The following is a 72089-nucleotide window of genomic DNA, read 5'->3' as shown; positions in this document are numbered from 1 at the left end:
CTAATTTGGAAGGTTAGAAAGATGTATTAATTATCAAACAAACTACTCATATTAGGTTGGGATGACACAACAACGGTTAAAAGGAAGGATTATAAAAGAGATATGTTATTCATATATAACAGTTCATAGAATAAGTCTCCAAAAACAAATCATATAATAACTAATCTAATGATATTTTTTATCTTTTATATTACATTTTATACTTTATTATTTTCTTTTTTTTTTGGAAAAAAGTTGTATATTAACTGTATAAAACAATTTTCCACTTTTATATTATCCCATCACAACTTATTATATATGATAAATTTGATGACTTTTATAAAAATTATCTTTAAAGTTATATTTATAATGACATGTGATTGAAAGATAATATAAAATTATTTTAAATCATTAATATATGATTATTAAATTTTAATTTCTTTTCTCCTTTTCTCTTTTAATTATAAATTAAAAATTTGTAAAATTAGTATAAACTAGTATTTTAGCTTGTGCATGTTACAAAATAATCTTTTATTTTACATAACTAAAATTATAATAAATAAATCATATAATAATTAAATTTTGTAATAAATAAATACTTTTAAATATATAAATTATATTTTTATTTATAATAAATAATTTATATTGAGATAAATGTGAGTTTTATTATTGATGAAAAAATTTTAAAAATATTGAAATTCAAATTAAAGATATTAAAAATGAAACATGGAAGGAGATAACATGTCAAAAAAATTCCTAAAAATGCTCTCATTAAAGAAAAACAATGAAACGATGACAATTTAAAATACTCTTGTTCAAGATAGTTATTTTTATTTAATTCATATATATAGTAGACGGATGTCATTTTTTTGGATAATCATGTTATTGATGTAAAATATCTATTAACTTTGCCGATAATTTTCACTAGAAAATATGGTTGATTGTCATTCATTAGCGGAATTTCTTTTTCCAATCATATTTTCTTCATCCATAAGACTGAAACTTGAAATCTTGTTTCAAATGATCAAACTTAGTTCTACTCAAATCAGCAAATTATTGATATAGAAGGATGACATTTCTCAATGTACTCTAAAATATCTAAATAATATTGTATCTATACGTAATATATTTTGATGAATATATATAAATTGATTGATTGAATAAAAAAGTTACAAAAAGAATAAAAAAAATTTGAAATATATTAAATTTTTGAAAAAAATATTATGGTTCTTTGTATAAGAAATAAATGGTCTCACATTTAAATTTTATGGATAAAAAAGTGACTGGACAATATTATTTAGATAATGGGGTGTTTAGATTTTTTTTATCGGTAGGAATCGAAGATAATGTCAGAAAATTTATAATAACTAACACATTTTTGTCAACTAACTGAGCTAAACCCTTTAGTGCTGGACAAAAATAATGTGTTGGACACTATATCTTTCATGAAAGCCTTTTGGATGCAGTTCCATTTATGTAGTGCTTTGGACATTATTTTCTTATGAAAGTATTGGATGAAAGTCCACTTATCCACGTTGAAAGCAAAGTCACTCAAAACAAATTTTCACCTTTAAGTTTAGAGAAAATTAACCTTTCTAGGCATTGGACACATAATTTCCTGCGTAGCCCATTAAAATTCATTAATCCATCCAAGTTTATTATCTTTGTTATTATTAAAACTATGACATTTTTAAGGGATTAAACATCTTTCATTTCTTTGCTTCCAACACTTTATGCATTTAATGTGTAAATACATTTCAACTTTCACAAAATGTTTTCCTTTCTTTGATGAGGCATGTTGTATATATTTTACAAAATTATCAAGTAAAAGCACTTCAGTAAATTTTTAAGTCTTATGAAATACTTTTTCAAATTGTGTTTTTTTATATTGGTGTACAATGGTCGAGTTGAGGTTCAAAAATATGAGCTCATGTATATTACCTCAATCCCCTGTCATTAGGTCGAATGAGCAATCCTAGTGGGTTCAATTGTGTGAGTACTAACCTTTTCACATTTTTATGTATTTTATGCATTCAACTTTCACATTTCATGTTATTTTTGGTTTTGTATGTATATTTTATTTTTTAAAATAGTCAATATAGATGGAACAAGTAATATAGTTATGTAAGGATGTAAATAAAACCTGAATCATCCAATCCAATCCAAACCACATTATCAAATTAGATATGGTTTAAAAAAATTACTAAAACAATATAAAAAACATTGAACCGCATTTTACTTTAATCTTTGGATCATATTTTTTTCAGCTCAAAATTGACCCAAACCAATTCACAATTACCTCTATCAATTAGGTTTTTGACAAAGATTAATCATCAACAAAGCTGATAAATACTTTGCACCTATAACACAATGACCTAAAAATAGTACATTTTTTTTTCCTAATTATAAGAAACATAAACCAATTTCCGCATGTATTAATTATTAATTTCCTTTTATGCCCTAAACTTATTATGAAGTCTATTAATAAGACATTAACTCATTTTTCATACAAGTGGATACATTTATTGTCTTAACAATATAAGACACATTCATTAGTGGAAAAAAACCATCTCTTAAATTACAACTAGTGCATGTTCCTATGTAATATATGGGACAAAATATTTGTAGTGGAAAATGTACTTATCAAAATCCGGGGCTATCACACATTAGGGTGGACGTGGGTTAGGTGGGCTCCTAGACTTCACACGTCGAACTAAGAGTGACCTTTGTTAGGAGGACAAGAGGGAGGACCTGCAAAATAAAGGACTCTAACACTCAAGTAAGTACGTGAGTTAGGAGAGTAAGTGAGAATGTGTGAAAAGAGTACCAAGGAACCTAGTACTTATAGTGTGGAGAAGGAGCTGCGGGTCCTTATTGATAGGGGTTGTTACAATAATGTAACAACCCTTGCAAATAATTACCGACTTGTAGATAATAGTCAATAGATAAAGGTGATTTATAGATAATGTTACAGATAATATGTAGCTTAGAGATAATTGCTAATAGATAATTGTAACTTACAGATAGTGTGTAGCTTGTAGATAATTGAATACCTACCAAGAGATAAGGAGATTATAATATATTCAAATAATAAGAGGTTAGGGATAACCTGTCAGTTGAGAGCCCGACTGCTAAGGGTTTGACGTTCGTGCTCCTGTGACAGGACTGACATGGAGGATTAACATGTGTCTCGAAGTGCCACATAGCATGGCACGTGTATTTTGTGGATTCTGGACAGTACATAAGCCCTTTAAGCTCTGAGTCGGCTTGTAGGCAAAAAAGATTGTCCAGTGTTAAAGGACATTATCTGACATCGAGGGAGTTTGTCTAATGTCCAGGGTAATAGCCTTAACAAGTAGGAGGATGACGAGTTTGTCAAGCCCCCAAGCATGGACGAGTGTTGTCTGGTGCTGAGAGTGGTAACCTCAATAGGGGTGAGAGTTGCAGGTCTGTCAAGCTTGTTAAGCTCCTGAGCCTGGACAAATGTTGTCCAGGTTGCTTCTGTCAAGTTGTCCGAGGTGGGCATGCTTTTGGTTTTGCTAGTGAGGTCTATCGTGTCAGGTGAGGGAAGCCTCTGTGTTTAACAACTCTACCTTTTTCTGACTGTTGGAAAGCGCATTGAAGACAAGCGTTATGTTTTGTCTGTTGTAGCAGGCAAGTGTGACACACACATAGTACTCTTGCATACGTGTCACTTGTGGAGTAGGCATGTACTAAAGACATGGTGAGTAGGGTTGTGCCATGGTGCAAAAAATTAGGGCACCACTTCAACTCCCGCCAGTTATAGAAGAGTATATCTCCTCTTTAAATAGAGTGGACGTTAGATTCGTGACCATCGTCAATTCGAATTTCTGCCTTCTTTCTCTCAAAGTCTCTTTGCTTTCATGCTTGCTTCTTGTGATTCCCTTCCTTCTTCATTCATCTTCTTCAATCTTTAAGGTATTTCTTCTATGACAATGTCATCATTTCTGTTTGACTTTGCCATTGGCATGGGTGGTAGTGATTCCGAGGGTTCGATTTAGCAAGCCCTGGTGGATTGGGAGTTGATATCCATCGACAGTTCATTCTTAGAGGACACTCGCCATGGTGCCTCTAACAACGAATCCTCTTCCTTGGAGAGGTTGGGGTTTCACATCGTGCTGGTGGAGGCACTTCTCGCCTCTACAGGAGGGCGTAACCTTCTACTGCTTCCCAGGTCGGGGAACCTGTCACAATTATTGTGATTCTCCCCCCTTTTTCTTCTGCGGAGCAAGGAAGAGTGATGATGGGGATGTTAGGGCATCCCTCCGCGTGCGACGTAGCCATAGTGTTGGGTCGCCATCGTTTCTCCCTGTCATTGCTAGCTTTGAGTGGGTAAAGGACGATGTCCTGAAGTACAATTCCTCCATCACCTTTGCGGCGAGTGTCACAACACTGCAATGCCAAGTAAAATTTGTAAACCATGAGAACTTTTGCAAGATAGTCGTCCAGGCTTGCAGGAGTGACGAATTTCCTTTCCTGAGAGCTGCATCGGATAGTCCGCCCTTCTTTTTTATGTACAGATGTCTATTTGAGGTCTTGGGTCTCATTCTCCCCTTGAACGTATTCCAGTGTGCTCAGCTTGAGCACTTGAACATGGCCCTTTCTTAACTCCACCCCAATAGCTAGGCTATGGTGAGGACCTTTGAGATTGTGTGCCAGTGTTCTTGTATTTCTTCCAAATAAAGCTGACAGGCAAGATTGGTTGGGTCTCTTTGAATAATGTGTCCAAGAAGATGTTTGAGTTTCACTCAAACGTCTTTCACGATTTCAAGGACCGTTTCTTCAAGGTCCTAGCTACTGACATCGTGGCTGATGGTTTGCCATTGATGTTCAACCGAAACAAAGAGCCATGCTTCTCGTTCTACTAGCAGTCTAACCCCATCGGGTTCAAGTCTTTTGATGAAGATTTGTTGACCCTTGTGGAGGGGTCGATAAGACTATCTTGGAGTAGTTGCCAGCCTCGTTGGACGCGCGTGCCATTCTACTTCTCCCCTCAATGAGCGATGCCCTTGTTGCCTTGGACAATAAATGTTTTACCTTGTCTTCCTCGTTTGTGTTTGAACTGCATTGTGACCTAAATTGACATTCGTTGTGTTGTTGTTGCTTGTCTTGCAGGTATTATGGGTGACTTTGCTTGGAGGCCACTTGTGAAGCAGGTTTGACCTATTGGTGGGGTTGTGCCATCGTCCATTGTCACTCCTACTGCTGGAGAAAGGGGTCAACCTGCTGTTGAGGTTGGCCTTGTTGCTAGTGTTGTTGTCGTCGCCCCCGATACTCTTTCCTTTGTTTTGGCTAAGAGGAAGCGAGATGAGGCATTGGGGTATAAGGCTATAAGAAGTCGAGGGCCCCTTTGAGCCTTTATGCCTTGAGGCAAGTGGTAGGATTGACCCCTCCCCCGTCAATCGAAGTTTCTACTCCTGCTGTTGTTGTTGTTGTTGTTCCTATTATTGCTTTTGTTTCTTCTCCTCCACCTCCTTCTGTCACGCCTGTTAAGGAGAATGCTCTGGCTGCTGAAGTTCGTGCTCTGGCTACTTCAACAGACACAATCATGGCTACTATGTCCACCATTGTTGCACCTTTACTGAGTGCTAGTGTGACAACCACAAGTGCTCATGTGATGTCGCCTTTTCTTTCTTTGGCTCCACTGGTTCCTCCCTCTAGCATGTTGGCGTCGACGTCGACTTCCACCTCTTTCACCTCCATGTTTCCTTGGACCACATCTACGCCTCCAACAATGTTGATTCCCTGTGAGGTATGGGTTACAAACCTGAATAAAAGACCCTGGTTGGCTTTATGTCGGTCTTTGATAAAAATATGATTCGTTTAGCTAGGGTGTCGCATGCCACAAATTCTGCCAAGGTGTTTCTTCAGCAAAGTTTGGCAATTGTGGAGGAGAATGGACAACTGCACCAAGAGGATTTATGCAAAGTGGTGTCCTTGGAGGTGAAGGTCGCCAAATAGAGGGTTATTGCTCACACAGTCTAGAAAGTGGAGCACCCTAAGGTAGCTAGTGCCATCGTCGCCTTCGCTGAAGCTATGAAGTTGAACCACCAATCGTCTTCCAAGGTTGGCAGTGTTTTGGCCAAGTTACTGCGCACCGGGTTGGACGGTGATGAACTGTTCAAACACTGCAAGAACTTACATAAGGAGAAAAAGGACTTGGCTGGCATGGTGGAAGGAATTGCGGCGGAGAAGGATGAGCTTGCCAAGGTGGTGGCAGACCTCGAGGCTCAGCTGAAGGAGTCGGAGTCTAGGCTAAGGAGTCTGAGCTGCGAGCAACTATGGAGAGGAAGGCCAATAGGGAGCTTGAAGAGGAGCTGATAATGTACAAGGAGGCTATGGAGCATCATGAAAAGGACTTTCAAAAATCCGTTAGGCAAGCCGGGTTCTTCGCCAAGGACTTTGACTTGACTTTTTTTTACCCTTTCAATGACGTGAAGGACGATGTTTTGCTTAACGAGGAAGATATTGTTGTTGAGGAGGATGCTGATGATGCCAATGTTTAGGCAGCTTTTTGTTTATTTTCTTCTTTTGTTCATTATTGGATTTTGGCCGCATAGCAAAAGAGGGGCTCACCAAGGGTGAAAAATGGGTTTAACGAGCCTTAGACCAGGGACGCGTCTGTCTTGGGTTTTGGCGAGACTCACCAAGGGTGGACCTTAGGTTTTGCAAGCCCTTTGGAATACCAACCATGGAATTGTCTGTCCGGGGTTTTGGAAAGACTCACCAATGGTGAACCTTGAGTTTGACAAGCCTTTTGGAGAATCAACCTATAGGATTCACCAAGGGCAAACATTGGGTTTTGCGAGCCCTTTGGAGAAATGACTTGTAGGACTCACCAAGGGCAGACCTTGTGTTATGCGAGCCCTTTGGAGAAATGACATGTAAGACTCACCAAGGGCGGACCTTGGGTTTTGCAAGCCCTTTGGAGAATTGACCTGTGAGACTCACCAAGGGCGGACCTTGGGTTTTGCGAGCCCTTTGGAGAATCGAACTGTAGGACCCACCAAGGGGGGACTTTGGATTTTGTGAGCCCTGTGGAATCGAACCGTAGGACTCACCAAGGGGGGACCTTGGGTTTGACGAGTTGGTGGAGCTGTGACCATCAATGTACCCGTCTTGAAGACACAAGAAGATCATAAAAATGAAGGGATGTAGTTCTTGTAGTCTGTACACTTTGTTGTCTAGGCTTGTTGCGACCTTGAATGGGCCTTTCCAGTTAGGACCAAGCTTTCCTGCTCGGGGATCTTTTCTGGCTTCACCTCAGACTCGCCACATGAAGTTGCCGGGTTGAAAGGCTCATGGTTGAACCTTTGTATTGTATCTTCTTGCTGCTCGGAGCTTAGTAACTTCTTCCCTGATCCTGGCCATGTCTTGGACTTTGTCTGTTGTCTCGAGTTCTACCCTCATGTTTTCTTCATTTTGCTAATGCTGGAACAACAATCTCCTTGTCAATGGTTCCTCGACTTCAATGGGGATCATGGCGTCTGTGCCATATGTGAGTCGGTAAGGAGTTTCATTGGTCGTTGTTTGGGGTGAACAATGGTAGCCTAGAGTATACTAAGGAGTTCCTCTTTCCATATACCCTTAGACTTGTTGAGTCTAGTGCACAGGGCCCTAAGGATGACTCTATTGGCTGCCTCTTCCTGGCCATTGGTCTAGGGATGTTCAATAGAGGTGACGAGGTGCTTGATGCCTAGCCTCGTCAGGAAGGCTACATAGCTCTGAGATTTGAATTAGGTGTCCTTGTCGATGACAATGGCGTATGGGAGGCTATACCTGCATATGAGATGTTTCCATGTGAGCTAATGACTTTGTTAGCAACTAAGAAATATGGGAGTAGCGATACTCCAAGCCTAGGTTAGCTCAATATTGGTGGTGTGGCAATGGTCTTCTTGAAGACTAAGAAGGCTTATTTCCAGGTCTTTTCCCATAGGAATTGATGTAGCTCCATGTAGAGCTTGTAGGCCTTGGATCTTCTTCATCAATGGAGTCCTTTGCTTCTTGAAGATCAAATTTGGATTTCACTTGTAGGCCCATAGGAATTTCCAGGTCTATTCAAATTTCACTTGAATTTGAATTTGAATTTGTGGAGCCAAATTTGGAGCCAAAATTCCACTAATTATGATTAGTGAATTTCAGCTATGGTTCAGCCCACTAATCCAAGATCAAGTCCAAGGTTCTCCACTAAGTGTGCTTAGGTGTCATAAGTCGTGTAAAGCATAAAGGACATGCACAAAGTGTGACTATATGATGTGATAATGGGGTGTAGCAAGAAAATGCTCACCTCACCTCCCCCTTAGGCTGGTCAGAAATTTAATTGGATTGGACTTCTCCTAATTCAATTAAATTTCTCTCCCAACACATATATCAAATAGTGCACTTAATGCATGTGAAATTACAAAACTACCCGTAATACAAAAACTAGTCTAGGTACCCTAAAATACAAGGTCTGAAAAATCCTACATTACTAGGGTACCCTCCCTACACTATGGAGCCCTAAATACAAGGCCCAAAAATAATGAAACCCTAATCTAATATGTACAAAGATAAGTGGGCTCATACTTAGCCTGTGGGCCCAAAATCTACCCTAAGGCTCATGAGAACCCTAGGGTCTTCTCCTGTATCTCTGGCTCAATCTTCTTGAAGTCTTCTATCCAATGTCCTTGGGGGGGGGGGGTAAGGTTGCACCAGGAATGGCTCAATTTTCTTGAGCAATTTGTAGAACAACTTCACCTTTTCGGCTAGCTTGGGGAGGAACTTGGACAAGGATACTAGTCTACCATTCAACTTCTGGACTTCCAAGAGGTTAGTGGGACTATGCATCTCCGATATAGTTGTACAGTTGTCGAGGTTGGCTTCTATTCCCGATGTGTGATCATGAAGCCTAGGAACTTGCCTCCATCGACCCTGAAAGTACATATTTGTAGAGTTCTCTGAAGACTTCTTCCAGGTCTACCACGTGTTGGGCTATGCTTTGAGACTTGAAAACCATGTCATCGACATAAACATCAATGTTTCATCTGCTCTACTGTTTGAAAATTTGGTCCATCAATCTCGCGTATGTAGCGCGTCTTCGAGGTCAGAAAGCCCTTTTTAAGCCTGATTTGCACAGGAAAAAAAAGGAGAGGATATGACGACATGAAAGAGGTCTGAATTGACTACGAATTATGTGCAGAGAACAGAGGAAAAGCTGAGCAAGGAAGCAAAGGTCCTAACTTTTAGGTAGATTCTAGGTTTTAGAGTTATTTTATAGGTTCTTAGAGGTGGAGGAGACATCCCCACTGCTTTGTAATCTAGTATTTTCTCTAAAACCCTTCTCCTATTTGTGAAAGCTGCTCCCTTGTAATGGAGGGTTAAAATCCTTTGTTGGAAATTTCTACTGAGTACTTGATGTAAATATTTTTATTATCTATTTGAGGTTATTTTCATGTGTTCAATGTTTCAATCTAAGCTTATTTTATGCATTCTTGTGATTTGATCACCCATTGGTGTGTGCTGTTAGGAACTTTAGCATTGAAAAATGTACCGTTTCCTTGGAACTTGATAGAGCAGGGCTAGATAACTGTAGTGCTAGACATAGTGTGCAAGGTTCTAGTTTTTATTATATTGTGCTTATAATGTTGTTTAAATTAGGCTAAGTTCAACAAGAGACATCTGCGAACGAAGCTTAGTTTAAATTAGTCCAAACTCACGAGACATCGGTGTTGGTATTTTTGTCCTCGGCATAGAATACAGGAATAATTTCAAATAGAGAAAAACCCTAATTGTATCAAGTATCTCGGTGGAAGGACCCAACTCTTTTACTTATTTGTTTTCACACTCAATTGTTCACGTTTACTATTTCTTTGATTACAATAGAATATACCTTTGTTTTCAATTCATGATACTTATTTCTTTTTACAAACAACTGTATTTCGAATGATGCTTTTCCAAGTAAAATAGGTTCCCTGAGTTCGATACTCGAATCATTCCGTTTTAAATATTTACTTGACGATCCAGTGCACTTGCCGGTAGATTGGGCACCCAAACAAACAAGTAGTATTCCTAGGGGCGAAAACAAGTATTTTGGCGCCGTTGCCAGGGAATCTTCTTTTTATTTAGAAAAGTTTAGTTCAAATTGCAGGCGTTTATTTTTTTATTTTTTTATTCATTGTTTATTTTGTGAAGATTTAGTTACTGTATAATTCATTGTTCTTTGGAATTAGTTAACTGTTGTTTTGCTTGTTTTGCATGTAAAGAAGGTCTTTTGCAGGTGTTTTGATTCCCATAGACTTGGAAATTAATGCAACTTGTAGGAAAAGGAACACCGAAAGAAATAGGAAGTTTTTGCAGGACATTGAGGCAGCAACAATTCAAGAAGAACCTCTATCTTTTGAGGCATCTTCTAGTTTTCCAAAAAAAGGGAATCTCACACAGTATTAATTGAAGCCAATATCATGGTTGATGAGCCAAGACGAGTGACCCTGGAGGATTACTTAAGTACTTCTGTGCCGCAATTCTTCACAAGCATTGTACGGCCAGAGTTACAAGCTCAGAATATAATCTATCCACATTTATTAATTCAGTTGATTCAAAACAATTTGTTTCATGGTCTACCCAATGAAGACCCGTATGCATATCTAGCTACCTATATTGAGATATGCAATACTGTTAGAATAGCTGGTGTGCCTGAGGATGTTGTTAGATTGAGCTTGTTTTCATTTTCTTTGTCTGGAGAGGCGAAAAGGTGGCTTCATTCATTTAAAGGTAACAGTCTTAATACTTGGGATGAAATGGTTGAAAAATTCTTGAAGAAATACTTCCCAAAGTCTAAGACTGTTGAAGGAAAAGCTGCCATCTCATCATTTCATCAATTTCCAAACAAGTCCTTGAGTGAGGCTTTGGAAAAATTTCATGGGTTACTAAGAAAGACGCCTACTCATGGATTTTCCAAACCAATCCAGTTCAATATTTTCATTGACGGGTTAAGGTCACAATCCAAACAGCTTTTAGATGCTTCTACAGGGGGAAAAATAAAATTGAAAACCCCTGAAGAAGCCATGGAATTGATTGAAAATATGGCTACTAGTGACCATGCAATTTTAAGTGATAGAGCACACATCCCAACCAAAAGAAGCATGCTGGAGCTCACATCACAGGACGGATTGTTGGCACAGAACAAGTTGCTATCCAAGCAACTTGAAGCATTAACAGAAACATTGAGTAAGTTTCCAACCCAATTATATTCTGGACAACCTTCACCCTCTTCTGTTTTGCAGGTTGCAGGTTGTGTTATATGTGGTGGAGCACATGATTCTGGCTGTTGCATTCCCACAGAAGATACATCACATGAAGTGAACTATATGGGGAACCAGCCAAGACCAAACTTTAATGCAGGTGGGTATTTTGGATTTCAACATGGCCAACAATATAATCAATAACAGGGACAGTGGAGAACTCACCCTGGCAATCAGTTCAATAAAGACCAAGATGGACTATCTAGCAGGTCATAGCAACAAGGGCCTAGCCTTTATGACAGAACAACGAAGCTGGAAGAGACTCTTGCTCAGTTCATGCAAGTATCCATGTCCAATCAAAATAGCACATAGTCAGCCATCAAGAATCTAGAAGCCCAGGTGGGATAGTTGGCAAAACAATTGGCAGACCGATCGTCAAGCAGCTTTGGAGCCAACACAGAGAAGAATCCTAAGGAGGAGTGCAAGGCTGTTATGACTAGAAGCAAAATGGTGAGCATGAATGAAGGAGAGAAGAGGATAAGTGAAGAAAAACAACAGCTGGTGATTGAGCCAACAATTGACCCAGTGGTGGAACCTTTGAGTGAGACTGAGGAAGAAGTGGAAGTAGAAGATGATCAACAGAAGGAGATACCAATAATTGTGAGTGAAAAAGAAATAAGTGAGAAGGAAAAGAAGGAAAAAGAAAAAGAAAATAAAAATGAAAAAAAATGAGAAAAATGAAAAAGAAAAAGAAAGAAAAGAAGAGAAGAGAAAAAGCAAGAGTGAGTGTGCTAGAGAGAAAAAGAAAGAAGCATCTTCAGCTGAAGGGAGAGAAGTACCATATCCTTTGGTACCTTCTAGGAAAGACAAAGAAAGACATCTAGTTAGATTTCTGGATATTTTCAAGAAGCTAGAAATTACCATGCCCTTTGGAGAAGCTCTACAACAGATGCGGCTCTATGCTAAATTTCTGAAAGACATGCTAACTAGGAAGAACAAGTACATTCATAGTGACACCATAGTTGTGGAGGGAAACTGCAGTGCCGTAATTCAACGTATCCTTCCACCAAAACATAAAGATCCAAGCAGTGTCACTATACCGTGTTCTATAGGTGAAGTTTCCGTCGGCAAAGCTCTTATTTATTTGGGAGCCAGTATTAATTTGATGTCGCTTTCCATGTGCCTAAGACTTGGAGAGTTGGAGATAATGGCTACTAGGATGACTTTATAGTTAGCAGATCGCTCCATCACCAAACCTTATGGAGTGATTGAGGATGTTTTGGTTCGGGTCAAGCATCTTATCTTTCCTGCTGACTTCGTTATAATGGACATTTAGGAAGATGCAGATATTCCCTTAATTTTGGGACATCCATTTATGTCTACTGCAAGTTGTTTAGTGGACATGGGGAAGAAAAAGTTAGAAATGGGTATTGAAGACCAACAAATCAACTTTGATCTATTTAATGAAGAAAGAAAATTGTTGGACCAGAATGTTTGTTTACAGGTGAAGGAGTTTGATGAGAAGGTTCTGAAGGAGAGAACCAAGATTGATCCAGGATAACAAAGAACTATGCATCAAGCTAATGACGTTAAACGAGCGCTTACTGGGAGGCAACCCAACCCTTTTTAAATTTGTTTTTCTTTCATTTAGTTAAGTTGAGTGCTTGTGATTGTATGAATTCAGCATGTTTAGTATTGAAAAATGGGTGAAAAAGCTTTTGTGAAGTTGTGGACAGAAAAATAACTTAAAATTTTTTTTGTTGTCCACTCGCTAAGCGCACCACTCGTGCTAAGCGCCATTTTCTTCACGCACTAAGCGCATTGACCCCTGATCATTGGCTGAATGTTCTCACTAAGCGCATCTGATGCGCTAAGCCCAAAAGCTTCTCTAGAATTTAAGTTTTGGAATTGGGCTAAGCGCACAGACTCGCTAAGCGCAAAAACCTCTCTAGAATTTAATTTTTTCAAATTGCGCTAAGCGAGCCTATTCGCGCTAAGTGCAACTGATTGAGGCTGTACCCGAATCAAATAAACATTAAAAATGCAGTATCTAGGAAGTGATCCTAGGTCGTCTCCCAACGAGCAATGGTCAACCAAACGTTCATAACAGATAGTAATAAAACAGTAACGAATTGGGGGGGGTTTGTTTGTTTTTGTAAATTAAACCGTAAGCAAATTCGAATTAAAGAAATAACAAAATTAAAACATGTTGTTCCCCCTTGATTCACAAGCAAGTCTCTTATCCTAGGTTACGAGGATTTATCCCTAATCAGTTCAACCACTTAATCCAACCTGAATTAATTTACTAAGTGAAAATTAACATAAGGTTGTCATTATGTGATTAAGCAACACATACACCAATTAATCATGAACAAAATTGATCATTAAGCATGAACGTAAATTAAGCGCAAAGACAATTAATCAAGCACTAAGCATGCATGGATTAATAGCAACAAATACAGAGCAATTGGTGAAGAGAAAAAACTAATCAGAATTCAATAGTAATAACAAAACCTCAAAGAGAGTTGTGCTTGATCCTCAAGGGAAAACAACGCTGGAGACTTAGCCTTCCATTAATCAGTAGAAAACGAAATTGTAATTGGAAGCAGAAAGCGAAATTATAGATTGAAGCAGAAATGAAATTGCAGAAAATGAATTTTATTCTACATGAACAGTTCGCATGAACAACAATAAAAACTGGAATTGCAAAACCTAAAATTATTCTCCGCTCCAAAAAAACTCTCCAAACTCTAAACCAAAACCCTGGTGATGTTATAAAGGTTCTCAGCCCCAAAGCTTACAAATCTGTTTTAAATCCAAGCTCATAAACGAAATAAAATAAAATCTGGACAAGATAAGATAAGATTGGATGAAATAAAATCTGGACGAAATAAAATCTAGATGAAATAAAATCTGGATAAGATAAGATTTGATAAAATAGAATTGTCTGCTCTCTTCAAGTCCAAGCTCAATTCTGGATTCAAACCCAATTGCTTATAATTCTCCTAAAATTAAATTAAAAACACAAAATTAGTCAAGTAGGCCCAAATGATAAAACTGCATAATTAATTTGACAATTAAGGCTAATTATTAATTAAAATGGTGACAAAAAGGGTTAAGAAATAGGAGAAAATAATGACACATCAAATCCCCCCACACTTAGCATTTTGCAGTCCTGGGAAAAATTAAAAAAACAAAGCAAGGAACAAATCCAGAGACATTAAAGAGAAACAAACAAACACAAAAACAATTACATATTTCTTAATGAATCTCAAGGAATGAAAGGAATAGGCAACATCCAACATGTAGAGAGTTAAAGAATCAAGACAGTCATGCAAATCATCCAAACATCTTAAAAATGGCAAGATAGTCAATCAGCTCAAGAATGAAAAGTGATAAAGCCTCATAAGATATGCACTCTATCTCTCAAGTGTCTAGGCTACTGTTTACTCTCAGAGCACCCATGAAAACAAACACCACATAGACTTGACAAGACTCTAAAATTGACAACCAAACTCGCCACACATACACATGAGGATCAAAAGGTCTTTTAAGGTTGTAATGGGGCCAAGGACAAGGTAGAGGAAAGTATGGGATAAGTAGCTAAAACCCAAAGGAATAGAGGAGCAATGGGGAATAAGTGAAAACTAAGTAAAAGTAGTAAACCCAAAACCAAAATTAAGAATTAAGCATAAAAAGTAAACCCAAAACAAAATCAACAAAGTCCTCAAACCAATCCAAGTCTTCAAGCCAAGACCTCATTTATTCAACTTCATTCTTTTTCTGTTTTTTTTTCGTTTTTTTCATTTTTTTTTTAAACATGAACAGTAGCATTTGAAAGCATTTGAAAAATAAAGCAACAATTAGGCAATATATGTATATACATCAAGCATGGCCAAAATACATCATCTAATGAAACATACTCCCCCCCCCCCCCCATACACTTATTCCCAAAATAATTCCAAAGCTCCAAAATTCCTTAAGGGTAGGGTGAGATAATGGTTTTTCACTTAAGGTTTGTAATGAACTTCAAAACAAAGAAAGGGGAACATAGGCTCAAAGGGGCTATCAAAGGAATTAATTCAAGGTAGGCTCATTTGGCTAGAGGCTTATAAGAACAAAATGCCTAAATCATCTCCCAACATGCATGTGAAGCAAGAAGTATCAACAAGAGTCAAGTCAAGGCTATTATGCAAGCAATCAATGAGGGAAAACACACTAAATAAAATAGATGATGATGGCTCAAATTCTCACCAAGGGTAAATCTATTACTTTCAATTCGAACTTTCAAGACTAACTTGACATGTAGAGAAAAATAAGGATTTCAATTCACAAAATGCCAAGAAACTCCTATTTCAAAAACAATTACCTATTACCTGTACATAACCCAAAATTCAAAGAGAAACATGCAATGTTGTACACAAAACATAAAACCAAAATAACAAAATTAACCTAGAAAAACCTAATAAAATTAACCTAGAAAATCTCCCCCCCCCCACACTTAAACAACACATTGTCCTCAATGTAACACAATCATAAGATCAAGAGCAATCAAAACAATCAATAAAATTGGACAAGTGCAATAAAAGTAAAGAAGGAGGCAAAAAAAGAAAACTCCCTAAGTCATGGCAGAAGAGAAGTAGGGTGAAGTAAGGAGGTCTCCTCCACCACTACATCTACCAAGGAAGGATTTGTGAGGAATGGTTTCAATCAGTGTTCGTTGACCTTGAAGCTCTTATCTGTGGATTCAATTTTGATCTCAATTGTACCATAAGGAAAAACATTAGTCACCACAAAAGGACCAATCCACTTTGATCTCAACTTACCACTCATGAGTCCGAGCCTAGAGTTATACAATAAGACTTTCTGTCCAACCACGAAGTCCTTCTTAGCTATCAAACTATCATGGAACTTCTTGGTCTTCTCCTTGTAGAATTCGGAATTCTCATAGGCTTCTAAACGGATCTCATCTAGCTCACTTAGTTGCAACTTCCTTTCCTCTCCAGCCTGATCAATAGAGAAGTTGCAGGTCTTTATAGCCCAGTAGGTTTTGTGCTCTATCTCTACAAGAAGATGACATGTCTTGCCAAAGGCAACCCGATAAGGAGACATTCCTATGGGTGCTTTATAGGCAGTCCTATGCGCCCAAAGAGCATCATCCAGCCTGGTGCTCCAATCCTTTGTTTGGCTGCACAATCTTCTCCAAGATCCTTTTTATCTCCCTGTTTGAAATCTCAGTATGCCCATTAGTTTGGGGGTGGTAAGGTGTGGAAATTTTGTGCACGACCCCATACTTTTTGAGCAAGGCATACATGGATCTGCTACAAAAATGGGTGCCTTGATCACAAACGATGGCTCTAGGGACTCCAAACTTGCAAAACAGATTAGATCTAACAAAATCCACAACAACCTTAGCATCGTTAGTCCTGGTGGGTTTGGCTTCCACCCATAAAATCTATACCCCAGACAAAAACCCATGTGAAATATGTATTATCATCTACAATTGTGAGAAAAAAATTGTGACCATGCATTGATGGGGTGGAGTATGGTCCCCATATATCCATATGCAAAAGAGAAAAAGGTCGTGGAGCATGTGAGTGACTTAGTGGAAATGGAAGCTTTCGTTGCTTTGCATAATGACAGGAATTACAAATGAAGTTTTCATCTATGGTCAAACATGGATATATCTTCTGCAAAGTGTGTAAACGAGCATTCGATAAATGGCCAAGGCAAAAATGCCAAAGGTCAATAGGTAAAACATTACAATTAGGATGCATTACAGAAGAATGTATGTAATGAGAATTGAAATTCTAAGGAACCAGTTGGTATAGACCACTTTTCACATCAACTGAACCAATCTTCATCTTGGTTTTGGCATCTTGTATAAGGTAGGAGTCAGCTGTGAATATAATTTGATAGGGAGCATTCGAGACTAATTTAGACAGAGAAATAAGATTGAATGTGAATGAAGGAACATATAGAACATCAATAAGATAAAAGGTGGAAGTGAAGTGAACTGTGACTGTATGAGTGGCTGTAACTTGATGTCCATTAGGAAGGTTAACAATAATAGGAGCAATTGCATGATATGAAGTAAAAAAATTGCAGTGAATAGGAAACATGGTCTGTGGCTCCTGAATCAAGGATCCATGGAGTTGTGTTGAATGTGTGTATTGTGCAGATTATGGATCGAATGCTACCTGAAGAGTGTGATGTGGGTGCAAAAGAGGAAATCAAACCGATTTGATTAATGTGTGCTGAATTTGATGCTGAGGTAGCATTAGATGGTTGTTGAATCAAGGCCAATAAAGCTTGGTATTGTTGAGGAGTAAACCAAATTTCTGAACTCTCAGAACTGGTATATGTTTCCTTTTCAGCAGCTTTTCCTTCAGTGATTGATACACTGTTAGCAGAGGAGGATTTGGCATTAAAGAAGCGATGACCAGGAGGATAGCCATGCTTTCTATAGCAAACTTCAATTGTATGACCTGTCTTCCCACAATGTGAACAAATTTTACCACGAGTTGAGGCACCTTTGTTGTTCTTAGTGTCAGAATTGTTGGGGAATCCGTGCTTGCGATAACAATTACTCTCAATGTGACTAGTGTGACCACAAAAATTACAAACAGAAGCAGTGTTAGCAGTGGCATTAACAACATTTATAGAAGCCTATTTTGTCTCTGCATGAAAAATGTCAGGAATAGAATACTGTCGTTCCTGTTGTGCTACATGTGAAAAGATTTTGTTAATTGAAGGTAACGGATCCATCAATAAGACATGAGATCGAACATTAGCATACTGATCGTTTAATCCACAAAGAAACTGCATAGCTTGATCTTCCAATTTTCTTTGAGCAAGAATTGAAGACACTTTGCAAGTACATTTCACAACATATACACAAACAGAATCTGACCTAAAGTTTTCTAGTTCATCCCAAATAACACGAAGTTGAGTAAAATAATCGGTGACGGATAGATCACCTTGTTTTATTGAAGAGGCTTCAAGCTGTGCATAAGCCAGGATGCTCTGCCTGATCGACGAAGAAACAAAATGCACGAGCTAGGAGACCACCATGTTATTACAGCACTTCCAAGCTCCGTAAAAACGATCAGATGCTAATGGCCGTGGGGCACTTCCATCAATGAACTCTACTTTATTCTTGGCGCTGAGAGTAGTGATCATAGATCTGCTCCAGGAATGGTAATTTGTTGAATCAAGTGAAGGGGATACCAAGAACATTGTAGGATTTTCATTGGGATGAAGATATAGAAAACTGTGGACATTAAGAGAAGGATCGGTTTCATTACTCATGACAGTAGAAGTAGGTAAGAGTGATGGGGAAAAAGAAGATTGTTAGGCTTTGGATACCATAACAAATAATAGATAGAATATGGCAGGGTGATACATAATGCAAGCACAAAACATGCTGCCTTGTCGATTCAAATAACAAATAATCAATGTATATATATACAAGGGGAGATGAGAGAGAAAGCAAATAACAGAAAAGCAATACAACACAGGAAGCGTGAACCCAACACTAATTCAAAACTAATCCCAAAACTAATTCAAAACTAATTATTGTTAAGAGTCTTGTATTTGTGATTATTGATAAGATTTCCAACGAACTTATTTAGGTACTTTCTTGAACTTTGTGCCTATAGGACTTCTCTTGCATATATTTAATTTTTATGTACTACTAATAGATGCATAATACAGTTTATGTTTATCCTTTGCTTATATTGATCTCCTTATCCTTTTGAGTTTGCAGTACTTGGAATGCAAGGCAGATAAGAAGCCATCACAGCTAGTACATATCTTTATTAATATTTAACAATCTCTCGAAAAAAAAATTATAATGTGAGATACACGTTGATAATTAATGATGTGATTTGTGCAGTAAAAGAGTATTTTATCATACCCAAAACATCATTTTGACCCTAATGTAGATATTTCATGACTTGTGCTTGCGTTGATTATTTGGGAGCTGCCCTTCCTTGTCTTTCTGTTTTGAAAGACTTCTCTTTGATTCCCCTGCATGGAAAGATGAAGCAAGTATAGTTTTGGTTATTTTATTCTAGTTTCCTCCATATGTATCTTGCTTTTAGACCATACCATTCCTTATATTTATAGTGACTAATACCATTCCTTATATTTGCTAAGTGTTCTTCGTTTCTCCATAGGCTAAACCACCATCAATACTTAAAATTTTGGGTGGACGTTATCCATGTAATCACACTATAAATAAGAGATGAAGTGAATCCTAGCACACAATTTCTACAACACAATATGTTTCAACAAGTTAAAAGTGCTTTGACATGTGTTTTTTTCTTCTATGTACCTTTAGGATTTATAGAAAATGAAAACATAGCATGCATCTAAATAGTTATACCAATCTCCAAATCCAATGTGTGATTACTAAAATTTCCTGTCATATCTTTTATCTATTTTGAGCTTCACATTCTATCTTGTATAAATGCACAATGAAAATATGTTGGACAGTTGATGAAAGATATAGTTACATGAAAACATGGTTATTAATTGCACACAATAGTGCCACAATTGCCGCGCATCATTTTGTGGAGCACCTCATACCCCAAATCATACCAATTAGCAGTTATAGTATTATTAGTGACCTTGATTCGTAACAAGGGGGTTAAAGAACCGTCTTTGCCACCTGATTGTATGTTGTTCATCCAATCTTTTCGAGATAATTCTGTAATTTGCTCACAACTCTTTTATTCAACACAAGCTGTCTAACCCACAACTCTCTTATGTGTTTCTAACCAAACCTGAGTGCTCCAGCAACCTTTTAGGCCAACCAACTAGCCTCTTTTGCTCTGTTTTTTTCTTTCCTTTATTAGCATGTCTATTTGTTTTCCTCGATTTTTTATTCCTATGTTGTGTTCAGATAAACAATTCAAAGTTGCATGTAACTTGGGAGGTTTCATTATTGACTGGGTAACTTAGGACTATGTTTATTTACTATTAACTAAGAATGTCCTTAATTTTGAGAATTTTTATAAGCATTTTTTAGTGTATAGTTTAAATTATTTTATTTGTATTAATAAACTTCATTATAGTGGCTAACCTACTAACCATTATCTCGCTATAGTGGTTTTTTTTTTGGGAAAAATGTAAATTATATTAAATCCAAAATGATACAACAATAAACGGGGTATACTCCGCAGCTAGAGAAAATCAAAAGCTTCCCTAATACAAGAAGACCTATATCAAGATGCTAAAACAAATGCAACAGGTGCGCTTGTCTATACATAAGAAACTTAATCTTGCTAATAACCTCTATTACAGAAAATTGATAATCTTCAAAAATCAGCTTGTTCCTAGACAACCAGATGCAGTAGATTGTAATTGCTATAGCCAAACAACGAAATTTTCCTTGAACACCTGATGTGGATCTGTCCCTAATTAAAGAGTCAATAATGCACTACAAAGAAGTGAAACGCCTGCAGAAAGGAGCCAAATCACGAATGTGAGCCCAAACTTGAAGAGATTTCTTACAAGAAAAGAACAAATGAGCATTTGACTCAGCCTCATTTGAACATAAAGGGCAGAGAGAACCCTTGTTCAAAAAAACAGTTTTGTCAAGAATAAATAGCCAATTCCTTTTAGTAAGCTATAGAATGAAAGACATATTAAGGGAAATTGTTGGATTCCATAGTGGTTTTGACATTGGCCATTGTGCACCGCTGTCCTGTAACTCTCTTCGTAAATATAATGAACACAATACAAATTCATTGATAAATATATTTAGTTATTCAAACTTAGAGTCGTTAGTTTGTGGTGTAAAAGGGAATAAGCTCAAATTAATATAATTATAGATAAAGTCAATTATTTACTTTGATTACCGTAAATTTAAGAATGGCGTAAGGACATGTTTGGTTTTCAAACTTAGAGTTGTTTTTTTTATATATATAGACAAAAAAAGGCTTTTTATGTGTAAACCGTAAAGTTTGCAACTGCTTAATAATAAGGAAATTGAACAATTTCCCCCAGATATTGACATTATATATATTGGTGGTATAATTCACAGGGATCTCAAATCAGAAACCTGCTGTTGGGGGAAGATTTGTGCGTAAAAGTAGCAGATTTTGGGATCGTAGACAGGATTGATGCCATTTGACAACATGACACCAGAGCAAGAGCATATGTTGTGACTCACAAGGTATTGTATTAATTGCTTTCAAGTCATCAGAGTTTAATTGTTGTGTATTATTAATGTAAAAAAATTTATACTATCTTTAATTAGAAATTATTATTAATATAACTTTTAAGATAATTAAAAAGTTTTCAAATGTAAATGTAAATTAATTTACATAGTTTGATTTTTCATTCTATTATTTTCTTGTTTTCATTTTTGAATATTTGGATAAGGAGTAAAAATAATTAAGATATTAAAAAATTCTCCTTATTTTATTTATATATATATATATATAATTGTGTACAAATATAAATTCTCTATTAAAAAAATTACAAGATTATTACCAATTACATTAGTAAGAAAAACATCACTTAGATGTGACAATATAGTGTAAAGTTAATTGGTCAACTAGCTTTCTAATACAGAGAAAAGGAATAGAATCGAAGAATAGAAGTAAAAGAGAAATATATTAAGAAAATAGTTTTGAAAGAAGAAAGGAAATAGAGAAATTTCTCTTATATTAGATGAGTAGAAACATGTAAATAAATTCTTTTAAAAAGTTTTTTTATACTAATTAAAAAATTTGGGATTGATTAACAAAAGATGCCAAATATTGTTATAGTCTTTATGTAGGGATATTCAAGCATAAGAATTTACACAACCTTACTTCTCCTACTTACTACTTGTGTGTATTATGCTTAAGTATGTTAATTAATTTTTTACATATTTTTTAATTGAATAATAATCTTTTGTTAATTTCATGACATCTATAAAAGGCATGTTAACTTAGTTTTTATGTATCCCCTTCTTTGACTTGTATGTATCTTCTGGGTATAATTTTATTTTGATGATTATAATGTGTTTATCACTGCTATTAGCTTAACAATGTCATCTCGATTCAATTTTTTAATTTTTTATTTTATTTTTAAAAAAAAAATTCATTCTAAGATAATTCTATGAAAAATATTCTTAGAATTCTCAAAATATTTTATCTTTTTATAAAAAAAAAATACATTATAAGACAACTTTCTGAAAAACCGTCTCAGAAGAATTCTTTTCTAAGACGATTTTTCAGAAAATCATGTTAAAAGATTATTTTTTTCTAAGACGATTTTTATAAAACCGTTGTAAAAAATGAAAATTTTCTATGATGTTACTTATGACGACGGTTAATAACCGTCATTGAATGTGTCTTTTAACCGATGTAAAAAATATTTTTTCTAGTAGTAATGTATTCACTTAATTTCTATCATTTAGTCTAACTTTAATTATTAACTAGAATAACTCAATTGATTCATACTTCAACTCATGTACGCATAATTGGATAAAGTGAAGCATTTCAAGATGTCAAGCATGCATCAAAATGTCAACACTTCATGTCAATATAAACTACCATTTAAGGGGTAATTGTTCCAAACCCGGCTTAGCTTAAGTCCAGACCAAGCCTTTGTTAATTATTAGTCTAGACTAGTTACTCCAATAGGTTTGTGTCAATTTTTTTATCAGCAAAACAAAGGTTAATTATTAGTTTTATTAATTTTTATTAACATGGAAATCAAACCCATGACTTTTTTCAATTGCTACCTAGAATAGCTATTAGTAAATATTAATTATTAATTTTATTAATTTTTATTAACATGGAATCAAACCCATGACTTTTTTTCAGTTGCTAGCTAGAATAGCTAGTATAAGACAAAAATCCTCCCTAATAAGTTGAGAATAATTCAAAGGTCCTTTATTCTCTTGCTAGAAGATATCCACTTTATCATATAGAAAATTATGATGTTATCCTAATAAACCTAATCATATCGATAACAAAGAAGGCCTATAAAAGGAAGGAGACCTCACATATCATTAACGACCTTATGCTTCAAAAGACGCAATTTATCGAAGACTAGCTCCAAAGCTTATGATCGAGAAGCACGTGTTGCATAGCTTAGGCCAAACGGTACAACATGCAAACAAAATATTACCTTAATTGTCTCAATTTTTTACATATAATACAATTATATAACATGTAAATAAAAAATTGTCTTAGTTGCTTTGATTATTTTAATTACCTTTAATATCATTCTAGAAGCTATAAATATGTTAATTAGAAGAAAAAAACTAAAATCCCACAATTTAAAGTTTGGAGGAAAAAGAAATATTGCGGGAGAGACATCTGGCACGTGATTTGCTTCTAAAAACTTTGTTTTAGTTTATGACATAACTCATGCATAAATAATATGTAAATAAAAAATTGACTTAACAGATTTGGGAGATTATAAAAATATCATATAATTAATTTTTGAAGGAAAGAAGGATGTTAACACACTTTTTATGAGTGAAATTTCAGTAATTTATTTAACTACCGTACGGTCTTAGTTTTAGTTTTTTTAAGATCAACAAAAAAAAAAGTATATTAATAGGATTATCAGAAGTACCAATTAGTTACAAGGATTCTATCATATCCAGTCAATTACCAGGTGAGTTAATATTTATGTCCGAAAATAAGGGATAAATAACAGCTAACCCAGATATTAACAAGTGACCGGAACAATGACTAGAGTTGCAACAGATCCTTACACATTAATTAACTCGAGACCAATACCTCACCCAACTCTCCACTGAGCGCCCCACCTATCTTGATCAAATGATTGATGATGAATAAAATAAGCTTCAGTTCTTTGGGTTAATTATGGAATTAATTTTTGGTTGAAGACTTGATCAAACTTAAAAAAAATTATCTCTTTTATTTTGTGGAAATCAATTAAGCTACACTTATTAGGTAAATTTAGGTAATTTAGGTAATTTAGGTCATTTTTAATAAACTAGTATGAAAATTAGCATTTTATTTTTATTTTAAGATATGTAAATTTATATTGTTTAAGGTAAATATGAAATATCATTTATTAGTATGTAAATTTATTAATTATTTATTTTAATATTTATTATTATAAAAAGGACTACAAATTTTAATAATATTAGTAAAATTAAGTTGGGCGATGTTTATTTTCATGTTAATATTAGTAAAATTAAGTATGATATTGTATATATAAATCAAACTCAAATGATAAATATAAATGTTGTAAAGAAAATATTAATGATTTTTACAAATATGATTTAATATTATGTAAACTAAATCGTTATTAAAGATGACATGACATAAGGTGATCTTCAATAGTAATCTTTCATTATCATTTTCATCACATTAGATGAAAATACACCCCTTATCAGTCTTATACGTGCACCAATACTTCCTTCCGTGAGTATTATAGAGTAAATTGTTATTTTATAAATATTTGCAAATATATGAACCATATCTATAAATATTTCTTAAAATAAAATTTTAAAACAAAAGATTTAAATTAAGAATTAACAGGTTAATATTGTAGTGATATTAAGAAAAAAATATTCACTTATAGTAAACACTGAGCATCCAAAAATATTTTTTTAGAGAAAATTATTGCTAACTACTTGAATTAATTAATAAATTTTTTTAATATCATATTAAATAATTTTAGTTATTAAAAATAGACTTGTTTTTTAATAAAATAAATATTTATATTTCACTTTTTTCTTTTTATTTCTATAAATAATAATAATGATGATTTTGATTATAAGTTTATAAAGATCATAATTTAAAATTATATAATATATTTTATTAAATGTTTTGAACCATTTTTTTCATCACAATTAACTATCATTTCAACGGTATTTAGCAAAATAATTGTTGTTTATACAAATAAAATTTGTCATGTTTAAAAGTATTTTTATAAAAACAAAATAATAATATATGAATAATTTAATGAAAATCTTATAAAAAATATAAGAGAAAATTACTATGATACTTTTTGTGTTTTGCTTCAATTACACATGTACTTTCTTTCTTCTTCTTTTTTCAATCTAAAAAAAAAATCCCTAACTTCTTCGTCTCCATTATAGTGATATTTCCTCCTTGAAGCAGTGTTAACTCTTTTTGTATATTTTGGTCACATGATAGGAATGTGTTATTAATATATAATTTTTCTTGTTATTGTACATTTTTATTATTTAGTGTCGAATATTGAAATTTAATATTCTTTCTTGACTTAATTATGAATAATACAACGCATAATTAATCATCAGTGAAAATAACTTTTAAAAAATAAAATTGAGCTCCAAAAGAAAAAAATAACTTCATTGGTTTTTATTACTTCAATTAAAATATATATTGTTAATAATTATCATAATAAATTAAAATCACAATATATATCAATCATAATTATGATAATTAATATAATCATGTATTTTTATAAATAAAAATATTTTTTAGTAACATTTAGTAATTACATATAATAAAAAATAAATTATACATAATAATTACATGTTTACCTTAACGTTTTATTTTAAAACTATTTTAATTAATGCTAAAAAAAATCATTCAAATATATTTAATAATTGCCTTAATTGTATATAATTTGTTATTATATTAATTACTTTCACTATATAATATAAAAAGATCTAATTAACTTTGTTTAAAATAATTTTGTGTGACAAAAATGTTTTCTATTATTTTATAAGATAATTTATAAAATAAAAATCAAAACCAAAAAAATAAAAATAATTTTTTCATTATAAAGTAAAATTTATTAAAAAAACTAATGTCTTTTCATATAAAAATATAAATATTCACAAAAAATATAAATAATATAAATAAATCATCAAATAGTTACTTACTTTATTTTAATAAGATACATATGCATAAAGAAAATAATTAAAATCACACCCATCAACTACATAAATTCTCATTAATTAACCCCTTAAATGATAATTTAATGTTAATATTTTTCTATATTTTGTAATACTTAATTTATTTTAAATTAAAATTTATCGTAAATAACAAATATTGACAAATATTAGTTTTTTTTATACTTTTTTTTCAAATACTATTTTTTATTTTTTATTTATGAATTGTTATTTTGACTTTATTTATATGGGGTTATTGATGTTTTTATATTTATTTATATAAAATTTATAATTTAAGTGATATTTTTTGTACAAATTAATATGAGTAAAATTTAATTTATATTAACATAGATCAGGGGATTTACAAACTCTTGCGATTATTCATCTAATATGTTTGCATAATTTCAGGAAGCTTTTTGTTCAAACTTTAATTTCTTCTTATAGCTATGTGATACTCTATGTTATAACTTTCTCTTAGTAAAGAACACATGCATGTTGATATTCTTCCTTTTCGAATAACATGTTCTTGATAATCAATTTATGATTGAAAAAAAAAGGTCAATAAAAAAATTTCTATCAATTTTCAGTGTAAGAAAGAAAAAAAAATAGTGTAAAGAAAAAATCATTTTTAAATGAAGAAAGACATAAATAAGAAAATAAAAAAGTATCAATTTTCACGAAAAAATTAATGACAAAAAATGGTTAACTGTTAAGTAGTATATGTTGAGTTTTTACCATGCTTCTCTTTTTTTGAGAAAAAAGAGTATAAAACCTCATCATATTACTTGTGTTAATAAGAGTGTTGGTCATAAAAAAAAGTTGAGCCAACAATGAAACAATGTATTAAATATTTAAGTTTATGAAATTGTCAATTTATAATAATAAACATATTAAAATAGATAAAATAATCATCATTTGATAATATTTCTCACTCTAGAAACCCAATTAGTAAGCAAACATGAAACTTAACAAAGGTTAAAAGAAATGATTACATAATTAGAATTCATTGGAAATAATTAAAATTGAATATTCATTAGTTGGATTACATGTAATTAACCTATAACATAATACAAATACTGTTCAACTACTTATTTTTGCATTAATTAATTAGAATATGTTTTTCAAAATAATTAATTTTAATTTTACGGAATTATAACAAATCTGAACATTATAACAAAACCTTTTCACCGCTTAACTATTCAAATTTGCATTTATTTATATTATTTTTCAAATTGCATTAATTTTCAGATTTTTTTTTTTGCTGAGTTTAAAAATTTCAACATCAAATTTCATATTAACAAAACACAAACATTTTTTTTATTGCAAAAGTAATTATTTTTAATTTATACATGAAAAATATATTAAAATTTTTCTGTTTGTAAATTTAATTATAAAAAATTGTTCTTTAAAAATATGCTAAAAACACTTTTTTATAAACATATTTTTAATAACCAATAAATGTTTTATAAAAAAACAAAATTAATTGATAAACATATTTTTAAATACAGTTTAAATTATAAAAAATGATTTAATGAAATAAAAATTTTAATGACCAATAAATATTTTAATGCATTTTTTAAGACTTTAATATGTTTTTTATATTTGAAAATATAGGTCATTTTCAAGATATACCTAAAATTCACTTTTGGTCATCTACATACTTGGAATTTTTTTATGTTTCAATGTAGTATTTAGTGTTTGTCGTTAGTCTCGTTCTGTTAAGTTATGACATGATAGATAAAATGTCACGTCATTAAGTCTAATCACTTACACTTGAGTGCCATATCATTCTCCCTCCTCTCCTTCTTCCTTTTCTCCCCCCGCCTACCTCCCATGTGTCGCCCTCACTCTCCACTGTGGTTGCCACCGCCATCGTCACTAACAACATCTCCCCCTCTTCCTCCTCCTCCTCCTTCACAATCCAACCCCTAATCCACCCCTAGCCCCATCGCCTCACCCCATTCATTTTCTTCATCCTTCCACCACCAACCAAGCCGGTTCATCTTCTTCATCCTTCCATCGCCACCCCTCCCTTGCACACAATCACGACCCCACCATGACCCTCTACTATACCAAGTCGGTGTGCGTGTGACAGCCACCACCAACCTAGTCACGGCGCACGACAACCCTCACCAGAAGAGTCTCCTCATCCTCGTCCTCTTCCATGACGAGCGTCCACATGATAGCCCTAGATGGCCTGGTGAACGTGAAATCCTTCTTCACGATCGTCATCTTCATGGGCCTCCCCCTCACCACTCCAGGCCAGTGCAGCCTCAAGAACCACTCCTTTTGCGATGCCAACGTTGACGTTGCCAAGAAGCTCCTCATCTTCGAAGTGGTGTCATTTGGCTTTTTCCTCTTCTCATCGCTGGTGGTGTAGGGGTTGAAGCTGGCGCTAAACCTGCTCAACAACAAAAAGATGATGGGGTGAGATGGTGAGAAGATGGTGGGGTTTGTGGTGGAGGAAAAAAAGGAAGAGAAGGGGAAGAAAAGGAAAAGGAAGGAGAAGAGGGCGAGGCATAATGATGTGGCATTGATGTGTTAGTGATTAGGCATTGATGACGTGACACTCCGTCTATCACGTGATTACTTAACAGAATGAGATTAACAATAGATAATATATTGAAACATAAAAAAATGTGAAATACATAGATGACCAAAAGTGAATTTTAGATAATAATTTGAAAATGACTTATTTTTCATATATGATAAACATATTTAAGCCTTTTTAATAACCAATATATATTTTAATCTTGAAATCAATTTATATTATTTATGAATCAATTATATAATTAATTTGTCCCATTTATATTAATGATTCATTAAGTACTAATTTGAATTTAGGTTATAACTGAATAAATTTACCCTGAAATATCAAATGATGACATGTGACATCTAAACTTTGAAAAAATATCTTGTTTCGCCATGTGTCATATGAACCTGTTTTTAGATTCTTAAATTTATATATTAAATTTTACCTAATAATATGTAGTACATATAAAGGATATATTAAATGTCAATTATGTTAATTATTATTACACTACAAACAATGGTTAAAGAATAAAAGTAAATAAAAGAATACATTTATTAGAAAATATATCATTTAGTATTATCGAAACCTTCTTAAATTTTTAATCACTTTTTTATGTGTTATGTATTTACCTAGTATTACTCTTCCTATTATCCTTAATATAAATCTATATACTATATATTAAAAGAGAAGTCCACTAAAACTACTGTTGTGCCCCTGCTTAGAAATTAGACAATTGTCCCCTTTAATGGTTTTTTGGTCATTTTGGATGTCCAATTTCCACTCCTCTAGTTGTGACAGGTGTTTGTTGAGTAATCCAGTTTTTACTGTTTTGTTGTGCCACGTGCTTTGCCGATTCTTCTGCATTGTGTTACCTTTTTCCCCTCATTTTGCACCTTGTTTTTTAGTCCTTTGCTAACTTCCGTGCTTTGTTTTTTTACTGACCTCCGTTAGTTTTTCAGTTTGGCTTTCCCGTGTTTTTCGGTTTGGTTGCGAGAAGTGAAGGTTGTTCGCTTTGGTTGCCCGGTGATGAAGGTGGTTCTTTTCCCCATTGTTTTCTTCACTTTGTTTATTCACATAGCCAAGGTTTAATTTTTATTGAGCATTCTTATGTTTTTCCCCACTGTTTTTTCTTCACTTTGTTTATTCACATAGCCAAGGTTTAATTTTTATTGACTGATATGCATGTGTGGCTCTTACTTTGGTGTTTATTGTTACTTTTTTTGTTGCTTTTGGGTTTACAAAGTTACTTGCGAATGCATGTAGGAAAAAATTGTTTCCTATTTTTGGGTGTTCCTTTCATGTTCTGTGATTCTTTGTTATATGTTTTTTTGGGCGGGGTTTTTCGTGGGTTTTTTAATCTAACCCTCTTTCCTTAAATTTTGCAATCTTTGATAGTATTTTACACATGGTGATAGAGGGTGCAAAAGAATTTTAAATGAAAAAGAAATTGTAAGAGAAAGAGAAAGCCCATACCAAAGAAGCAGAGGAAGAGAGAGAAACACCAAAGATGGGTGTTTGGTTTGGTTGCTTCAGCGTAGACAAACACATGTGCAAGGAAGAAGAGAGATTGACCTCTGAAGAAGCACATGCCAAAGCTGCCGAAGCTGCACAGAAAAGGTTTTACCTTTATCCATTCCTTAATTTTCCGTTTTTTTATTAATTTAATTTCATTAATATTCTCAATTCCTGCAAAAAAATTAAAATTCATAGATTTGGGTTTTTATTTGGTGTTTTGCTTTGGGGTGTTTTTGCCATGCTTGTGTCAAGGTGGCACCTTGCTTCGCCACACAACAGCAACTGCAACAATGGTGAGTTCTATTCACAAACCTACATTTTCTTTGCTTCTCTTATATCTTAGATAGGTTTTACCTCTTGCATCGATTTTGATTTGAAACATTATTTTCGTTTTCATAATGTGCAATTGTTACTGTGTTTGATTTCGTAGGCTCCCAAACGAGGTGGAAAGGCTCCGGCTATTGCCGCTAAGACCAAGCCTGTACATAACTACTCGGAGTTCAATTCGATTAGGGATTTGGTTGTTTGCTATCTTTTTTTTTAATTTTTATTTTGAAAGTGATTTTTTCTGTTTTGAAATCTCAAGAGAAGGTTTCAAATCTGCTGTTTGAGAAACGTCCAAAGAAGTTCAGAATCGGAGGGGCGTTGCCTCCGAAGAGAGACTTGACTCGGTTCATGAAGTGGCCAAAGAATGTTCAAATTCAGAGGAAGAAGAGGATTCTGAAGCAAAGGTTGAAGGTTTCTCCAGCTTTGGACCAGTTCACCAAGACTCTTGACAAAAACCTAGGTCAGAATAACTTGCATAATGTTTAGATCTGGTATATTTATGCGTGTTGTTCTGTGAGGTGTAATCATTATACATTTGTTATTTACCTAGGCACATCCGAATATGATTATTTATCTACTATAGGATATTATTTTGGTGATGTGTATGTTGTTACTCTGAGACATGCTCCTGTTTCTCATTACTATGGCGGGTTGAGAAGAGAGGTTAATGGCTTCAAAGATGCTAAGAAGGTATCACCTCACTCAAACACAAGCTTGGTTTGAAGGTTTTATGTGCGGTTAGGGTTGTTGATTGGTGTTTTTTATACTTTTTAATTTCCTTTAATGGAAAGAAATTGTGTATTTTTCTTGGTATTTTTCTTTGGGTAGCAAATAATGGATATAATATAAAGATTTCTTTTCTGGTTTGTATGAAGCAGGGGGTGCCTGATTTATCCGAGTATAGGGATGTGTACTAGCTGGGATTTGGATTGGAACATGATAAGCCTCCAACTAGTGCTTTGGTGAAGAAAGAATTTCAACACAAAATTATCTATCCTTTGAGCCCTCACGAGGTACACAAATACAATAATAATATCTAACTACAAAAGAAATAAAAAGGACATGCTAATGCCATGCTATGTTGCATGCAGTGCCAAAAAACCTGTTTAACTCAGTTTGTCACTTTCTAGGTGCATTAGGGCGTAGGGTACCCCACATGACATGCTTTGCCCTATTGTTAATTTCATCCTCTGCTTTTTCTATATGTAGGACCATTTATGGCAATTTTAAAAAATATTCTCTTTTTTCCTGGCCAGTGTTTATGCTCATATGTTGTATTCTTAAGTCATTGATGTTTAGCTTTCCAATTCTTTTTTTTTTCCTGGCCAGTGTTTATGCTCATGTTCTCTTCAATGTGTTGTTTCTTGACCCTTTGCCTTAGGATTAGTCAGTTCTATTTCTCGATGGAGGCAAGGGATATAACTCAGCGGTAGAGTGTCACCTTGACGTGGTGGAAGTTATCAGTTCAAGCCTGATTATCCTAAACCCAATGCAAGTTTTTCTATTTGTATGTTGTGATTGAATAATAATTGAGAATGGAGAAATATCTGAAGCTCTATAGCTACCATTACCTGATAAATGGATTCGTCGTGCTGGTTACCCAACAACAAGTATGACAGTAGTTTTCATCGTCATGGTTGTATCATTTAAGAAAATTATGATTAGTTACATTGTAGTGTGTAGTTGTTTCTTTATATTGATGATTTGGTTTCACCTATCGGTGCCCGGCCATGTTTAAGCACTATTAACTTTTTTGTTTAATTTACTGCAAGTAAAAGTATTCTTACCCTTTGAAATTGCTTAATCATGAAGGCAAAGAAACTATAAAGGAGCATTGAAGTGTCCAATGTGGTTTTGGATTTTTCTATAAATGTTAAGACACTGAATTTCAACGTGCACATGTTCCTATTTTTGGGACCTACACTATGGTATTTTTATTTATTATGTTATTGATATGGAGTATTGATTAATTTTGTTGTTAATTAATTTCGATTGAAAAATATAACTGATTATTTTTAATGTGTTTTTTTTCTTTTATTTATATTTTTTTCATCCACAAAATTTAAATTTAAAACCTTATTGAAGATAATTGAATTTAATATCACTCACACCAATAATTTATTGATACAAAATAAACTATAATAATATTATATAATATAGTTACCGATCAACATTAATAGTAGTATTTTATTTCTTTGCAGGGTGTACACAGTTTTTGGGTCTGCCACAGGGAGCATGGTTTCAAGATGGTGGGTTCGAGACTGCTAGAGAAGGAGTTGTTATAGGGTTCGTTGAGAATTTTTGCGTTGTTAGACATGACTTTTCGATGAGGAAAAAGGAATGGGGTTTGTAATGGCAACTAGGGGGTCCTAGAGGCCTTCTTTTTTCCTTTGGAGTTTAAATGGAGTTGGTTAGGTTCATAATGTGGTTCCTCATGGTTTATGGAACATGCATAAATGTTTTCTTCTATGTTTTAGAAAGTCTTTGAAGAGATTGTGGCTAAAAATTTGTATTCTTTATTTTTTCTCAGATGTTTGGGAATGATTTCCTTGAAGACAAGCTAAATCCTTTCCTCAAGTCAGATCTTGAACCATGAAGACACACTCTAAAAGCTGAGTTTAGATCACATCAATGGCATGGAGGTATAAAACTTTCTTCCTTTATTTACTACAATTAAACTCTGCGATCAATGGATTTAAGTGTTTGGTTGAGTTATTCTCTTAATTCTAATTAAACACATTTTGTAAGTTTTGGATTATTCAAGGGCTGTGAAGTCTTTATGCAGCAAAAAAACTCTAAAATGAGTTTGGCAACTGGGTTGCTAAGGCTATATATGAAATGATTTTTTTTTTAATTAGCATAAGGTTATCTATTTTTTTTATACCTTGCAATTTTTATGATAACCTTAGATTGTTTCTTAGTTCATTTTATTGGATTTTTGGTCATTTTATGCCCCTCCAGCTTTGCCTTGGTTTTGTGCCACCTGGCCGCCATGTGTCTTGCTTTCAACTTTTGTTCTGCTGCCAACTCCACGTATCATTCTCAAACTGGCGGATTTCAACTTCTGTTTAATTTTGCTTGATAATCTGTCTCAAATCCAAAATCATTCTCTTTCCTCCGTTTATCTCTTTCTCTTTTTTTCGGAAACTGAAATTTCGCCGGAATGCTAAAGGCACCCGCTTTTCGCAATGCATTCTCTCTTCTTCTTCTTCATTTGCTGCTCACTTTGGTCTCTACACGAGGATCTCACAAAACCACTTGGAACACTCTCACCAGTTCGTGTTGTTTCCTTTCACTCTTTTTTCTATTCCTTTTGTGTTTTCTTTGTTGAGTTTGTGTTAATTAACTACATGTTATTAATTTTTGTTGATTGTATTCTCGAAATTTCTTCTCATTCATGTTTTCTTTTTGTTCTGATGCATGTTAAGTTTTTGTTTTTCTGTGTTTTTGGGTTCCGGTCGTGCTTGGTTTTGTTGTTGTGCATTTTTTCGACTACAAACGAGGTTTTGCTTTTCTTTTCCTGTTGTTCTTCTCATTCATGTTTTCTTTTTGTTCTGATGCATGTTAAGTTTTTGTTTTTCTGTGTTTTTGGTCTATGTTTTGATCCGTTGTTACCCTATGTTTTGTGAGATTCTGGCCAACTAATAGGTGTTAAAGCTCTTTTTGTTCAATGAAGTATGCTTCGTGCTCTCCTTTTTTGCATGCCGACTTTTTTTCACATCTGGTTAGAGTGATCCTTGAAAATAGAGAGCAACACGGACAATCACAGTGAAGAAGACGCATATGCAATGCTCAAGGAATGTTCCATGGATCCCAACAAGACTACTCAGAAGCTTCTCCTTCAGGGTAGGGATTTCGATCTTGAATCTTATTAATATATTTTTGCTCTGTTATTCTTCTTCTTCTGATCTGTGTGTTGGTTGGACTTTGTGGTATTCATTTTGATTTCTTTGCCCCCTTTTTTTTATAGTGGAATGAATGATTGTGTTTGCTATGATGGGGTTTCAGTTTCACTGTTGAGAGACTTTTGTTATGTTGAGAAGGGGATTTCTAAATTTTTTTTTATACCCCTTTTGGTTTTCGAGGGCCTTTGTGTAGCTTGACGTTTTCTATCGGTATGTATATATAGGTGAGTACTCCAGGTGCCTTTTTGTGAAGTAAAAAAACTACCCTCGATCCATGCCTCAAAATGGTTGATAATAAGTAAAAAAAAATCAATGAATTCATGTTAAAACCCTTCTGCGCTTTTTTATTATAATTTTTTTTGGCAATAAAGGGATCAACGGGTTGGGGGATCAAATGGTAAAGTTCTTTTGTTGGTAAATTGGAGGATTAGAAACATAACTATTGCTTTCCTATTAGCTCTTTTTGCATTAATCGCTATTTCATATATTTTATTGATTAGTTTGCAAAGATGAGCGGTGCGGGGTTTAGGGCTTTAATTCTGAGCAGTGTGAGGAGGACGATCCATAAATTTTTTCACCAATCTGCATTATGGCCTATAAAATTGGAGAATTGGAGTGACATGCTTGCATCCTCAAGAGTATCACTCGGCCATGAAAAATTTACACAGGATAAGGTCTTTATTTTTTAAGTTTTCCATAGTGTTCTACTTATGAATGTTTTAACAGAGTATTTAAAAAGGTAATTTGAAGAAGAAGAAAATAGAGGCTTAGGCAACTAAGAAAGACAGATGAAGCTGAAGGTATATGCGGACTAGATGTCCCAACCGTCCCGTGCGGTTCTCATATTGGAATCATGAAGTATATTGGAATCATGAAGTATATGAATTTGGATGCTTATAGATTTTCCATTTCATGGTCTAGGGTACTATCGAGTAAGTCAAGTTTTATTGAAATTCCACCCAGATAAATTTTTTCCTTGGTTTGCGTTCCATAACAACTATTATTAATTTCTTATAAATCATTTGCAGGAGGAAAGCTTAGTGTAGGTGTAAACCATGAAGGAGTGAACTACTACAACAACCTCATCAATGAGCTCATGGCTAATGGTCATAATTCATTAATATTTATTTCTATAACTCTTTACATTGGAATAGTATCTTAACCATATGGTTGTTAATCATATATAATCACCATAAATCGTGGTTTTTTAAGTCCTCACATTGTGTAAGTAAAATCAATTTCCTTCCATTATCATATGTACTAACTCTCTGATCTGTATGAGCAGCTCCAATCTCCAATTCCATGGAGCTGGACCAATTACAAGACAAGTCGTTGAGGTGTGAGTCTGAAATATACTATATACTATATACTATATACTATATACTATATACTATATATTAAAAGAGAAGGCAAGAGAAGGCCAGGAAAATTACTATTGTGCCCATGCTTGAGAGCTTGCCAGGTGTCCATTTTATTGGCTTTTTGGTCATTTTATGCCCCTCCAGCTTTGCCTTGGTTTTGTGCCACCTGGCTACCATGTGTCTAGCTTTGAACTTTTGTTCTGCTGCCAACTCCACATATCATTCTCAAACTGGCGGATTTCAGCTTCTATTTAATTTTGCTTGATAATCTGTCTCAAATCCTAAATCTTTGTTTTGTGCCACCTGGTTATTGTGGTGTGTTTGTCACTCTTTTGCTGAGCCACATGGTTTTATGATTAAAGCTTTCCGGTTATTATGGTTTTGGGTTGTTGTTTTGTATCATTCTGTGATTGTGGTTTTCGGGTGGTGCTTTGTATCATTTTCGTTTGCTTCATTTTACTTCCTTTTCCGGTTCTATTGCTTCTGCATTTTAAGGTATGACTTTTTTTTATGTTATGCATTTGCATGCCTGTTTTTGCAGCGCCTGTATCTGGTTTACTGCCTTTTTTGTGCTATTTTCCAGCTTAGCATACATGCAGATTTAAATGTCCTGAAGAAGAGGATAGAGACGATGCATTTGTAATAACCTTGAGTTCTTTTGATAAAATTGATGTTCAAAAACCTTGGACGGGTTGCTAGTGTTCTTTTTCTTCTTACTTTATTCTTTGAAATTAATGTCACTATTATTCAATATTTGATGTTTGCCCTTATACTGCAGAATTTGTGTGTAACTGCAGCACATCGGCCTATTAAAGAGATATTAGAAAAGGGAAAAAAAGTATTTCTCTTTTTTGTTAGTGTTATACTTCGTATCTATGGGTTTGTCATTGCTTTTGATGGTAAGTTACAGTTGGGTTGCATGCATAAATCTTTCCATAAAGTCTACATGCTATTTGCATGTGTTGAACATTACGCTCTAAACTTAAGACCTTGGTTGAGACAAAGCAACAATAGACTTGGAGAGTTCTTTATTTCTTGATGATCTTAGATTTTGAATTCATTTATGATTAAGTTGTTAGCCAGTAATTTTAATGAAGGGGAATTATTGTATCCTTTACAAAATATATGGGTTTATGATTGAAAGGAGCTAATGTATCCTTAATGTGTTTGATGCATGACAGGAACATGTTGCTGCTCTAGTAGAAGGGCAATTGGGTGAGGTGAACGTTCTTCGGTTTGTTATGAGAAGTCAAGGTAATAGTTTTGATCAACGTTGTTGTTCATTCATCCATGGTTGTGTTTCACTTCTTATTCGTTGTCTTGCTTTTGCAGTTTTATTCAATCACTTCTTCTTCTCTTGCATTTGGATTTCGCTTCTTATTGGTTGTTGAGATAGTTAAGGTTCATTTGTGTTCAGTGATTGTTTAGTATAGTTTTTCTTCCACTGCTTTTTTTTTTTCAGTTTGTTTCTATTTTTTTGCTAACCTTGCTGACTTTCTTTTGTCTTTTAGTTTTCGTTTTGTTAGGTGTTTCACTTGGTTATAAAGAGTAAGAATTTAGTTTCATTTATGCATGCTTGCTTTTGCTCTGTTAGTGGTTGGTCACATAAACAAGGTTTAATTTTTACTGAGTCATATGCATGTGTGCCCCTAACTTTGCTATTTATTTCTCGATTTTCTTTTCTATTTTTTTTTTGTTATTTTCATGCAACTCAGGTGGGAATGGAACTTAACAAATAGTTTGGTCAGAAACAAAATAAGTGCCTGAGAGTATGTATCGTCAATATAGTCGCCAATGTGGCTTTCAATTTTTCTTCTTCTCTGTTTTCAAGGTTTGGTTTAACTTCTACATCAATTTGTAAGAACCATATATTCAATGTTTAATTATACACAAGCACACATTATACCTGGTTAGCAATGTTGATTCAATTTATTCTACAATGTTGTTCACTATAGAATTTTTTACTGGCTCAAGTTAGGACCTGCTAGGATCTTCACCACCGTCCACTTGTGGAGGTGGAACCGTGACTTATGTCAAAGCCTTCAATGAACAGGTAATTGACATTCTGATGTTGAAAATTTTGGAAAATCATTCTCTATGAGCCTATGACAGAAACTTCGATCGTGATAAAAAAAATAACTCTAAAAGTACCTAAGAAATTGTATCTAACGATTGTTGATCCATCCTTCTAACAGGTTTCTTAGTCTTTATATTTTTAAATATATGAAAACCTTCTTGAAGGTGTGGTTCTTCTTAAGTTTGTAATTTTTCACTGCATTTTACATTTTTTTACTATGCACTTCATTTTAGATTTGTGAGACTTAAACTACAGTTGTCTTGCTATTTTATGCTTATTCTCTTCAAGTTTTGCAGCCCTGGAGAAATCCTTTAAAATTTATAACCATTGTTGCTCTGGCTTTCTAATAGGTTTCTAAGTCTTTATATTTTTTAATATCAGAAAACTTCTTGAAGGTGTGGTTCTTCTTAAGTTTGTAATTTTTCGCTGTATTTTAGATTTTTTTTTACTATACACTTCATTTTAGTTTTATGGTGGTTTTCTTCAGGTTTTTATTTTTATCATTTTGGTAACACCCACGAGCAATACAACCTTGCAGAAATCTTTTGAAATTTCTAAGAATTGTTGCTCCAAACTTCCTTTCATCGTGACATATATACTTATGATAGGTAATACTTCAGGAGCAATTTGGGCTAACGATATTTCTGTGTTTCAAAATTGTCTTCTGAATCAAGTTTTGTAATTTTAATTTTGCAGATTAATTCAGAATACGATGGTAGAGTTGTGTTCAACAAAAATGGCGGGTAATTACATTTTCTTTAAAGTCCATGTTTCTTTTCATTGTGTCGCCGTATTTTGTTACCGCCCGTAATATTCTATGAATGGTCATTCCATTTTCTTTTCATTTTGCTCCCATTTGTCGATATCCTTTCCCTTCTTTAACAAATGTTTTGCATGCCTCTATAATAAAAGAGGAGAATAGGAAAAATGCTATTGTGCCCCAACTTAAAAATGTTTCCATGTGTCCCTTTTATTGGGTTTTTGGCCATTTTGGGTGCCCAGTTCAGACTCTTTTGGTTGTGACATGAGTTTGCTGAGTAATCCAATCTTCACTGCTTTATTGTGCCACGTGGTTTCATGGTTATAGTTTCCGGTTGGGGTTGCTGTGTCATTTTTCTTTACTTTATTTTGTTTTGTTATCACAACTGTTTCTTTTGTTTTCAGTTGGTTCTGCATTTTGGGCTTCCGGTTGGGGTTGGTCTGTCATTTTGCTTTACTTTATTTTGTTTTGTTATCACAACTGCTTCTTTTGTCTTCGGTTGGTTCTACATTTCCCTCAACCTTTTCAGCTTTTCTAATTTCCATGCTTTTTTTTAGTCTCAGTTTGCTTTTACTCGGTTGCTTCGCTTGGCTGCGAAAAGAAAAGGTTATGTTTTTCTAACTTTCATGGTTTACAGTTTGCTTTTGTTTATATTGTGCATGGTTGAGTTTGCTTTTGTTTATGTTTTCCATGGTTGAGTTTGCTTTTGTTTATGTTGTGCATGGTTGTGTTTCATTTTTTCCTTATTTTACAGGGTTTTTTTTTCTTCCGTGCTTTGTTCTTTTTGGGTCATTTTGGGGGCCCAGTTTTTTGTTTTCAACAATTTGTTGTTAGCGTTTATTTTCAACAAATCTTCGTCATTGTTGTGCTTTTGTTTACCCTTCTTATTAAGTCTTTCTGTTCCTCAGGGATTTTAATTGATCGAGCTTTATTTTGCAATTTTTATTTGCATTGGTTTTTGGATAGTTTACCCTCCATAAAATATCCCTGGCCTATGACATTGATTGCTAGACAAGGCCCCCAACTATCCAATATTAACTCCCGCCGTTTATTTCTAACTTCATTTTAAGTATAGTGTACATATAACAGTACACGGTAATTATTGTGCATCTCAGATCACAATCCATTTAATTATTATCCTACACAATTGACGACTTTTGATTCCCAATGCTACCATCCATTCTGTATAATCATAAATATATACAGACTGGATATACACAATTTAGGGAAGCGTAAAAGACAAATACAAAACGAACATTATTAACTATTCGTTGCAACTATTCACCACTAATATTTCCAATAGTCACTGCCATATATTTATACTTACTATATTCATTGTAACTCCTTCCATTTGTGTGACACCTTAAACTCCCACACGGCAACATGAGTACCTCCACATCTACCTCTATTGTTGTAAGTTTCTTTCAGTTTACCAGACTTCGTTTTAACCTTATGACTATCTGTTCCAATATGGTCCTTCATATATTTCTTCTTTTCCTCTATCATTAATCTTTCACATTACTATTACTCGATAATTCTTCCTTACATGTATATCATCCACTTTTTCCAAACTTACACATATCCTCTTTACACCACAGACATGACTGCACCCAATGTTTTCTCGTTTACCCATTTTTCGGGGTGCATGTTTCTGTTCAATTTTTTTATAAATTCCTCCATATTTTGTTCTCTTACTAATTACATTATATATTGTGCTACAGGGCCCCTCCCATTGGATGGTGAAAACCCGGTTTTTAGCGGCATTTCGTGTTGGCAAGGTCGGCATTCACTATCCCAACTATTTTCCCATTTTCCTTTTTCCACATACAAAAAAAACTTATTTCTTTTCTTTACACGTTTCCTTGCAGAACATTATTGAGGTCCCTTTGTCTTACCATAGACAGTGGAGACCATATTACCCAACTATGTTTTATTTTACTATAATGGAAACACACATTTTGTTAGGGTCCAGAAATATGGCAACCGCTATTTTTTTGCTGATGGTCTGAAAGAGTTTAGGAGAACCTACAACATTAAGGATGGTGTCATTATCCGGCTTTTTGCTCCTGACAAAAATACATCTTTCGAGCTTGATGTCATGGGACCTATCCATGGGCAATCAACGAGAAGGTCAGTGGTTACAACCAGAAGGCACGTCTTTACAACTGATGTCACACAAGACATGGTGCAACACAACTTGCCTTTGGTAGGAGTTTCTAACCCACTCAATTATATTGTTGTTTTTTTGTGCCAACTTTTCTTAAACACAACCAAACAAAACTATTAGCCAAATAACTGTCCTTTATATTCCTTATATTCAGATAACATTGCTTGCTGATTAAAAAAAATTGTCCTTTAATTGTTGTTATAATTTTGCTGCAGGTTCTTCCACCAGTTGCTTCAAATTTTTTGTTTAGCTAAAAAAAAAAAAATTCTATCCACCGTGGTTATGGTAGACGTAACCAATGGCAGATCACCATTCATGATGGTCTGCCATCCCTTGCGAAACCATGGTTTCAGCACCTGTCTAAAAATAACTTAATGCCTGGAAATGAAGTTGTCTTCTTCTTCAAGTTTGACGAACATGCGTGGGAAGCGCTATTTAGGAAAAAAGTCATATGGGATGACACCCTTTCTAGTTGAAGACCATCCCACAGACAACTATATTTTTTTGGGTTTTGGTTTGATTTATATTTTGCTTAGTTTTGTTAGTCAAATACCTTAGGGTATGAAACAATTTCTTTCCCTTTACGTTGAACTTCTAATGGTTATGAACATTTTTTTTTGTCTGATTTTTTGTGGTTTTTTTGGATGCTTCGTTGCTATTTTTTCCTTAAACTCATATTTCTGATATTGTTTAGAGTTTTATAGGATAGTCTACGAGATAAGCTATAATTTTTATGCATTTTCCTCAGTGCTTAATTATCTGGATTTGCATACAAGCTTTCCACCTCACAATATCTTTTTGCGGTTTTTGCGATGTTTAGTTTTGCGATTTTTACTTTGTTCCTTCCTTTTCCCTCCCGTGATGCCTACTGTTGTGGGTTATAAACCCAATATCTCATAGACCAAACAACTATAAGGAACAATTCCAACAAATTACCCATGATTCCACATTTTCAGGGCTAATTACTGTGTAACATTTGTCCCACTTAATTAGTCTAATTTATTTGTTATTCATTCCACCAGTTTTTATTCATTGTGTTACTTCCTTTCTCAAACATTTATGCTTTTTAAAAAGCTATTTATATTTTATTTTAAACGATATCCACCTATTTCTGAATTTAATTTTAAGTCTATATTGCAATTAAAAAAAATTCACAAAGTAACTTAATAAACAACCCATGCATGCGTACGGGTTGCATACTAATATCTTCCTAAAATTGAGTTATTACCCTTCATATAAATATCTTTTTAAAATTGAGTACTATGTGGATCCCACAACGGGGACCATAGTCCATGATAGTCAAATTCAAATGAAAAGTGCCTCTCAAATCCACTCTACAAACCCAACGGTAGTGTTTTCAAAAACCCCTCCCACCACCCTCTCTCCCTCTCTGTCTAATAATCTCAAACTTTGATTTCACCCTACATTAAAATCTTCAGCAATTCTCATCAATCTGTCTCAAAATCTGAACCTTTTTTTCTGTCTTCAATGGCTGCTACTCAAAAGCCCATCAAATCTTGCACCCCCAAGAAACTCCCGAACGCCCCAATTTCAGTTTCTAAGGTGAGGGTCATCGTCAGAGTCAGGCCCTTCCTCGCACACGAAACCTCATCAAGAAACGGCGTTGTTTCGTGCATCTCCGTCCTGGACCAAGATTTCGAATCTCCGCAGGACGAGGTTACCGTTTATCTCAAAGACCCACTAACCAGGTCTCATAAAGTTTCCACCTTTGGGTTTTTCTGTGGGTGAATTTTGGTTTTGGCCATGTGGGGTTCTCACTGTTTCTGTTTTTGTGTTTTTGGTTTTGCGTGCCTTAGCCGGAACGAGTGCTACCTGTTGGACTCTTTCTTTGGGCAAGAAGATAACAATGTGGGCCAGATATTCTGCGGAGAAGTGAGCCCCTTGATTCCGGGAATGTTCAGCGGATGCAATTCCACGGTGTTTGCTTATGGGGCTACCGGCAGTGGGAAGACATACACCATGCAGGTGTGAGTGTGATCTTCGCTTTGTTGTTGTCAGGGTTTTAAAATGCGGTCACGGTTGTGGTGGGAGCTTTGCAATGTCAATGTGTCATACCCTGGTTGTAGTATATTTTCTTTCTTAGACATTTTTTGGCCTAGATATGTGAATTAGTTTGGTATTTTTAGTAAATTCTAAATTGAGTCAAGAGGATTTGGGATTAGTATCATGAGATTTAGCAACAAGTAAATAACAACATAGATCCTGGTTATTTCTTCTGAACATTAGTCTAGATATATGAATTAGTTTGATTTTTTTAACAAAATCTAAATTTGAGTTATGAATGAGGATTTAGGATTAGTGTCATGTGGTTTAACAATAATAACATAGGGTCATGGTTATATTTTTCTGAACATTTAGTCTAACAACTAACTATTATGGGAATGGTTTTGAATTGCGGTTGAATGTGTGATGTAGAGATCTCAAAACTACAATATAGCAGCTGCAATTGTCATGGTCATGAAATGCAATTTAAAACCATGATTATGGGTTTTATGTGAGTATTCAAAATAGCGTATCCACTCTTAGATTCTTTAAATTTGTGGTACCTACTTGTAAATGTGAACTTATACCCTGTTTGGTTTTTCATCGCCAAAGACAATAGGCACGCCCATGGTATAAGCCAGTTCATATAGCTTCTGATTTTTTACATTTTTAATACACATCACATAGCTTCTGATTTTCACCTTTTTTTTATCCACATTTTGGGCTTTGATGCAGAACCAAACACACATTTAGAGTTAAGAGGGTGAGGGTTAGGGGCATTTTCTATGTTTAAATTTGTGGTATCTTGTGGTAAATTTTAAGTTTTAACATGCTTGTATATAAATTTTCTTTTTATTATTTTTGAAGTTTTTTACTTTGTTGTGTTGTGTACTTCAGATGAACTGATGCTTGGTGTTGCAGGGAACCGAGGAACAACCTGGCTTGATGCCACGGGCAATGTCCATGATCCTGTCTATTTGCCAGAGGACTGGCAGCACAGCACAGATCTCATACTATGAGGTCTACATGGACCGATGCTATGACCTCTTGGAGGTCAAAGCGAAGGAGATTTCAGTTTGGGATGACAAAGACGGGCAAATTCACCTCCGGGGACTATCTCAGGTCCCTATAAACACAATGTCTGAATTTCAAGATGTTTTCTCTTGTGGAGTTCAGAGACGCAAAGTTGCACATACAGGCCTCAATGATGTCTCTAGTAGGAGTCATGGAGTGCTTGTGATATCTGTGTCCACTCTTTCTGCTGATGGCACAGGAACTGTTGCATGTGGAAAGTTGAATCTCATAGACTTGGCAGGTTACTTCCATACTCAATTGGTATTAGATGTCTTGCAAGCACTTGTGGTTATATGCTTATGTGTTTTTAGATTGAAACAGGTAATGAAGATAACAGAAGGACATGTAATGAAGGGATTCGTCTCCAAGAGAGTGCCAAGATAAATCAGTCATTGTTTGCGCTGTCAAATGTGATATATGCATTGAACAACAATAAAACAAGGGTACCCTACCGAGAAAGTAAATTGACCCGTATATTGCAGGACTCTCTAGGCGGAACAAGTCGTGCACTGATGATTGCTTGCCTGGTAAAGCTAGAGAATTCTCATTTTAGTCCACTAGATTTTTAGATACATAGCAACAAAGAGCTTGAGTAAGAGATTTATTAGTTGAAGATTCCTTGTTCAACCGCAGGAGTGACTAAGAATTGCTTATTAGTTTACTTCACTTTGTAACTATGGTATTTATTGAAGTCCTTTTCTATTTTGATTTCAGAATCCAGGAGAATACCAGGAATCTGTTCATACTGTTAGTTTAGCTGCTCGATCAAGGCATGTCTCTAATTTTGTGCCTTCAGGTCACAAACAAGAGACCCCAAAAGTTAAAGTTGACATGGAAGCAAAATTGAGAGCTTGGCTAGAATCAAAAGGCAAAACAAAGAGTGCACAAAGACTTGGGCCATTAAATTCTCCACTTCCAAAAAAAACACCCAGTTCTATTGTTACTCCTGCTAAGAGATCCATTACCTTTAACAGTTCAGTGAAGAAGTGGGGGAAAACTGCCAACCTAGATGCTCAACATACTAATGAAAGGTGACTATTCTTGCATACATAATTACAGAAAATTATTTTCTCATTGACTTTACGTTACTAACTGCTATCTGTTTTACTGAGTAAGCAGGGCCTTTGCTGTAGCTTTTGGAAATTTACTAGATGTTGAAGGCTCTTTTCATTCATGCATGGAGGTAAGTTAGTATCAAAAGTGCAATACATTACTAACAGGTTCAATAACCCATATTCAACGTCTTTCATACTGAAAAAGACAGGCATTATCAAAAGAAGCAAAAAAAGTCCAACAAGGAACTGCTTTCTTCATAACTTTTTGAATTTTCACAGTGAAGAAACCTTTGCATCTTACTTGAATATAATAATACTCAATGCTCTGCAGAATGCACCATCTGGTGTCAAGGACAATGATAAGAAAGAGACTGAGCATGATGCCAATAAGGCTGCAAGGAAATCATACAAAAGTCTACCTGGTATGCCACTACTTTGTGAAATTCCTGAATTTAGTTGCATTATTTGACAATAAAATAGGGAAAATCTGTTTGGTTCATTTGGTATAGTCTCATCATTTGCTTTCTAAAGCTTTGAATCAACATGTCTTTATATCTAGTTGAGTCATTGAGCAAGGGAGTGGACTCAATTACTATTGATGGTAAAGATGCAGCACAAAGTCCATTAAGAAAAGCCCTCTCCCCCATCAACATCAATGGTAATGAGAAACCCCTTGAATCACAAACACCTTTTCTGGCAACCTGCTCCACTAATAAAGGGGCACAAAAGAATGACACTCCACTTGGCAAATTCAGCACACGAAGTTCTACACTGAAGGTAATGCAGGTTATCTGACTCCACTCCACAAACAAAAGGACTTTCTGAACCACCATGCTCACATCATCAATTTTTTAATGTGCAGAACTGTCTAGTTCAAGAATACATTGATTTCTTGAATAATGCAAGCAGGTAAAGCAAACACTCTCCTTTGTATTTTACTACTTTCTAAAGTATATCTAGTCGTGAACAATAAGGTGTCTTAACATTGAGTTCAATTCCTAAATGCAGAGAGGAGCTACTAGAGTTAAAGGTACATGCTGAGTTGTCACAAAATGCTCCATATGAAGACCTATTTCATTATCTGACTCTTCCCTTTTTTTCGTTTAATTGCATCCATCTTTTATTTTTGTTCATTTTGTAATTTTTGGTATTCAATTCCTTCAGGGTATAGGAGAGAAAATGGCAGAATACATAATAGACCTTAGAGAAGAAAGTCCCCTAAAATCGGTCAGTATAAAGAATATTTACAGATACTGAATTAAGTTAGCATAATGCTTTTTGTGATTGCTTTGGTTTTGGTATTTTGTAGTTAAATGATTTGGAGAAGATAGGCCTCTCTTCCAAGCAGGTATATTATAGAAGCAAGTTATATTAGCTGAAATTTTGCTTCTAAAAAGTGTAAACAAAATTATAACTTTTACCACTTTTTGCAGGCCCATAACTTGTTCACAAAAGCTGCAAAAACGCTATTTGAAGATAAAGCTGAAGATTCAATACTCGGTTGAAGTCCATTCTCAGCTCTTTTAAATTTAGTCTATAAAGTGTGATTTTTATTCTTTTCAATTTATTATCATTGTACCATTGCCGCAGCTAGAGCTAGCAATCTATTCAGTTTGCTTTGTGTTCTTGTATGTTGTAATTAATCACAATATTTTACTCATCATTGAAAAAGTGTGATCCCTGTCAATTATTTCTACCTATTTGCCTCCCACAAAATTGCAATAAAAATGACAACATACAAAACTTTGAAAATAAAGTAACTTCAATGAGAAGCGCCAATCTCTAATGCTTTTGGTGGGCAGGTAGAGGTAGGTCATACATGAATCCTTCTCATGGTTCAGTTGAAAACAAGATGGTGGTTAGGGTGTACAATTAGGATGACAGTGTACCTCAACCCTACTAGTACCCATAAAAATATTCGCAGGCAGAAATTATAATTACCCACAATATTAGAGTTGGGTACATGATAGATATATACCCGTAAATTTATGTGGGTATGGGTACTATAGTATCCAAACGGCAAATTGCTCAAACTAGGTCCCTTTTAGAAACTAATTCCTAAAAGGGGGCTATTTTGAAACTTTTTCCAAGGGGGGTCTGTTTCTGAAGGGGACTCGTCAGTGGAGTTGGCGAGTTGCTGTCCACGTGGCGGGTCCCGCCACTCGTACTGGCAAAATGCTTTTTTACGGAAATTTTTTTTTTAACTTCAAACGGGTATAACTTTTGATAGGAATGTCTGTTTGAGGCTCATAATATGTCAAAATGCTCGAAATTGAATGAAGAATCCCTTGGCAAATTCCCGAAGGGGATCTGGTCAACTCATTTTCCCAAAAAATGCCTCTAAGTAGCTCAAAAATAGGATTTAAGATTAAAAAAATGGGTGGTTGAATCTTACATCCATTTTTTGGGAAAATGAGTTGATCAAATCCCCTCCGGGAATTTGCCAAGGGATTCTTTATTCAATTTCGAGCATTTTGACATATTATGGACCTCAAATAGACATTCCTATCAAAAGTTATACCCGTTTGAAGTTAAAAAAAATTTTTCCGTAAAAAAGCATTTCGTCAGTACGAGTGGCGGGACCCGCCACGTGGACAGCAACTCGCCAACTCCACTAGCGAGTCCCCTTCAGAAACAGATCCCCCTTGGAAAAAGTTTCAAAACAGCCCCCTTTTGGGAATTAGTTTCTAAAAGGGACCTAGTTTGAGCAATTTGCCTATCCAAACCGTCCCGCCCATATACCCATAAAAATATTCGCAAGCAGAAATGATAATTACCCACAATATTAGAGTTGGGTACATGATAGATATATACCCGTAAATTTATGTGGGTATGGGTACTATAGTATCCAAACCGTCCCGCCCACACATGTATGGAAGATGCAAATTGCTATTATTTTAGGTTCAAGATATAAATTGAAGTTGTTGGAGTACTTTTACCCTAAGCTTTATGAAGTGCATCTTCAATTGAAATTAACAATATCAAGGCATAATGATAAAAAAAAAACTATCAAAAAATTTTGCTCTTATTGTTTGAAGAGTATCAAGCTAAGACTAAGGGAATAGTGAAAAATTCAACTTCACATGCAAATGATATTGATTTAAACTTGGATAATCTAAATGTTAGCAATTTTCTTAGTGATTATGACTCATTTGTGAATGATACAATTGAGACAAACAAATTCTGAAATTGATCTCTACTTGGAAGAGAAAGTTTTCCTTAGGAGTGTTACATTTGACACTCTTGGATAGTGGAAAACAAATGGGATCAAGTATTCAATTATGTAGAAAATGGCTATGGATGTTTTGACAATCCCAATCTCAATTGTTGTTGCAAAATAACTTTTAGTATGGGAGGTAGGTTGTTGAGCCCTCATCGCTCTAGGCTTCATGAGTTTACTTTGGAGACATTGATAAGTGTTATGCATACTTTATTTGTATATTGAAATCACATAGCAATTATCTCATTTTCTTCTCTTTTATTGTTTATTTTGTGTTAAAACAATAGAAACTTAACTTCTAAGTTTTCATCTAGAAGATGCTAAGTTAATGATTTTTAGAGTAATTCTTGTTATATTTTGTGTAGAGTTGTAGCAGAGGCCTGGAAGAGGATTCATGAACTGAAGTGTCGCGCTCAGTGCAACCTCCTCGCTCAGCAAGTCAGAACCGCTCAACCCAAGCAAACCGCTTAACGCAAGAAGTCACTTTGGAAGACAGCTGCCATGAGCAAGTGCACATCCTGCCCTTAGTGTGTAACCACTTGATCCAACTAGACATGCGCGCTTAGCGCGAGTGTCGCGCTAAGTGCACAAGAGAGTTTTGATTGGCCAATCAGTTGGTGAAACATATAAAAAAAAGGGAAACATTTGTTTCCTTAGAAACAAAGAAACAAAAGAAACAGAGGAAAGCAAAGAAGCCAATGCAAGGAAAATCTATTTTTGGATCTCTGACCGATATTTCTCTTTCATTTTCTTTCCTTTCATCCCACTTTTATATTTGTAAGTCTTTCATGACAATGAGAGGCTAAAACCACCCGTTGTTGGGAGCTCTACAAACCAAACTCTCTTTGATTAATGATTTTAAACTATCTTTTAATATAATGTTATTATTATTCATCTCTGTGCTTATTCACATACTTATGGTTTGATCATCCTTCTTTATGTACTATTTTGGGATATAAATATAGGAAAATGTTGGTATGCTAAGAACTTTGGAAGAATATCTAAAGCGAGTCATATCAGGGGATAAAGTGGTTTTCTTTAGTCTGTTCATGCATCTATACTCTTAATGCAAATCATTTAGTAATCAATCACCAAGGGATTGGGAGCAATAGTAAGTGATTTAGATTCTTTCACTCGATGGATCTTGTTAGAATAGACTAGTAGATGCAGGTAATAATTATATTAATGTTAAAAGAGAAAAATCTATTGAGATTACATCAAGAGAAGTTCTGGCAAGCGGAGACCCTAACACGTTCCTTAACTCATGACAACACTATCTCACAACTTCGAGCATTTGTTTTCTTAACCTTCATGTTCCTTGCTTTGTAGTTAATTCCTTTTAATGTATACTTGTAGTTAATCAATGAACAAAATTCGATTTGAGTCACCAATTGCTTAATCGTTAGATATACATATAACTCTGAGTACAAGTATAGTCCATCTGGAATTCAATACTTGGTCTTATTGTTTTATACTACTTGTGCAACTTGGTATGCTTGCCAAGGAGTCAACAAAAATAAGCAACAAGATAATGAACATTGTAGTATTTTACTTATTCAATTAGAGATGTTTTATCTTCTATTGTAGTTTATTTATTGTTTTTTATTGTCTAATCATTAGTCTTCATTTCATTTTCTTTTTTTTTTATTGGTATTAATTGACCAAAACAATATATAGACTTGAGAGATAAACTTTTGCAAAAATATGGAGGAGTTGATTCTAATGATGATGTCAAATATCTTATCTAATTGTGTGTTTTTTTAATTATAACATATAATTGTAAGATAATTAGTTTTAACATATTCTTTTTTAAGAAGTCTTGGAGAGTAACGTCACCACATGATGTCCAAGCTTAATTAGAGTTTTGTTAAGCAATTAGAACATTAACTATTAACATTCACTATATTAGATGATTATTTGTAATTTTTTTATTTATAGTTTGAGTTTCGACAAACCAATGTCATGTTTGTTTCTTTTTAATATAATGTGTGTGTTTTTATTGTTATGTTTGGATTATTTAAGAATGGATTTTTACAATAATTGTAGTAATTATTGTAATTAATTTTTTTATTGATTTATAATTATTAACCTTATACATAAGTAAAGTACAAGTTATGGGTGTGAGATGGGTATATAGGTATTCAATAGGTATGAGATCGGATATGGATATTATTTTTAAACATGGGTATGAGAATGTGTACTATAGGACCCTACCCATTATCATGCCTATGCACAAGTGAAACAACTTGGGCACCATACTAAAGTCCAAAGTTTTATGGACCGTTAGATATCCCTAAACTTTGAATCTACCGTCAAAATTTTTCTTTTTTTCTTTCTTTTTCCAATTTGTCCCTTTGGAAAACCCCATCCTCTATGTTGATCTCTCTTCTTCCTCGAAACGAGAATTAACTTTTTCTCTCCACCTCCCTCCTTGGCGGTGGACCAAATCATGTTGGCCTTCATTCTCCCGTTGTTTGCCTTCATCGGCAAACTGGGTTCATTTGAGACAGATCTATATATGGAATTCCTTTGTTCGACCAATGTAAGTGATGCATTCGGGGAGGAAGCGGAGGTTGGAGGCCTTGGCCCAAATGAGGAGGTAGAGGGCAACGTATAGGAGTTCGCGGTGGTGCTCATTGTTTGAGTTGTTGTTTTGTTGTTGAGGAGCCAGATGAAGGATTTCTTGGTTGGTTGTGGATTTCTTGGTATTTCATGGTGGTTTCGTCGTTGTTGTTGTAGTGGTTTTGCCATTGCTACATGTCGTTGTCGTTGGCTTCATTTGATGTTGTCATTGCGATGGTTTCGTCGTCATTGCACAATTGTTACTGGTGGGTTGGACTTGGGAGAAATGAGGATAAAGTGACAAAGTGAAAAAATGAGGAAAAAAACAAAAAAAAACCTTGGCCTTTAATCAAAAAATAATATATCCAACAACTAAAATAAAACTTTAGCATGGTATCCAAATTATTTTACTTGTGCACTCTAATCCTTCGTCTGAAAACAAATACATTTTATGTTGAGATGGAATAAGAAATATAGACTTGCATCAATATGACAATACCAATATGTATAAACAACCAAAGTTTCTTTTTTTAATCTATTAGGTAGGCTTTACAATAATTGATCAAACGATGCCATGATGTTCTATCATGAGGCAATTTTTTTATAAAATAAAATACTTTTACATTTGAGTTCTTTTTAGTAGGGTTTTTCTTTATATAACCATCTACCTGCGAATAAAGAGTTTATAATGTGTTTGTACATAGACAAAATTAAAAATTTGATCATCCTATTTGTCTCAGAATTCAATTTTGATCTCTCTATAATTTAATTCACGAATTTAGTCTCCCAGTTTTTTGTAATTCTATTATTTCAGTCTCCAACCTCAAAATTGGAAGTTGACTGTTACTTACCAACGTTGACCACCACATGTCGTGCTTTTATTGGACGTTGACTGACACGTGTCGAGCGTTTATTGGATGTTAATTTTGTGCACCTAATTAACGTCAACTTCCAATAAAATCGCGACATGTCCTGGTCAAGGTAAGCAATTAACAGTCAACATCCAATTTCGGGATTAAAGATTGGAATAACGAGATTGTAAAAAACTAGGAAACTAAATTCGTAAAATAAATTATAGAAAGACCAAACTTGAATTATGAGATAAATAGAAGAACTAAATTTACAATTTTACCTTATACATATTCTTCTTACTGGGACTTGTATATTCAAGTGATATTTTCTTTTTCCTTTTTCGGTGGCAATTAATTGCTATGGTAGTACATATTCAAATGCTACTTGATGTAACATTTGAAAAGAACCAAGTATAACTGATACGATAAACATAAACTCGTGGATCATTGATCAAGGTCAAATAAATTAATAAATTAGTCAAATAAAAAAAGTTAACTAAAATGATTTATGAAGTATGCTTTATCATCTAATCTTTTTTTAATAGATGCTACCTTTATGTAATGTGTTCATTTCCTATCTTATCTTGTTTTATACGTCAACACATCCTAGATTATAATAGTGGTAATTAATATTAGCAACTTTTTTTTTAGGATAACATTAGCAACTGGTTACCTAGTTTTCATTTACTTAGTTATCAAATATACAAAATCCCAAATGAATTCATTGGTGAATTTTATTGCTAATTTTCTTAACTCAAAGGAAACATAATCAATTTGTATAAATGAATTTTGAGGTTCAAATGCCATGGATAATACAAATGTTATAGATGGTTTAGGTTGAGAATGAATAATTTTATTAAGATCCAGTACCAGAGATGTAGCTGGTATCTCCACGATATAAGAACGGATCTTACATAAGAATTGTGAACAACTTAAAAAAAATTATCAGAGAATCTTTAGTGGGAGATTTTAAATTAGTATCTTAGATCACTTTTTGGTAGATCTCACCGCGTCACGTAAGATTGAAGATCTCTTAAGATCTCTCTCATTTTTTCCTTTGGTGATAGATCTCATTTTAGGATCTTAAATAACTTTAGTAGATTCCACATGGGCCCCCACTTTTTAAATATTTTCTTTAAATATTTATTAAATAAAATAAAATATTACCCACAGGCAACGATCACTTCCCCTCTTCTCTTGACCTTTCTTCCTCTCCCATGTCCATCTTCCTCCCTCTCCTCACTTTTCTTCTTCTCTTCCCCACTTTTCTTCTTCTTCCCTCTCTCTCCTCGGATTGGTCCCCCCCTCCCTCACTTCTTCATTTGTTTGTTGATTCGAGCTAAGTTTCATAAAAACACCAACCCTTTTTGAAATATCCTGAACAAGTCATGTAGGTTGAGCGCCTCATTAAATGAAATATAAAATAACAAGAATATTTAAATATGTTTGATTCTTTATTGGATCATAAAAACCCACTTTCTGAAGATTTCTTTCCTCTCTTCTGGATCGAACATCGATTGTAATGATTCGATAAACAACTCATTGGGATAAAGATAGATGAATAATGCACCCCCTAGAAACGTATAAGAAGTTTTATCCCTGTACAACTCGAGAAAATAAAAAATTAAATGTATGTAGAAAATTATGATGTCAAATATATCAATAAAATCATCAAATCAATTAAACTACGACTTAAGTATTTTTCTTTCGTATTTTCTTTTTGAAAAAAAAAAACTCCTCATATTTATAACTCCATAACTCAAATCGGATAATTATCAAATAACTAAAAAGAGAACAAAGCCTTTAGTAGCAATTTCATTTATTGAGTGGTCTCTACTTCCCTTTCTTGCTCGTGTTTCATTTCTTTATAATTTATTTTTTAGAATTTTTGGTAATAGAATTGAAAATTCCACCTTCCTTTTACCCTCCGTGCGTGGCCCCCTCCCCCTTTCCGGTATTTTTTTTTGTTGATTTGTTTTTTTTTTCTTCTTCTTCATTTCGTTCTGTTGTTGCATTCCAACTATTCTTCTCCCTCCCACGTTTTACCATTACTGTCACCCAATGATATTATTTTTTTAAAATTGTGCGGATCTACACCATTCTTCCCCAAGAACTGGATCTACACAGTGGAGATCTTGAGGAATGCTTTATTGCTGGATCGGGGGAAGATCAAATCTTCAACTTAAGATCTATCCCCAAAACCTAGCATTAAAGAAGCTCTAAGGCCATCGTGTAACGACATTGAAAGGCAATACAATGAAATGAAGAGGCAAAGGAAGAACAACAAATGAAAATCAAATCCAATCCAAAAACAACAACAATTCATCAACAAAAAGAATTAAAATAATAAATGAATTTTTTTTTTAAAAAAAATACATGAAAATAATTCAAGGTAGTCGTGACAGCCGTCACTAGTAATCTTCGAACACTAAAAGGTTCCAAATATGATATCACGACAGATTGTGACCTTATTCTCTCTATTGTTGTATTCTCTTCTCACTGAGAGCAAGACACGCAGAGGTTCCAGATCTGGATCCATCTCAACATGGATGAGGCATTTTTCTTGTTGGAACGAAGCATATCTGAAGATGCACCGACGATAGAAGCCCTTCAACAGATCAAAGAAGATCACAAGTAGAAGGTAAAGTAAGGGAGTGGGGGTGTATCCATGTGAGAGAAATTGAAAAAAAATAATAAGAAGAAATGCACGCAAAAATTAAGGAAAGAACTACTCATTTTAATTTTACCGTCAAAGCAAAAAATAGCGTGAGGTCTTGAATTTGAAGTGGACATATATAATCCACAAAAAATGAGGTAAGAACCCAAAATGAGTTCTACTTCTATCACTAAAGATGATCTTATATCCCTAAAGCCTAATTGCACGACTCTCAATCCCATCAGCATCCTTTACAAACTAACTTGAACGAAATATTTTTTTTTCTCATCATGATATTAGTACGAAATAATCCTGTTGAACGTAGTTAGTAATCTTTATTGGGGACCATAAATGCATACAAGATTGGTATTTTTTTTTTCTCAACATGATTTATTTCATGCCTAAAATTAGAATTTGAACCTAGATCATTTGATTAAGGAACACAAACCGCTACTTGTGTCAACCATTATTAGTGGAAATATCTCTTCTTGCTTGCAAAAACACTAATAAAATTAAGTAAAGATTATATTTATATACTAAGTTCTTTTATCTTATTTTTTTAATTTTTTCCCTTTCTTACAATATCACTTATTATATCTACTATCTAATTTTCTTTTTCTGTCATATCATTTATTTCTTGAAAGCTATGGTATCATTTATTAAGCTTATCATTTTTGTCCCTTTTTCTTTTTCTTTTCCTTTCTTTTCTTTCTATCTCCTAATACTCCTAAATGAAAATGTACACTAAACATTTTTCTTCATTTGGTCTATCAACATAAAAGGAGGCCACAGAGGATCATCTAATCATAAATAATAAATTTATTAATTTATTAACTTTTATAAAATTATCTTAAAAATTATATCACGAATAATTTATAATTGAATAACTTTAACATCTCCACCATTAAACTTCAATCAATATGACAATCGTTTATATTATTATTTGTGGAATTTGAACCTTAACCACCACCATATAAATTAATTTTTCACTGGATCGAGAAAATTCTCAATGATTTATAATTGTTCACAATGCACATTACTAATGAAGTTAAAACTAACTCATTATTTGACTAACATCAACTACTTTCATTTACAATTAAATCATTTGTAAAGTTAATTAAAAAGTAAATATTATTCAATTATTTCCTTTTCCATATCATTATAGAGTTATCCGAAGACACAGTAAAATTATATTTCTAGGCATTAACACTACAGTTAAAGCATAAATCAATTTGTCAAAAACATCGTTTTCATGATTTCATCGTCAACAAGACGAGTCAGCTATCTAAGGATAGGAACAAAAACTGCATAGTGTATTTTGTCAATCATCATCCTCTGATTTTCATGCGGACCATGTCAATAATGCATGCTGCTGCTGATGCATTCTCCGGTGGATGAGACTCGAAGACTTCAGTTTTTTTTTTTTTCAATAAATAAATAAATTATTATTATTATTATTATTATTATTATTATTATTATTATTATTATTTAACTAACTCAATTTGTAAATAACTTAATTAATTTTCTTTCTAATGAATATTTCTATAAATAAATTGTTTTACTCATAAATATTTTATTTCTCTACAGAGTTAAGCAACTCATAAATAATAATTATTTATACAGGTAATTTTTTCAAATTTTAAGGAACTTAAAATCATATATAATACATCAAAATAATAGTTTTTTTAAGCAACTCCTAATCTAAATCTTATTTCGTAAAACAGTTATTATTTAAAGGAGAATAATAAAAATTTATGAAGTAATTTAAGAATAAAATTATCCAATAAATTATATACAACAAATATGATTCTTTCCTTAATTATTAATATTTATTAAGTTCATTGATTTTATGTTGATGATTTAACAGTACATGTATTGATAGTTAATCATATTGCTAAATTTTAAACGTTTACGATAACTACTAAAAATTAATATACATTGTATAATTTAAGATGAGTTAATATTAATATAAGTTAAATTAATTTTTGCATGACCAATAACTTAATATAAAAATTGGTTCCATTAATCTAATAATTAACTTATAATAATATATTATATTGCTTATATTAAATTTACCAAAATTTAATAATTGTATGAATATAATCAAAGCAATATTATTTTATGAATAGAATATTAAATAATTTTAAATTAAATTTAAATATAATTTTCATCCTTTTATTTTACTTAATCTATAATTTTGATCCCATTATTTTAAAATAGAGATATTTCATCTTATTATTTTTTAAAAATCCGCAATGTCCTCCCCTAATTCAATACATACACATTTGATTCAAATTTTATAACTTTTGTTAAATCCTCAATTTTGCTTACCTTTTATTTATTTTAGTCCAATTAAATTTATTTTAGTCCAATTAAATCTTAAACTTAACATATTCATTTAAAGTATCATAAAGAAATAATTTAATTAATTATAATAAAATATAGATAATTGAATATTACACTAAAACTTCAAATTTTCTAAAATAAGGATACAAAAATTATAATTTTTTTAAAATATGAATATAATTTACGGATTAAATAAAATAGGTGGATCAAAATTATATTTAATTCTTTAAATTAATATAATTTATAAATATAATATACAGAATATCTTTTATAAATATAATATATATGATAAAATATTTTAATCTACAATTAAATTTAAGAGAAATTTATTAGACAGAGTAAAAATAAATTGATCCCACATCAAATTTATTTATTATTTTTATTTTTAAAAATATTAAATTGTTAAGTTTTCTAATATTAAAAAAACTAAAAAAGTCTCCTTTTCAATATTCTCAACCAAGAAATCTCACTCCTATAAAGTGGACAGCAAATTATTCTCCACAGAATTGCTTGTCAACTCCTTTAGATGATCAAAATGCCATCCCTTGCTTCTTTTTAAAGGGGAAGTTCAATTCGTTCGCATTTTAATGATTTTTTCTTTTAAAATTTTGTGTATTTATACAAATGCTCGAATCATTTATAAAATGCTATTAAAAATATTTATTTCAATAACTGAAAATAATTCCTTTTCTTATAATTTGTAGTAATTAACTTTATCTAAATATAAATAAATAAAATAATCATAACTTTATTCCGGATTACTTTCTTAAAGCTAAAAAATATTTCTTATCTACACATTTTCTTTGATACAGGTATGCTATTACAAAATTTTGCAATCCATCCATGATTAGACGTTGAATCAGATAGGAATTGTGAAAAAAGAAAAAGGTTTCACACGCATAAGAAGTGTAAACACTCAGAGAGAGAACGAGAGAATATATAAATACTATAAGTATTGATTAAGTAGTCAAATGAAAAGGAAAAGGAAGTTGAAATATAAGCAAACAAATTATTGAAGTCTGAGAATGAAGATTGTAGGGGGGAAACTACTGTACAGAGTCTGTTTACACGTATCCATGACCATCACCATACTAGCCAAGTCAAAGCACGCACATGGAACTGAAACTCACAATCTTGATGAGTCTTTAGCAAAAGTAGAAGGGGACCAACAATGACCTCAGCATGTGTTTTTGAGAGAATGCATTGTTTTTCTAAAAAAATTGCATGTTACCTCTAAAGAAAAATTACCCATTTTATCCACTCAACGTAACATTTTTAGAATATTTTCAACTAGAGTTGTTTATGAAATTTTTAACTTTATGCAATTTGACCATAAAATAATTTTTAGAATATTTTTAACTTTTATACTACAAAATAATCCTTGTGAATTCTTTATTGAAATTCATAAGAAATTGTAGCACCACCGAAAATGAATTTAAGAACTTAACCATTAATCGCTCTTACTTTTTTTTTTACAATATTAAATGCTGTTACTTCGCTGTTCTTAAATACTCACATCGATTCAATAAATGCAATTTATCATCTAATGCCACTTTGCCACCATGCCGAAGTTTCGCACCCTCGACTTCAATTGAGAAACTTGTAACAGACAAAGAGGAAAATCGCATATTATGGCAAAGAAAACAAACAAAAAAAACTAGCCACTTTCTTCCAGTAATAGTATTTAATATTATAAGCAGAGATTCATAATTCAGATTAGCCGAACTTTATACAGAAGCGACCAATTACCAAACATTAAAAAAAAAAAAAAAAAGAAGCAACCATGAGCTTAACACACCCATCACAAGTCCAAAACACTTGAACTTGCTGAAAGGCAAGACATGACCACTTTATTCTAAGGATGTTTGTTTAACACAAAACACCAGAGTGCACGAAAACCATCACAGACATAATACATAAGTTTTTAGCTACACATTAATAGTTTATCATTATTCCTAATTAAGGGCTATCTCTGCTTGAAGCTTGCTCTCCCAACACCTCACTTGCAAGTGCAGGGGTTGCAGGAGCAGTTTGGTCCACATTTGCAGCCATCGTTCTCAGCGGGCACACCCATTTCAGCACCCTCAAATTGAGCCTTAACAGGTGCCACTCCCATGACCAAGGTCTCGGTGGTGGTTGACTCAGTGTAGCTCAAGTCTGGGTACATCTTGCAGCTGCAGAACAAGTAGAAAAAGAAAACACGTTTTAGTGAAAATTTACATAACACAAACACAAAAGGTATAGAAGCTTCTTATGATAAATTTTCACATGAACATCTCATGTGAAAATTGTGTCTCTCTCTTCTTAAAAGTGAACAATTTTTTATATGATTATATCCAAACATGACCAAGTGAATTCATCTCTCAGAAACATTTTCCCCTGAAAATAAAAACCTCAGCGAGCTTCTAAGAAGCACAGTTTAACAAAAAGGGTACCCTAAAACCAAATCAAAATCGAAACATGGCCATCTTTACACAAGTAAAACAGATCCCCAAAGTGAACAGAATTTAAACTCGTGTAAAACCCTGTAAGAGAAAAAAAAACAAAAAACGTTATCTTTTTCTTATAAAATTCACCAAAAAGGGTACCCAAAAAGCCAAGCATAACACCCCAGAAAACCATCCCATGAAAAGAAAAAAAAAAATCGACATGTTCTGTAAAAGCAAAACAAAGGTTCAGGTGATCAGAATCTCCCCCCCCCCCCCCATGCAAGAAAATAAACAAAGCATAGTTTTTTCATGCAATTGAACCAAAAGGGTAACCATAATAACAATTAAAAATCCAAAAAGAAAATTTTCCCGGAAAAACTCTATTTTCCCAAGAAAAAAACAGTGTTACAACGAAAATCTTACCCTCCGCAGCCGTTGCCGCACTTGCAGGAGCTTCCGCAACCACAGTTACCACCGCAGCAAGACATTTTCAGGTGAGAGAAAAAACAAACACAAACACAGAACAACAAAAGAAGAAGAACGAGTTACAACAACAAACAATCACACACTAGAACGAGTTTCAAGGAGAAGCCACGACCCCAATTTATAAAGCGGTTGAGGGGAGAGAGTGTGAAACATCCACCGTCCACGTGTCACGATCTCACGACGCGTCTAATCCGTTTGCGTTGAGGATCTTTTCCCACGTCGACGTCGTTTTTATCACTGGAGTGATGATAGGGGTTTTCTGGTATGTTCTAAAATGTACGCTTTCTGGAGTTTGTTTGCCGTTGGATGAGATTTTAAATGATGGTCAAATGACGATCAACGGGTGAGAGTTGATGTGATGGAAGGATTGTGAAAATATCTATCGAATGTGGCACTCATTCAATCATTCTACTCTACCTCTTGTTCATTTTACTTTTTCTTTTATTATTTTTTTTTTATAAAGCTTGCTCATTTCATTTTAATCCATTTTTCTCTCTATAGCAAAAGTACAAGACATTAATCTGAGTTTTTAATTTTTTTATACTGAGACCACTGTTTTAGACTCTTGTAATATACATTAATTAATTTGAATTATTAACTGTTGTTCCTGACGCAAGAGGTTTTCTTATTCAATTAATTATTTATATATATGGGCTTTATATCATTGTATTAATTTTATGAATTATATTTTTATTTATTAATTTTCTAATTAACTCTGCATCCTCATATTTTATTTAATTTTTTTAATTATAAATTTAAGTTTATATATATAGATATATATTATTTTTCAGATTATATATATAAATTTTAAATCAATAAATAAACAGAAATAAAAATATTAAAAATGTTACAAATTTATTTATTTATCAATATTTTTTATTTGTGCAGTTAAATGAAAAAGTAAATACTGAATAAAAAACGGTTCAGCTCACTTAATGTCCGTGAGTGTTAATATTGAATATAAAATACCAATGTTATCATTATATTAAAATTCAAATGTGTTTTGGAGTTTTGAAAATATGGTACTTTTTAGAATGAGTTCCTCTTAATTTTTTTATTCTAATCTTTACTTTTGATAAAAAAAAAAGAATGTGTTTTTAATTTTATGCTAAGATATTTTAGGTACTAAAATTAAATAATATTTAATTTTTTTAATAAATATAAATAAATAGAGTAGTTTTAGGAAAGATCATATTTTCAAAGATTAAGAATATAATTAAGTTTTCAATATATAAATAATTGTAAAATTACATTAAATTAAAAGAAATTTTGTTATATTTTCTATTTTCTATTTTAAACTTCAACTTAGTTTTTAAAAAATAATTTTTATCCTTTTAATTGATTTATTTATATTATATTTAAGCACAAAACATTAATTTTTCATTTTTTATAATTAATATAAAACAGTTCTTTCAATTTTTTAGACTTTAAAATTTACTTTTTATTTTGAATTTAATTGTGATATAATTAAATATATTTTTTTATATTATAAATCAATTAAAAATCACTCTCTAATTAAAAATCACTATAATTATAACATTTAAAATAAGTATTACATAAATTAACAATATCGTACATAATAATGTATAATTGAATAAGAGGTAAATTCTTTTATTTTATTATATAATAAAAATGAAAACTAAAAAAGGAAATAAATAAGTTAGCACGATGAACCATATTATCACACTCACTTAACATTCGGCTCATTTCGATTTTGTAAAGTTGTAGGTGTGAATCTTGTATGTAAAAATAACAAGTTTAATAAAGTATAACTAAGGTTCTGTAAAAAAAAATAAAAAAAAATAGAAGGTATAACCAAGTCCGTTCAATGATAATTTGACCTAAATTTTACACTCATATACCCTTACTCAGCAACTTATCCCCATCCCACACATTCCATTTCAACATTTCCTACGCTCCGTTTTTCATTTGCTTTTCATCATTGGCTGAAGTAGAAAGTGAAAAAGAAATCACAAAAAAATAAACCAACCAACCATATATATGCCTATCGTCATTAACATATTGCTTTTTTATTTTTGACAGAGACATCTAGGGCTATAGAAATAAAAAAGATGACAAAAGTTAGTAATGGTTATTGCAATGATTATTACTTAGGATTCTATGAAAAGCTATAGAAACTCAAACGGGTGGATGTAATGGAAGCGGCACCCATTGGGTAGATGTGACAGGATTCGAGGTAAAATAATATATTGGTTTAGATTTTTATAGGTTAAATCAATTAAAAATTGTTAGATTGAAGTATCAAAATTATTACTAATTAACTCATTCAATGTCAAATTTTTTCACTTTACATCACTTATTTTTTTTATATAAAATACAAATTTTAACAATTTAACCATCGAATGCAAAGTAATTTTTTTTATAAATTACATTAAATTTATAAAGTTTCATGAAAATTAAAAATTAATTGATACTTACCAACATGGTACAGTATGATTGATAGATAATCATATCTCTTAAAGCATGAGTTATAAGCATGATCTTTGATTCGTGCATATGAAAAAATATATGTTGATCAACCTCTTAAACGAATTTTAGTATTTTGGAATTAATCTTTAACTTTAGGTTAATAGATATCTTGACTTATCTAAAAAAGAAACTAATTGATACTTTATTATTTTATTTTGATGGATATAATGTATTTTTTTTATAACAAAAAAATATATATTAAATATGGATAGAAGAGTATCTCAACCCATTTACATCTTAGTTTGCCCTACATCACTACATTAGTTTTGGCAAGTTGTGCACCACTAAATAATATTATATTTAAAATATAAATTGTACCCCACCTATTGTAGATCGATCAATTCTTTAAAACTCTTAGTGTCTTCATGTTTACTCACTTGAAATTGAGGGACTGTATCCCAATAATTATAGACCGATCGATCATTCAATCATAAAATGAATGAAAAATGCGAGAAAAATATTCTTTCTCATTAATTGAAATTTATTAAAAATGACAAAAATTGGTGATTTCACATTATATTTAATGACTCTCTCTCTCTCTCTTTTCTATTTTATAGTTTTCAATAAATTTTAACTAATTAAAGAAAATATATTTAAAGGAGTATGCTAAATAATGTGTTTTCATCCCTCCTCATATGGATACTGACTTCAAATGCCGATTGAGCCTTGAACACCTTACTATAGCTCCATTGCACAACTCTTTTGCAACAACCCACCAGGGCACATCCGGGGTGTCAAGATAAATGATTAAATCAGCTATGAAAAATTATCCCTAGAATATTGGGATCCAATGGGATATGAAGGTATATAATCTAACCCTTAACATGTGAATAAACATATTACACATACGTACGTACTTGAATGCTTTTGAATTGGATCTCCTAAATCCTAGGCATGATGTAGCTACATGAACATAAACAAATGTCTATTACTAGATAATATATCAACTTGTTAGCTACAAAGTCATGTTCCACCCTCGTGATTAAAACTCAAAAGATCGAATATACATGTGAATAGTGAACCTTTCTTTGATATTTCCAACTATCTTAGGCTTGTTGGTGTTGGTCGTCTCTTATATATAACAATTACAGGGTTTGATGTCTATTATGTTGTGCAATATCGTAGTCAATTCGTAGCTTCGCGATTAATGGTTCGTCATCAAGATCCGATCAAAGTTATTAGACATGAATGGTACTCTAGCTGAAAGGCTATTTTTTCATGTATAAAAGCTTGGGATTGATTTCTAATGAATGCGTGAATTCATTCTTTCTTTCCCTTCCAAATTTGCGTTCTCAATCGACATCAATCATGCACGTTGTAGAAGATAATGACTTCTCAAACGACTACTCTGTATTGCATTCGTTTATTAGAATTTATAAGATTGGTAAAAAAAAAAAAACAATAGAATAAATTAGAGGTGGTGTTCAAAACAGAAAATATAATTTATATATAATAAGATTAGAAAATAATTTATATTAAAATTGCAAATAAAATAATCACCTTTAAATAAAATTGTTTAGTTTAATATATTGAGTTGGATTAAAGGCCATCAAGGTAAAAACCTGTTTAGTAAACGATTCCAAAAGTCGCTTGAGAAAAAAAAAAGAAATTCATTTAGAAAATTGCGTGGGCTTTGTTTTTTCTTCTACTGGCAGTCAAAGGAATCCATTAGATTAGCAAGTAGTATTTTGTACTGGGGGTTTTACTTTCTGCACTACTTTTTTTCAACATCACTATCCTTTATACTCAACGCGACAAAGAAGAGTCATAAGGTGGTTTAATAGTTTGAAAGAAAAACAAAAGGGCTGGTGTGAGAAGTGATGAGTTCAAATCTCATCACTAACAACATATTAATTGCTAGCATTTGTTAATAGTAAACAAAAATGATGGATTCATGTATATGCTAACATAACATGTTAATTGGTAACATTTGATTATTGTACCAGAAAGAAATTCAACTCGGTAAAGATGGAATTAGGGTTAAAGTTTATTTATAAATTATTTTTGAAAATTTAATCCTAGAATCTATTTCTATTTTTTTTTTCAGAAGTAATATATAAACTTTTAAAAAACTCTAAAAGAGACTTTATAAATCAAATTTTTAGAATCAATATTTTGAAGAAAAAAAAATACATTTTAAAATTAAAATTCTAAACTAAACAATATCATACTTATTTTATTTAATCAAATCTAATTCAGTTGGTTAAATAATGTGTATGATATGAATTGTTGTAATTTTTTTTGGTATTGTACTTTGATTTTTATAAATAAAAAAAATTTATTATTTTTTTAAGTATACTCATTTTATTTATTTGAATAATGGTAATTTGGAAATAATAATTACAAAATTAAAGACTCCTACAGTAGGGGAAAAAGGTAGTGTAGCAAAAACCATTTTGCTTTGGTATAGCGGTGGGCCCTTAGTTTAGTGTGGCCGTTCTATGTTGGCACCGAATCCATTTGGATTGTGGACCAAATAATTTTTTTTATTAGCTTCTTACACGATGTTTCGTATTTATTTTGCTCCTACACCACTGCCTCTATCTATTATCAAGAATTTCTTATTTCTATCAACAAAACAAACAAATGATATTCCACATTTCTTTTCTAACAGCAATAAAGAAAGCGTTTGCTGCAGATAAAAGAAAACTGAACGCAACAACTATCTGAAAAAGACACTACCCTTACTTTATTCATTTGCTAAGTTTGTTCATATGCTGTTATGGGCAAAAGGAAGTAAAAAACAAAGTTAACTTTTATCATGGTGGTGTGACATGATTCACATATATTATTTCTTTAAATGAATATTAATACGATTGACAGAGACTATTTCTTTAAATAAATATTGATATCTCAAAGAATTAATTATTAATTTTCGATCAAAAATGTCCTAATTAAAAAAATAAAATTAATTTATACTTTTTTGACATAATAAAAGTTATGTGATCATTCAATCTTAGAAGTTTTAGTTTCCGCCCCCACTTTCTTTCCACTAAAACCCGTTTAATACTGCTGTTTTGTATCATTTATAAATTCCATGAGGAGTATTATATTTATATCTTTAACTGTATGGTTGATTTAATTTATTTTTAAAAAATAATTATTTTTCTAAATCCATAACAAAGTATAAGACTAATTTCTATCTAACTATAGAATGGTGTTGCATTTCTCTGGTTAAAGAATGCTAGCAACACTGTCTCTCATGCTTTATTTTCATCTTATAACTAAACTTTTAACTTAGTTACCTTTGAATTCACCCTATATCTCCAATTTCCTGTCTATTGTGTCATGATGTAGTGAAACTTTTGCATTCATTTTTAGCATGTAATAATACGTCACAAAACTACAATAATAACAAAATAGTATACTTTTTTATATTATAAAAGATAAATTGTAATTTTGATTTTCTTTTTTTTTTTGCAATTTTGTTTTTCTTATTTTAGAAATCCCTAATTTTGGTTCAACCATTACTTTTGTATACATTTTTTTCTTAAAATTTTTGCATTTCAAGTAATTAAATTTATTTTTAATGGTATTATAAGTGAATATGTTAGGTTTTGGGTTCAATTTGATCAAATAAAACATATACAAAATTGAAGAATAAATTGAAATTGTAAAATTTTTAAAATGAGAAGATCAAAGTTGTAAAAATAATAATTAGGAGGACCAAAATTGCATATAAAAAATTAAAGGAGGATCAAAGTTATATTTTAATCTATTATATATTAAAATATACAATTTAATGAGTGATATTCCTCACTTTATCAATTAAAGACTTTCAATATTAATTTTATAATTCTTTACCAAAGTAATCTCTATAAAAAAATAAAATTATTTTTTAAAGAATAATTTGATATTTCATTTTTAAAAGAAATTATTTGTAACAAAAATCTTTAGAAAGGCATCATGGCATAATCTAAATTTTTTATTATTAAACTGATAGTTGACCTCAAACCAAATCAAACCATTTGTAAACCGTTAAATCGATCAAAAAACTTGAAAACCACTTAAATCGACAATCACGAAAAAAAAACTAAAAAATCGCATATTTTTGCGGTTTGGTTCAATTTTCTGATCTTATTATAAAAAAAATCAAACCAAACTGAACAAACTGTATATTATAATTATGTTTATTTTTATTGTGATAATTAATAATAAGTATTAAATAATTTATTATTTTTCATTTTCTTTATAATTAACATGTATATTTTACTTTCATATGTTGAAAAGGATGTACTAATATTGTTAAAAAAAATAGTATTAAATATCAAGTGATGCATAAATTACTATTATGTTATAAAAAGAGTTGGTAATATTATTTTATATTAATGCTAAATAGAAGTGAAGATAATAAATTTTAATTAAAACATGTTAAACAAAATTTAATAAAAATAAAATTCATTCTTGATATTACGAAGCATATATAATAATTATGTAAGTTTAGTTTATAGGTTTAAATTATGATAATAGATTAAAAAAATAAAATAAAATAACTGCAAAATTGAACTGAACAAAATTGCAAAGGATTGGTTTGGTTTGGTTCGGTTTGGCTCGAATTTGATATTATATTTAAACTGAACCAAACCAAATTGCATCTTTATTTTATGTTTGGTTCGAATAACTTTTTGTCTAAAAACTGAACCAAACCGCATCACGCACACCTCTACTTAGAAGGCATGACAAGTGTACCCATTCCTATGGGGATCGACTTAGACCCGGCCCAACTTTGACTAAAAACTAAGTTGATCGAGGTTATGGTCGGTTTCGGGTTTTCCCCGATTGAGAAAGTCAGGTGTGGGATGAGATCGGGTATATTGGTCTCTACCCTCGACCTCGTCCCACTACTATTCTGATATAATAAATATTTTAAATTACTATTATAACCTTTCATTATCCTAGTTACCCACTAACCCTACGCATTCTCTTAAGAGTCAAGTAGAGTCGTGTCTATAGAATTCTCTCAACTCCTAGCGCACCTCCAAGCATTGCCCTGTGTTGTTACCCAGCGTCGCCGTTGTCCCACCCACGTTGCGAGAACATTGTCATTCCTGCAGTGTCACCGACTGACCCACGTCGTGACTCACCGACCGCGCGACTCACCGACGTCCAGGACTCACCGACATCGTGGCTCTTTCTCTACACTCATCATTGTCGTGGGACTCACCACAACATGCCATCATCGTTGTCTTGTCGCAATCACCAAAGCATGTTGTCGTTGACACCACTGACACTAGGTATGACCTTTCTGTTCCTTGTCTAACTAAGCTATTTAGGTTCTTTGAGCTCTTGAGATTGTACTGTTTTGCTGCCTCTTTGAATGTGATAATAATTTGTTTATTGTGCCATCATCTTTGTGATTACAATTTATCATTTTAATTAGGTATCAACTTTGATCAATTTTAACAATATTATGATAGAAACTGGCTCATGACAAACCACCAACTGAGGTAAATTTGTTTAAGAGGGGAGTGATTGATAGTAGTAGCATTGGTTGTGTGGAATCCAAAGTAGTCACTAAGTATGAATTCGCTAGTTTGTTGGATGAATTAGATTCAGATGATGAAGGTATATTTTGTGAATCTAAAAATTGTTGAATTCTAAAATTAAATGTTACTGAATTTTGATATTAGATACAAATATAAAGTTTTCTCATTGCTCATTTCTTATGTAGGTGATTTGTTGAGTGACATTACTTCCCAACTCACTTTGGAGGATGATCAATATATGTTATAATGCATGTCAATCACTTTCTCGTGTGACATTTTGCTAGACTTGGAAGTTTAGACTATGTTTCTTGTAACATCCCATTTTTCTTAAAATAAATAAAAAGAGTTTTATTTAAAAATTAATAGTGTTTTTAGAAATTAAATAAATGAGAGGATTTTTTAAAAATTAAAATAAGGGTTTCATAGTATTAGAAAATAAATAGAGTAAAATGATGTTTTAGAAAATAAAGGAATGTTTTAATGGGTTATTTATTTGATGAAAGAGTAAAATAGATTTCTTTTTTATAAAATAATAAAATAAAGAAAAATAGAGTAAATAGTAGGCTCAGAGTACCCTAGCTATAAATAGAGATATACTAGGTCAATTTTTATAATTATGATTTCTTCCTCCCAAATTTGTTCTCTTTATTCCTGTCCCAAAAGTCTCTCTTTTTCTCGCATACATCCAAATATGTCTCAGTAACACTAAAATCCCAGACTCTTTAATCGTTGGATCATCCTGATACTTGGATACCACCTTCAGAACTCAATTTTGCACATTCTCACCGATGGGATTTACGAATTAATGTATGTAGAGAGATAAATACCCCTCTCATGGAGACAATGAAATTGAGGCTACAATCCATTCTCCTTCTCTCTAATGCTTGGAAACCCTAGCAAAACAATCATAAGAAAAAGCGCGAGGGACCTTAGGGAATCGCTAGAGATGTCACTATCACTGCCAAACTAAACACATGAGCCCCTTAGATGTGATAGATGAGTTTATTGCAATTGGGATTAGATGAACATGTGTAGGGATCTATAGAGGATCAAATTGGGGTTAATTTTGGGGTGTTTTATGCGTTTTAATTTTGCATGTACATTGATAACTAGGAATTGCTCATGTTTGATGGGTCAATTGATGCCCTGATGCGAATTGGATGGCTTAATTGAGTGTTTGGCTTTGAATTTTAGAAACCTAGAAATTTGGGAATTCTTGATTCTTGCATGTTTTCTTGAAATTGATTGAGGGGTTTTGTCCCCATGATGTGATCAAATGTTTTGTGCTATTCATTTTGAATTTAGGTGTGTTTTGAGGTTTGAATTGTACATCTTTTGCTTCACGAAATAGAGGTTTTTAGCGAAGCACGATCGTGCTTAGTGAAAACCAATTGTTTTAAGCCCGTGTTATTTTCCTGACAACATGAATTAACTTGTAGACTAAAAATGACTAAGAAAATGATTGAATTAGGTTTTTTGATATTCATAAAAGTTGTAGCCCTGGATGTTAGCTAAAAAATTACATTGGTTCCACCCAATTTGGAGTTGTATAGCCTCCTAGAGAGTCAAATTACTGAGCAAAGGTAGAGCTATTAGGATTAAGCAATGATCCAATGTTTACCTTAGGTTTAGACATAGTTAATGGTGAAACTAGTTTTTGTGATCAACATAAGAGTTGTATATAATTGTCTTAGCTTTCAAACAAGATAAGTATGAATTTAATAGGATTAGTACATCCCCTGTACTTGTAATTTTACTCTACAAAGATCGTAGTAACTTATGAGGAAATGTAAGGATATACTTGTTTACTATACATGTACGTGTGATTGTTATTAATCGAATGAATAAGTGAATGATTATATGCTTTAAATGTTGGAAGATTGATATTATATGATATATATATATATATATATATATATATATATATATATATATATATATATATATATGTCTTGTGCCATGTAAATATTACTATTGTGTGATGTGTATATGATTCTTGAGGCGTAATGACATGTCGTTTTAGGATTATGAAATTGTGATTGAGATTGGGTAAAAGTGGCAAGTTGAGCAAGTATTAATTTGTGAGATACACATGAACATGTGACGATGGATTGTGACATTGTGAGATGTTAAATTATGGACATGAAATATAGTTGTGAATAAGTGTTTGGTCAATCCTTGATGTGATATTACTTGTGGTGTGAATTGTGAATTATACAATAACTCAATTGGTGTTTACCTTAATAAAAGTATTTATGCCTGAGGTGTTAAAAGAAAAGTGTATGATTTCAAGTTAGGAATCTAAGGTGTTAAATTGTAGCGCAATGTATTAAACGTGTTTGAAAACAAGTGTGAGGTTCTGGGTATTGTATAATTGATGAATAGTGTTTACGTGCAAAAGTTGTTTTAGGGGTTAGACCTGAATTAGGAAGGTGAGGCCCTAACGAATTCTTTGGAGTCTAGGCCTTGGGGGTAAATACACTCGGTTTGAGTGCTCCTTTAAGCCTATGTTGGTCCCTTATGGTTGGAGCATTCTCACAAAACAAAGTGACCCTGACTGGTTATCTTACAATTTCACTTAGTGAGAATGACTTAACATACCCATTATGTGCCATGTCTTGTTATGTACTCCTAGACGTCCTGGTGTTGTTTTTCACTGACATGGTACCACATTGCATATAGGCTTGAGTCTTAGTATAATTGTTGTATAACGCCTGTGAATTGTTTATTATGAAATTGGTGAGTCTTGTTACATCTTGAGTCGAGTGTGTGATTCATGTGTAATGTGATTGGTGATTGAAAAAGAATGTTAAATGATAAAGTGGTGAGGTGAAGTGACGTGAATTGTATTAAGTTGAACTATGTAATAAATATTTCCATAATGTATTTTGCTTATGTCTTTGTTTATTTGTATTTTATTTAGAAATGTGATAACTCACTCCTCGTGTGTTGTTTATGTTTTGGATCTTGTAATGATCTCGAACCTTGTGTTCGTGGGAGAAGAGATGGTTAGGTGGATTGCTTTAAGGAACCTCGTGTTGGAAGACGCATGGACACAATGTTCTGATATAATGTGACATTGGGACATGAGTTTCCACTTTAATTGCATGATGTTCCGAACATATTATTTTACTTTATTTTATTCTGCTGCTTAACTTGAATTCTTTTGTAAACTTGAACGACCTTGTTTTGAGTCAAAAATATTTTTGAGAAGTTTTATTTGGTAATAGTGAAGCGAATGTGTACCTTTTATCCACGTAAATTTACTTACGATTTTATTCAATAAAATTGATTAAATTAGATTCCATGTTTTAAACTTTTTTCCATTTATATGCATGTTGAGATAGAGACTGTCATATTTCTCTTTAGTTTTTGTATTTTTTCGTTAGATTGTTAGAAGTTGAAACAGAGACTTTATGTTTATTTTACAACATTTTGTTTTATGACACTACTTACTAGTTCCTATTATTAATTTTAATGAATTAATGCTTGTTTTATGCATGTAATTATTGTTTTTCTTATAATTTTTACTTAGTCTATTGCTAAACACTTGGAATTTCAACGGTGGTAAACAAGCATGATTACTATTTCTTTAAGCTATCCAAAAATAAATGAGATCAAAATTTTTTTACTTGAGATTTCATAGCATGCTATAATATATTCCGTCCAATTACAATTTTTTTGTCCTATTTTCTCCATTTTTTATGAATAAAAAAACAAGATAAGATTAAATGCGAGATGAGGTGAAGAAACTCGATTTCCAAGTAAAAATGGGGATGAATCTAATTTTTGAATTCTGACGAAAATAAAAAAACGGGAATGAGAAGGACTTGGGAAGTCCACCATTGGGAATGAGGAGACTAAACTCACTCCCGCCCCACTCTGATATTATACCTTTTACTTAGTCTAATCACTCTAATGTTATTACTTTTTAACCATTCATTGTTTAAACTAATGTATGTATTAAAGGAGTAACATGATTTAATATTTTAAAATAATAAAATTTTTCAGATAAATTAAAAGATGTAAAATAACAAATACTAATTTAAAAGTGTGAGAATTAAGGGTTGAGTCATGGATGCTAATTAAGATATTGTTTGATTGATTTACATTTTGGATGCATTTGAGACAAAAATTTAAAAAATATGTATAGATGTCACATATATATATATATATATATATATTTATTTATTTATTTATCTTAATTCACTCTTACACTATTTTAATTCTTTTAAAGTAAATCACCTTAAGGAGGAGGGGAGGAGGAAGCATCAGCAACCAAGCGAAAACGCCCCAAACAAACCTTAATAGTGCAGTGTGGTGTTGCGTTGGTGACAAAAAAGACGATGAACAGGAGTCGTTGTTCAGAATCTTCAACCAAACCAAACAACAATTCACCGAAACGCAAACCTCCTTTCAAGCCAGCTAAGGATGACACCAAGCCCGTGCTTCAAGACCCTGTAAACACATTCTCTCTCCAGTTTCTTTTTTTGTGCTTACACTTTGATTCTTTCTTTGTTAAATAATTATTAACCTTTCTTCTTCTTCTTCTTCTTCTTCTTCTGTGTCAGATACTGAGATCCGACCCAATTGAGACAGAGGAAGCTGTGCTGCGATTGCCACCATTCAAAATCCCTACTTCAACTTCAACACCTGAAATGACATAAATGTATATCACTCTTTTCTTTTTGCCTTTA

At 32.9% G+C, this 72089-nt stretch overlaps 2 protein-coding genes and 4 long non-coding RNA genes across 6 annotated transcripts in view; 5 read left to right on the top strand and 1 right to left on the bottom strand.

Annotated features, from left to right (window-relative positions):
- Positions 1-31828: 31828 nt before the first annotated feature.
- LOC114395130 lies at positions 31829-33807 on the top strand. The gene is made up of 3 exons (XR_003662951.1): positions 31829-32073; positions 32665-32749; positions 32994-33807. It is a non-coding gene; the product is annotated as an uncharacterized LOC114395130 (long non-coding RNA).
- A 126-nt stretch (positions 33808-33933) lies between these two features.
- On the top strand, positions 33934-37934 carry LOC114395975. The gene is made up of 4 exons (XR_003663170.1): positions 33934-34309; positions 34869-35300; positions 35397-36983; positions 37062-37934. It is a non-coding gene; the product is annotated as an uncharacterized LOC114395975 (long non-coding RNA).
- A 348-nt stretch (positions 37935-38282) lies between these two features.
- Positions 38283-41324, top strand: LOC114395974. The gene is made up of 6 exons (XR_003663169.1): positions 38283-38414; positions 38503-38549; positions 39124-39172; positions 40288-40344; positions 40435-40772; positions 40949-41324. It is a non-coding gene; the product is annotated as an uncharacterized LOC114395974 (long non-coding RNA).
- A 726-nt stretch (positions 41325-42050) lies between these two features.
- Positions 42051-46566, top strand: LOC114395356 (kinesin-like protein KIN-10B). The gene is made up of 13 exons (XM_028357113.1): positions 42051-42442; positions 42551-42719; positions 43659-44052; positions 44133-44338; positions 44526-44842; positions 44931-44994; positions 45198-45288; positions 45426-45643; positions 45729-45775; positions 45875-45896; positions 46031-46093; positions 46176-46214; positions 46300-46566. Exons 1-13 carry the CDS (start codon positions 42222-42224, stop codon positions 46369-46371), a joined length of 1923 nt encoding a protein of 640 aa, XP_028212914.1. The 5' UTR covers positions 42051-42221; the 3' UTR covers positions 46372-46566.
- An 11593-nt stretch (positions 46567-58159) lies between these two features.
- LOC114396474 (metallothionein-like protein 2) lies at positions 58160-59524 on the bottom strand. Its single transcript, XM_028358466.1, has 2 exons — positions 59354-59524; positions 58160-58675 (listed from the first exon to the last, which is right to left on the bottom strand). The coding sequence occupies exons 1-2, from the start codon at positions 59416-59418 to the stop codon at positions 58501-58503; spliced, it is 240 nt and encodes a 79-aa protein (XP_028214267.1). The 5' UTR covers positions 59419-59524; the 3' UTR covers positions 58160-58500.
- Positions 59525-72056: 12532 nt separating this feature from the next.
- Positions 72057-72089, top strand: part of LOC114395552 — a 7215-nt gene continuing 7182 nt past the window's right edge. Inside the window, exon 1 of the long non-coding RNA XR_003663059.1 lies at positions 72057-72089. This exon is cut by the window's right edge and continues 2626 nt beyond it. This is a non-coding gene — a long non-coding RNA (uncharacterized LOC114395552).

Source organism: Glycine soja, chromosome 18 (assembly GCF_004193775.1).
Source record: "Glycine soja cultivar W05 chromosome 18, ASM419377v2, whole genome shotgun sequence".
NCBI lineage: Eukaryota > Viridiplantae > Streptophyta > Magnoliopsida > Fabales > Fabaceae > Glycine > Glycine soja.
Note: the sequence above shows the minus strand (reverse complement) of the source record. Positions and strands in the feature narration are given on the sequence as shown.

What these genes read in the sequence shown, in the direction of transcription:
- LOC114395356 (XM_028357113.1), top strand. Translation starts at nt 42,222, where the DNA reads ATGGCTGCTACTCAAAAGCCCATCAAATCTTGCACCCCCAAGAAACTC. An exon ending in CTTTTCATTCATGCATGGAG is followed by an intron (nt 44,995 to 45,197) that starts GTAAGTTAGTAT and finishes AATGCTCTGCAG; the next exon opens with AATGCACCATCTGGTGTCAA. An exon ending in ATCATACAAAAGTCTACCTG is followed by an intron (nt 45,289 to 45,425) that starts GTATGCCACTAC and finishes CTTTATATCTAG; the next exon opens with TTGAGTCATTGAGCAAGGGA.
- LOC114396474 (XM_028358466.1), bottom strand. Translation starts at nt 59,418, where the DNA reads ATGTCTTGCTGCGGTGGTAACTGTGGTTGCGGAAGCTCCTGCAAGTGC. An exon ending in TGCGGCAACGGCTGCGGAGG is followed by an intron (nt 58,676 to 59,353) that starts GTAAGATTTTCG and finishes CTTGTTCTGCAG; the next exon opens with CTGCAAGATGTACCCAGACT.